Source organism: Pipistrellus kuhlii, unplaced genomic scaffold, assembly GCF_014108245.1.
Source record: "Pipistrellus kuhlii isolate mPipKuh1 unplaced genomic scaffold, mPipKuh1.p scaffold_m20_p_24, whole genome shotgun sequence".
In the NCBI taxonomy this organism is placed as follows: Eukaryota; Metazoa; Chordata; class Mammalia; order Chiroptera; family Vespertilionidae; genus Pipistrellus; species Pipistrellus kuhlii.
In genome coordinates, this window is record NW_023425523.1 from 7743063 (window position 1) to 7801010 (window position 57948).

General features: G+C 51.4%; 2 protein-coding genes across 6 annotated transcripts; both read left to right on the forward strand.

Annotated features, from left to right (window-relative positions):
* The first annotated feature begins 2100 nt into the window (after positions 1-2100).
* CGN (cingulin) lies at positions 2101-24789 on the forward strand. Its single transcript, XM_036452902.2, has 21 exons — positions 2101-2246; positions 8098-8972; positions 9804-9904; positions 10007-10076; positions 10187-10282; positions 12032-12159; positions 13338-13470; positions 13959-14171; positions 14778-14926; positions 15179-15311; positions 17666-17866; positions 18219-18425; positions 19320-19577; positions 20473-20643; positions 21163-21324; positions 21646-21735; positions 21893-21976; positions 22075-22193; positions 22506-22614; positions 23300-23463; positions 23943-24789. Exons 2-21 carry the CDS (start codon positions 8112-8114, stop codon positions 24085-24087), a joined length of 3594 nt encoding a protein of 1197 aa, XP_036308795.1. The 5' UTR covers positions 2101-2246; positions 8098-8111; the 3' UTR covers positions 24088-24789.
* Positions 24790-27353: 2564 nt separating this feature from the next.
* On the forward strand, positions 27354-56892 carry TUFT1 (tuftelin 1). 5 transcript variants are annotated; one of them, XM_036453029.2, is made up of 13 exons: positions 27365-27502; positions 40438-40512; positions 40931-41032; positions 42796-42882; positions 43452-43541; positions 45244-45309; positions 47713-47826; positions 51263-51391; positions 51837-51931; positions 52977-53082; positions 53818-53901; positions 54995-55095; positions 55687-56892. In XM_036453029.2, the coding sequence occupies exons 1-13, from the start codon at positions 27443-27445 to the stop codon at positions 55748-55750; spliced, it is 1173 nt and encodes a 390-aa protein (XP_036308922.1). In that variant the 5' UTR covers positions 27365-27442; the 3' UTR covers positions 55751-56892. The 5 variants fall into 5 exon arrangements, with proteins under 5 accessions (XP_036308925.1, XP_036308922.1, XP_036308928.1 ...); XM_036453035.2 differs by lacking the exon at positions 40438-40512 and adding an exon at positions 38090-38116 and having other exon boundaries at positions 27390-27500; XM_045586736.1 differs by lacking the exon at positions 27365-27502 and adding an exon at positions 38093-38116.
* The last annotated feature ends 1056 nt before the right edge of the window (positions 56893-57948 follow it).

Sequence of the window (57948 nt, forward strand, 5' to 3'; positions counted from 1 at the left end):
AAAATTAAAAATGAAAAAGAATGCCGAAACCGGTTTGGCTCAGTGAATAGAGTGTCAACCTGTGGACTGAACGGTCCCAAGTTCGATTTTGGTCAAGGGCATGTACCTTGGTTTTGGGCACATCCCCAGTAGGAAGCAGCTGATCGATGTTTCTAACTCTCATCCCTCTCTCTTTCTCTCTGTAAAAAAAAATCAATAAAATATATATTTTTAAAAATGAAAAAGAAGAGGGACCGCAAACTCTGGAGAGACCTTGGTGTCGCCTTTCCCACCTGTGCCTGATGGTGTCCTGGGACTGAGTGCTTCCTTGAGGAACAGATGACATGATGGTGACTCAGAGGACTCTCCCGTTTTCCTCCTAGTCTATCGTTCAGAGGGCTGGGGTGGGTGTCTCCTTTACCACCCTTACTTTTATTTACTACTAATACGCTCAGTATCTGGGTCAATTCAACAATCACACACACACACACACACACACACACACCCCGTTTAACACCTCCCCCATCCACCACCCTCATCTGGAGAGGAAGGCGGTCCTAGCCGGCCCCAGTTGGCCACTTTATCTTCGGGTCCCCACCCCCACACCGTCTTTCGCTGCTCCTTCCAGGGCTGGGGCGGGTCTGGTGACTCTGACCTTTCATAAAGCTTCCTTTGGAATGCAGAGACTTTGCATCCCAGCTAAGGAACTGGTGATGGACTTTACCCTCCACGACCCACACCCAGCTAGCTTCTGAAGCCTGGGGGGAGGGGAAAGCTTCCCTGAACAAACCCGACTGCCAGCTGCATTTCAGACTCCTCTGTAACCCTGAATGCGTTCACAATAAACATTTGTTGAATAAAAAAAGCAAGGACCATATCCAGTGCCCGGCGACGTAAGCTAACTCACTCTCTTTTGTACACATCTCAGTGGCTACACTCCAGGAAGCCAGCCTTAACAGGTGAGCTGTTTAACCACAGCCAGTGTATTAGCAGTGCCTCCAGTCTGCTGACCTCCCCTGACTTGACTTTCCTGGGGCTGGATCCAACTCCTCCACTTTTAATTTATTTTATTTTTTTTAAAAAAAATATATTTATTTACATCCGAGAGGAAGGGAAAGGGAGAGAGAAACATCAATGATGAGAGGAAATCATTGATTGGCTGCCTTCTGCATGCCCCCCACTGGGGATGGAGCCCACAACCCGGGCATGTGCCCTTGGCTGGAATTGAACCTGGGACCCTTCAGTCCGTAGGCTGACACTCTATCCACTGAGCCAAACCGGCTAGGGCAACTCCTCCACTTTTTAAACAGTGGATTTGCAATCTGGGGTTGAGTTCCCTTCTCTTTAGAATGAGGATCATTCCTATTCCATGGAAACTTACATCCCTCTTCCATGGAAACTCCATGCCCGGTTCCCATTCATTCCACAGATACGAACTGAGCTCTAACACGTACCGAAACAACAGATCCCTGCTCTGGTGGGGCTTACTGTAGGACAAAAGACAAACGATGTCTATGAATTATTTCTAAGACCGAGTTACATAATCTGGAAGGAGATACATACTATGGTGAGAAAGGTACAAGGCGGGGAAACGGTTTGCGGAGGCCAGGGGGTGGGGAAGCGAGTTCGAGACCGGGTTCTGGCACAGGTTGGGGAAAAGGGAGGCGAGCAGAGTGAAGGAGGCTCCGATGTTGGGGGACCGGGGCATGCTTTCTGCAGAAGCGACGGGAGCGCAGGGTGGTTTACGCGAAGGTGGGTGCAGGGCGGAAAGGGGTTTGGACAGCGATCGCGGCTGAGAACGCGGGAGGCCGGGAGCTGTTCTGCAGCGGAGCCCGGAAGATGCTCTGGCCTGAGGTTCCCGGGATGGAACCCGGGGCCGAGGAGCGCCTTGGGGGGCGGGGGGAAAACCCCTAAAAAATGGCCTCCTGGGGCCCCTCGCCCTCCCCCTCCCGCCGGCCCACGTGACCCAGCCCGCACCTCTCCCGCCCACCCTGGCTGGCGACCCTGGGCCGGGGTGCTGGAGGCGGCCCCACCCTCCGCGGGAAACGGACCAATCGGAGGAAGGGGAGGGCGGGGCGCGCGTGGTGACGACCAATGGGGGTGGAGCTCGGAGGGGAGTAACAGGTTGGTGGGAAGGGGGGTGAAGAGCAGGCAGTGTCCAGCGATTGAGGGGCGGGGGGGCCCCCCGGAACCGCGAGTGGAGCTCTGCCCGAGCCCGAGCCCGAGCCGAGCCGAGCCCGAGCCCGGGAGCGCCGAGCTCGGCGGGGGTGAGTGAACCGGGTCGGGACAAGGGCACCCCGAGGGGCGGGGGTCCGGGCGATCAGAGCCACCTCCCTCCGGGGCACAGGTGCTGAGTGGGAGACGGGTTGGGGGGGGGGGGGGAGGTCAAGGTAAGGTGGGAGTTCTGAGTGACAGCTGGTCCCCCCTCCGGGGTGCAAGAGGCAGGTGCCTGGGCGGGTGCCAGGTGAGGGAGGGGCGCCTGAGGCGAAGGTTATGCCCAGGACAGAAAGGCGGTTCAGAGCCAGGATCTCTCCGGAGATCAGATGCCCGGTCCGGTCCCAACGGCAGGCTTTCTGGGGGGAGCCTGGGGTGCTGGGGGGGAAGGAGTTCGGCTTCGTGGGGCCAGGGGCTCAGAGTGGGAAGAAGGTGCTGACACCCCCTGGCTTTGGGATGGCCCTGAGGTGTGGCACTTTCTCTAGCTAGCCACCTGCAGGTGAAGACGGTCCCAAATAAGCCACACTGAGGGGCGGGCCATGGTTCCCCCCCTCCCCTCCCCTCCCATCTCTGTGCTGGTGGGAAACTATTGAAGGCTGTCCTCTGTGCTTTCATGGCAGGAAGGATTTCTCCTTCTTCCTCTTGAAAGAGTGCCCTCCTAGGAAGGGTATGCGGAAGCAGGATCCTCAGGCCTGCAGAATGTCTGGAACGATTCCTTTCTCATGAGGCCTCTTTCCGGGGCCAGTCAGACCCTGCCCCCCGAGCACAGGTACCTTCTCCCGCACTTCCAGGGGGGCCCTGGGGTGGTGTGTGGGAGCCTAACCCGTCTCCTTGGTGCCTGTCGAATCCTGAGTCCCGTTCCTCCCTGGAACCACACTTGACTTCCCTGACTCCCAGGACCATGGTGGCTCTCGGACTGGCAGTCAGTAGGCCCTGGCGATGCCGGAAATGGACAGGACTCTTCAGGGGACCTCAAGACGAGGGGAGTTAGCACCTCCAAGCCTCCAGCTGGAGGAGAGGTGCCCGTGGGGGCCCCGACAAGATTTAGGGAGGCAGATTCCCTTGCCTTGGGCAGGAAGGAAAGGGAGCCAGAGCCAGCCAGCCTTCGCGGGGCCCCTTTGATGCCCTGCCGGAGGAGAGTTGTCGTAATTGGGAAATAATTAGCAACCGCTATGTGGCCTCCACGCGCCCCTGCACCCCTTCTTTCATCCCGGATGTTGGGGACTCGGGGGCTGGCGCTAGGGGACTGATTGATAACCCAGCGATTTACAGGACCCTGGGAGGATTCTGGCTTCCTAGAACCCTTCCCTCCTGCCTTCCCCAGGCGGACCTCTGTGGGAGGTCAGAGGGGGACAGGGCTGCTCTTCCTCATGTGGGGGAGGGGAGAGCTAAGGTCCAGGGAGGAGGTCGAGGTAAAGAACGTGGGATCAGGAATGCCCCTTTGGGGACCTGAGAGGGAGGAGTAGAGAGAGGCAGTCTTCCTGCCACACACGGGGCTGGCCTTCCCCAGGTGTTCAGTGCATCTGCTCCTCCCGCCCGTTCCCTCTCGGCATTCTGCCTCCTCCTTCAGAGCCTGGGCCTTGGCGTCTCTGTGAGATAAGAGCCTGTGGGTTTTGCCCCTCAGCCTCCTCTGTGGTGTGGAGTAACGCAGGTCTGCCTTCCTCGCTGCCAGTGGAGTCTCCCTGGCCCTCCCTTTCCCCTTGCCTCTCAAACCAGTCCAGCCAGTTTGCAGGGGCCCAGTTCCTCATTGTGTTCCCCCCCACCCCCCACCCTACACTGGCCAAGCAGCTCTAGCCTGGCTCTCAGGTTTCGGCCTTTTTAAGTGGACCGAGCCAGGAGTCCACTTGCAGGATTCTTTCTGGATTCACAGGGAACCTCCTTATCTCTCCGCATACACCAGGGGAACTGTAGGAGCTGATTGATCAAGGTCACGGAGCTGTCCTTGGCTATGTTGGCCATTTGCTTTCCTTGTTACTTCCGAGGGGAGTCTAATCTCTATTCCAGTTCTCCCGTTTTCCAAATGGGCTAACTCTGTACCATCTCACTTATTCCCCAGCCCTGGTATATGGGATGCAAAGTCTCTGCATTCCAAACCACCCCACCCCCACTTCCGGCCAGTAGGGCAGAGACCCTGTCACTCCTCGTTGGGAGCCAGACTTTGGGAGCCAGACGCTGTGGCTGGGCCAGAGGGGATGGAATTGGGGCAGGGCAGGCTAATGAGTAACTCTGGGGGAAGTGGCTGTTTGGTACCAGGGCAGTGTCCTTCCCCTCCGTCCAGACCAGAAGGACAGAGGCAGACCCATGAAGCTTGAGGCCTGGTCTCCTCCCAGAGGACAGTGGGTGAGGAATGCCTGGGGCCCAGGCCAGGGGCGGGAAAAGCAGGGCCAGGCCTCTATCTGGTGAGAGTGAAGGCTCTGCCCGCCATCCGTGTTGCCTGGCGCCAGATCACTGTTTACCTGCCTCTGGGGCTTACGCAAGGCTCTGGAGCTGCCCAGCGCCCTGGCCCCGCCCTGCCGTCCTCTGTAACCGAAGGCGGATAGGTTTCGGGTTTTCCATGTTGAATCATTTAGAGCCTTGTGTTCTGACCCAGCCCAGAGATTCCTTCAGCCCTCCTGGCCCCTGACCTGTCACATGTCCCGGGACTGGAGGTGTGCGAGGTGAGGGACTCGCTGGGGCCTGTGGGTGCGGTCGAGGCTGCCTCCCAACAACTTGGGGCTCTGAGCAGCGAGGGGCTGTGCACTGTATCGAGCCAAGCCCGGGAACTTTGTGACCTGGATCTGGACGATCAGGAGATGGATGTCCTGGCAGGGTAGAGCTGTACGATGAATAAATCATGTGAGTTCTGAGAGTTGGCCGTCTAGGCACATCTTGTTCCAAAATTATGGCGGAGTGGGGCAAGGAGACCAGGCCAGGAAGAGGTCTTGCTCCGAGGGCAGACGAGCAATGGCTCTGAGGAACCTTCGGGCAAACCCCACTGCTGTGGAGGCTGCCTTGGTTGAAGGAAGATACAACCTTGAACAAGTCGTTACCCACATCTACCATGTGACAGATCCTGGGGACACGGGAGTCAGCCAAGAGCCATGTTCTTTTGCCTTCTAGGAGTCTACAGGCTGGTGGGGGGACAGACGGAAAACGGTGAATCGCTGTGATAAATACCTAAAAATGAGCTGAGGCAGACTCACTGAAGGACACTGGTGGAGCAGATAGCGTGGTTCTGAGCTAGTCTCTGAGGAGTGGTTAGGGAAGGCTCCTCTGAGGGAGTGACACCCACCTGTGAGCCAGGTGACGCCAGGCAGTCCTGTTGGAAGGACCAGCGCGTGCGCAGGCCACTGTGTTGTCGGCTCTGTGACAGGCATATGCTGCTATGGGGCGAACTCATGTTTAATATCTTGATGTTTTTATTCAAGCAGGACCTAAGTAAATAAAGCGCAAAAATAGTGAGTGTATAACGATACGTTTTTTTTTAAAATATATTTTATTGATTTTGTACAGAGAGGAAGGGAGAGAGATAGAGAGCTAGAAACATCGATGAGAGAGAGTCATCGATCAGTTGCCTCTTGCACACCCCCCACTGGGAACATGCCCGCAACCAAGGTACATGCTCTTGACCGGAATTGAACCTGGGTCCCCTCAGTCCCCAAGCCGACGCTCTATCCATTGAGCCAAACTGGTCCCGGCACGATACGTTTTTACAGTTGTATACACCTATGGAATTATTGTCTAGACCTCATGCGGTATTATCGTTATACCCATTTTAAAGATGAGGAAACTGAGACTCAGAAAAGTTGTGATTGGCCCAAGGTTATATACCTCCAGGGAAGAGCAGAGCTAGGATTCCAGGCCAGATTCTAACTCTAGTCCACTGCCTTTTCTACTGGATGAGTGGTTTGGAAAACGTGTCCCTTTGCCTTGTGGCTTCTTCTCTTATTTCATTTCTTTCTTCTTCTTCTTCTTCTTTTTTTTTAATATACTTTATTAATTTTTTACAGAGAGGAAGGGAGAGGGAGAGAGAGTTAGAAACATTGATGAGGGAGAAACATCGATCAGCTGCCTCCTGCACACACCCCCACTAGGGATGTACCTGCAACCAAGGTACAAGCTTTTGACCAGAATCGAACCTGGGACCCCTCAGTCCCCAGGCCGATGCTGTATCCACTGAGCCAAACCGGTCAGTCCATATCTTACTTGAATTCCAATATCTGAGTCAGATAAGACCTTGGTGCCTGAAGCGTGGAAGACCAGGGCCCTGGGGCTCATTGATGGACTTGAAGGTGTTCAGTGAACCTCGAGATTCTGTGGTGAAGTTTGGGTGGGCTGTCTCCTGGGGAGGAAGTGGGGGCACGACAGGGTATTGCTTTCATTATTTTCTCTAATGAGGTCTCAACACTGAAAAAGTGTTGAGGTTTATTTTCCCCCCAGTAAGGGGCTCCTTCCTCCCGGTTCCTTCCTCTGGTGGGGAAGGGCCTAGAATGCTAGGAATGCTCTTCCTTCTGCAGGAGACTCCCTCCCTCCAAGCCCTTCCTCACCTGGAGGGTGGCCCTACCTTCTCTCCCAATGTCCTGGGCCTCCCGGCCCTTCTACCAGCCCCAGGAGAGCCCTTGCCAAGTTTCCTTGGCCCAGAGCTCCCCTGGGAGGTGGAGCCAGGTCTGTTTGTGTCTTTGTCTGGCACGTTAGAGGCCCCTCCTCCCGGATTGGTGCAAGGCTCTGGTGGAGATTAGCAGAAGCTGGAGTTCTTATTCACTGCTCCTCCCCGAGTTCCGGGAGCCGGAGCACACCTGCAGGACATTCCATTCGCTGACTCTGAGCTTGGGCAATGTGGACCGGGCAGCTGGCTGTAGGTGGGCTTGGCTCTGGCCCTCAGGCGGACAAGTCTGCCTGTCCTGGGGCCCCTCAGACTGGCACTCTCACATGTCATCATTATTTTTAAAATATATTTTATTTATTTAAAAATATATATATATATATTATTGATTTTTTACAGAGAGGAAGGGAGAGAGATAGAGAGCTAGAAACATCGATGAGAGAGAAACATCGACCAGCTGCTTCTTGCACACCCCCTACCAGGGATGTGCCTGCAGCCAAAGTACAATACATGCCCCTGACTGGAATCGAACCCGGGACCTTTCAGTCCGCAAGCCGATGCTCTATCCACTGAGCCAAACCTGTTCCGGCTTTTATTGATTTTTTACAGAGAGGAAGGGAGAAGGAGAGAGAGTTAGGAACATCGATGAGAGAGAAACATCCATCAGCTGCCTCCTGCACACCGGCTACTGGGGATGTGTCCGCAACCAAGGTACATGCCCTTGACTGGAATCGAACCTGGGATCCTTGAGTCCGCAGACCGACGCTCTATCCACTGAGCCAAACCGGTTAGGGCTCTCACATGTTATTTACGTTTGTTGTTTTTGTTGTGTGTTTTTTTGTTGTTACTTTGTTTTGTTTTGTTTTGTTTTTTGATTAGGCAACACATCTGCCTGGTTCCAAATTCAAAAGGGACAAAGAGAGATACACAATAGAAAGCCAGTCATGTACCCATCCCCTGTCCCTAGCTCTTAATACTCCCAATCCAGATACATCACTGCTGTCAGCTTAGGCATCCCAGAAATGGCCAGAAAACCTTGGGGTTCCCCTGCATTTGAAATGAGCTGAAGGCCTGGAGGCCCCACTCTTGCATTCGGATGGAGGTGTCTGTTAGGCAGGGCTTGTGAGAAATGGAAATCTTCAGGAACTGGGAGTGGGTCCAGCGGTGTGTGTTTCCATAGGCCTCTGAGATGCTTCTGCTGCTCAGGTCAAGTATGAGAACCACTGTCTTACTCGGAAGGAACGGACAGGACCATCTCCCTCCCAACAGCCGGGAGAGGAGGTTTCTGGGTGTCCGCTGACATGCTCTCCTTCGTCTTCCAGGACCCTTCCCGCCCATGGAGCAGGCCTTCGCCATGGCTGAGCCCCGGAGCCCCGTGGACCACGGAGTCCAGATCCGCTTCATCACAGAGCCAGCGGGCACCCCGGAGGCGGGCGCCCTGCGCCACGCGGGGCGACGCCCGGCCAAGGATGCGAGAACCAGCAGCTATGGGGTCGCCGTGCGTGTGCAGGGCATCGCCGGGCAGCCCTTCGTGGTGCTCAACAGCGGGGAGAAAGGGGGCGACTCTTTCGGGGTCCAAATCAAGGGGGCCAACAGCCGAGGGGCCCCGGGAGCCCTGAGCCCCGACGCGGAGTTCCCTGAGGGCGCCTACTCTCGGGCCAGGGGCCGCCGCCTGCAGGACAGCATGTCCGACGAGGAGCCGGGGGGCCCCTGGGACGGTCGGCTCCTGCGCTCCCAGTCCCAGGCCTCGCTGACGGGCCTGGCCCCTGTGGGTCCGGGCCACAGGAGCACCAGCATGCTGGAGCTGGCCCCCCATGGAGCTCCCGCAGGGAGCACCATTGACACGGCTCCCCTGTCCTCCGTGGACTCCCTCATCAGCAAGTTTGACAGTCGCCAGGGGGGCCAGGCCCGGGGCCGGACCGGCCGCCGCATGCGTTCCGTGGCCCCCGAGCAGCGCAAGCGGAGCCAGAGCCTGGACAACCGGCTCCCGAGGGACCCCCTGGAGCAGCGGGAGCGCAGGTCCCCCAGCCCCTGGGGCCCCAACGGGAAGCGTGACGACCACGCGGGCGGCTTGAGACAGCCGGCGCCGAGCCAGAACGCGCCCGGCGGGCTCAGCCGTTCCCGCCAGACCCAGGACTGGGTCCTCCAGAGTTTCGAGGAGCCTCGAGGGAGGAGCCAGGACCCTGCCATGCTGCAGGTCAGACCCCACCTCTCTGCCCCCAAACCCTGGCCCCTTCTCGGCAGGCCTGGCCCAGGCCCTGGGGCCCCTTGCTGGTTCAAAGGACCGAGGGCGGGACGTTTCTACCTTTTGTCTTCCATCTTTTCCATCCACGTGGGCACAATCAGAAAGGAAACAGAGAGCCGAACCCGGTGTGACTCAGGGGATAGAGTGCCGGCCTTAGGAGTGAAAGGTCCGGGGTTTGATTCCGGTCAAGGGCATGTGCCTTGGCTCCGGGCACATCCCCAGTAGGGGGTGTGCAAGAGGCAGCTGATGGATGATTCTCTCTCATCGATGTTTCTAACTCTCTCTCCCTCTCTCTTTCTCTCTCTAAAAAATTAATAAAATATATTAAGAAAACAAAAACAAAGACATAGAAAGGAAACAGAGCTAACTGTAACATCACCATTCCCAAGCATAGATCAAGACCTTCTGTGCCTCAGTCACTGGCATTGGCTAGGGCCGGCGGGTGCAGGAGGCAGGCTCCCACCCATGAGTGGGGGAGTGATTTTTACCCTGCCACAAAGTGAAGCCCATTCTCATAGCAAATCGTTTACACACGCTGACACATTAACTGTCATTGGTGCAGAATTACTGGTGGCACAGCTCACTGCCCGTTGGGATCTGCTTGTTGAGGAAAAGCTGGTTTGCAGCAGTAGGGAGAGGAGTATCCTGCCACCTCTTTACTTGACTTCAGGGTCAGGGTCAGGGTTCAAGCTCGTTCATGCTTGAAGGGCCTTGTCTCCTCATGGCCACATCTGGCCTCTGGCTTAATATTCCTATGTCTTAGGGTTTACTCTTTTTTCGCAGTTCAAATCCACTCCAGACCTTCTCCGGGACCAGCAGGAGGCAACCCCACCGGGCGGTGTGGACCACGTGAAGGCCACCATCTATGGCATCCTGAGGGAGGGGTGAGCCGGACCCCCCTTCTCCTCCTTCCAGCTTCCTTCCCCACCCCCATGCTCTTTATCCTAACTCCCCTCCCCTTTGCATCTGCCCTTTCATCCCCCAAGGAGCTCAGAGAGTGAGACATCGGTGAGGAGGAAGGTCAGTTTGGTGCTGGAGCAGGTGCAGCCTCTGGTGGTGAGTGGCCTTCTCGTGGTTGGGAGCAAGGGTCAGGGTCAGGGTCAGGGCCTCTTGGGCCTCAGGATCTGGACGTGGGCTCACTTCCTTCCCCACCATGTCTCCGGCAGATTGCTGCTCCGGCTTCTGCTAAGTCCCTGGCAGGGCAGGGCGAACTCACCCGGAAAGTGGAGGAGCTACAGCAGAAGCTGGACGAAGAGGTGAAGGTGAGGAGAGGGTAGAGGCACAGGAGGGAGGAAGAACCACTGAGGGGAAAACCTTAACCTGGGCTGGCTCCTCCAAAGCCTGGGAGAAGCGCTCATGTGTCCTGCGAGACAAGAGTGTGTGCTAGCCCTAACCGGCCTGGCTAAATGGATAGAGCATCGGCCTGCGGACTCAAGGGTCCCAGGTTCGATTCCAGGCAAGGGCATGTACCTTGGTTGCGGGCACATCCCCAGTAGGGAGTGTGCAGGAGGCAGCTGGTTGATGTTTCTTTCTCATCGATGTTTCTAACTCTTTCTCCCTCTCCCTTTCTCTCTGTAAAAAAAATCAATAAAATATATTTTTTAAAAAAGAAAGAAAAAAAAAAAAAAGAGTGTGTGCTAATCCCAGCAAGGATTTCTGGGCTTCCCTAGCACTTAGACAGGAAGAGCACATTCATCAGGAGTCCAGCTACTTTTCATTCCATTTCCTCTGGCAGTTCCCATCCTGGCTCTGCCACTTAACTGGCTGCATAAATCTTGAGCAAATTACTTACCTCAGTTCTTTTCATCATCGTCATAATGATGGTGGTAATGGTAGCTGTCATGTATTAAGTGTAATTTTTGTAGTAGGTGCTCTCCTGGCTTCTATGTAATAATTACAGTGACCCTGTAAAGTAGGCATCCTGGGCTTCTTTTTATGGTGAGAAAATGGAAGGTCAAAGGGGTTAAGTAAATTGCTCAAGGTAGTAAGTTGCAGAGAAGACATTTAAAATCTCAAGTTAATGTATTCTAACGTCTGTGTACTCCCCCTGTCCCCCCTCAAAAATAAATAAATAAATAAATAAATAAATAAATAAATACTGCTTCCAACTTTTCCAGTATTGCCTGTATGCTGTTGGTGCTCAGTAAGTGGTGGGTTGTAACTCCCTTTGTTTTCTGTTCAGTGTCGGAGTTAAGTGGTGAGCTGCGGGTCAAACTAACCGTTTAAATCCCGGTACCCTCCATGGTTGGGGTTTGTAACACCCCAGGCAAGTTCTTGAACTGCTCTAAGCCTCGATGGCCTTGACTGTCAAGTGGGGATCACAATCGGAGTGTATCAGTGATCTACTGCTGTGTAATAAGTTACCGCAAAGCTGAACAGCTTCATGCAAACATCTCCCAGAATTGTCTGAGGGCCAGCATTTGGGAGCAGCTTAGCCGGGCAGTGCTGGCTCAGAGTCTTTTGTACTTGAGGTTCCATTCAAGGTATTGACTGGGGCTACAGTTATTGGAAGAGTTGACTGGAACTAGAGGATCTACTTCTAAAAGGGGCTTCTGTGGCTGGTGGTTGGTGGCCTCAGTTCCTTGCTGTGTGGATCTCTTCGTAGGGTTGCTTGAGCGTCCCTACAATACGTCAACTGCCTTTCCCAGGAGCGAGTGACATAAGAGAGAAGGAAGCAGCCATGCCTTTGTATGACCTAGTCTCAGCAACTACATGTCATTCCCCCCTTTTCCTACTTGTTAGAAGAGAGTCCCTAAGCCCGGCCCATGCTCAAGGGCAGAGGCTTCTGTTTGAAAGGAATGTAAAAATAAATAAAAATAAATGTGTGATGTGTTTTAAGCCATCACACACACCAAGGCTTATTCTGAGGATTAAGTGCAGACAATCTGCATGCATCCCCCTGGTACAGAGCCTGTTGTACAGTGAGTGTCAATAAATCTTAGAATTCCCATCATTCCCAGTCCTTCTCAGAGGCTTTCCCTGCTCTGCACCCGCTTTCCTTTCCTTTTCAGAAACGGCAGAAACTGGAGCCATCCCGGGTTGGGCTGGAGCGGCAGCTGGAAGAGAAGGCGGAAGAGTGCAGCCGCCTGCAGGCGCTCCTGGAGAGGAGGATGGGGGAGGCCCAGCAGAGCACTAAGGAGTGAGTGCATGGGAGGGTTGGGGAGGCTGTATGGGGCAGTGGTTGGTGTTAGAGGCTGCCTGTGGGCAAAGGGAGACAGGGAATTCTCCAGAAGCTGAAAGGGGCTGGCAGAGATGGTGTAAAGATAGATATGAGTGACCTCCTTCTTCCCCTTCTTTATCGGTAATGGTGATGGCGTATGCGTTAGGGTACCTGGTTTGCCTCTCTGCCTCAGGCTTTTCACCTGTAAAATGGGGTCAATGATAGTACCTCTCAGGATTGTTGTGAGGATTCAGACATTCATTCAACAGATGTTTTTGCAATGGATGCCGTGTGATGCATTGATCTAGAGTCCTGAGGTACATCAGTGAACCACACAGAGGAAGAGCCCTGCTTTTCAGAAATGGTTTTCTAGTGAGAGGTAAACTGTAAACAATAAATATATTCTAAAAAATAAAAAAAAAAAAAATATATATATATATATATATATATATATATATATATATATATTTTACAGAGAGGAAGGGAGAGGGACAGAGAGCAGAAACATCGATGAGAGAGAAACATCAATGAGCTGCCTCCTGCACACCCCCTACTGGGGATGTGCCCACAACCAAGATACATGCCCTTGACCGGAATCAAACCTGGGACCCTTCAGTCCACAGGCCAGCGCTCTATCCATTGAGCCGAACTATCTAGGGCAATAAATATATTCTTAAGTAAAATTTTCATATGTGAGAAGTAGAGTAAGTTATAGCAGATCAGAAGGGCCAGGTTATGGGAGCAGGTTACATACAGTATTAAATAAGGTATTTAGGGGAGGTATTTGTTGTTGTTAATCCTCACCTGAGGATATTTTTTTCCATTGATTTTTTTTAAAGAGAGTAGATGGAGGGAGGGAGAGAGGGAGAGAGAGAAACATCCATGTGAGAGAGACACATTAGTTGATGGCCTCCCACACGTGCCCCAACCGGGCCAAGAACTGAACCCGTAACCCAGGTCCACGCCCTTAACTGGGAATGGAACCCTTCACTCTGCAGGCCAACACTAACCATTGTGCACACCGGCCAGGGCTAGTCGAGTTCTTGTTAAGATTTGGACAAAGACTTGGGAGGTTTCAATGAAATCATAGATGTAAAGTGTTTAGAAAACTCTCTGACACATAGTGCTCAACAATGTGGTCTGTTGTTCACGATCAGGCTCCAGAACATGAAACTCCTCCTGGACCAGGGTGAGAGGGTACGACAGGGGCTGCAGACCCAGGTGATGGAGCTGCAGGACAAGCTGAAACAGGCCCAAGGTCCTGAGCCTGCGAAGGAAGTGCTGATGAAGGTAGGGAGGTGGGCTGCGGTCCCCAGCCCCTGCTTCCTTTCAACTAGAGCAGTGTTTCCCAAAGTGTGGTACGCGTACCCCCAGGGGTACGGGAAGAGTTTGGTGGGGGTACGCGTTGCACCGGGGTTTGGTGGGGATATGCACTGCACCGTGCTTAGCTGCGCCTAATTCTGTGTTCTCATGAGTACGAGGGGTACTCAGCGTTACGGAAATTATAGAAGGGGTACGCATATGTCAAAAGTTTGGGAAACACTGAACTAGAGTATCCTCAAAGTATGGGGGTACTCCTCAGGATGCTCTCAGACAGACCTAACAGAGCCCAGAACGGTGGGTTCCCCTTAAGCTTCTTGGAGGTCACGGAGCACCTGGGACCATGCCTAACAGATGATAGGCACTTAGCAAAAACGTTGTGATGGACGGAATGAATGTCTAGGCAGGTGGCTCCTCACAGGTGGTCATCTCTGTACTGGCACTTTTCGCTTTCCCAGGACCTGCTAGAGACCCGGGAACTTCTTGAGGAGGTCTTGGAGGGGAAGCAGCGGGTGGAGGAGCAGCTGAGGCTGAGGGAGCGGGAACTGACGGCCCTGAAGGGGGCCCTGAAGGAGGAGGTGGCCTCCCGGGACCAGGAGGTGGAGAGCGTCCGGCAGCAGTACCAGCGAGACGCGGAGCAGCTTCGCCGGAGCATGCAAGATGCAACCCAGGCACGAGCAGGGCCAGGGAAGGGCGCTACCCCGGAGGTCTTGGGTATTTTTAGATTCTTCGTGGTTGCGATGGGACTCCCCCAAAAAGACACACGGGAGATGGAATGAAAAGCTGGGTCAGGAAACCTATGGTGGCAGAAGCGGGCGTGCGGGTCGGGAGTACCAGAGGGCGTGCAGTCAAAGCTCCGTGGGGAAGTAACGGGAGGAGGCTTCCTATAGGTCAAGGGTGGGGAACGCCTGGCCCGTGGGCCATGTAAGTCCCGCAAAACCATTTGGTCTGGCCCCACCGAGGCATTAGGAGTGAGTTAATGAAATGTTTGACCAAATAGAGCAGGCTGATATTTAAGTTGATCATTTTGTATGGCACGTGAATGATATTGTGCCATATCCAAATAGTTATTGTCAGGGAAAAAAGGTTCCCCACCCGTGCTGTAGATGATGGAGGGGTGTAGATAATGACTTGGGGGGAGAACCTTCCCTTGGGGGTTTCACCGGGTGTCGGGCTGTGCACCCTCTGGGCCCGAGCCTGCCCTTCTGCACGCTCACTGGTTTGACGTGAACTCTCCCGTCTAAGCCTTCTGGTCCTCTGACTCTCCCCTTCCTCAGGATCATGCAGCCTTAGAGGCTGAGAAGCAGAGGATGTCGGCCCTGGTGCGGGGGCTGCAGAGGGAGCTGGAGGAGACCTCGGAGGAGACAGGGCATTGGCAGAGCATGTTCCAGAAGAACAAGGAGGAGCTCAGAGCCACCAAGCAAGAGTAAGGACCGTGCCCCTCTCTCAGGAATACACATCTGTGATTCTCCTCATCCACATCCCACTTCCTTCCCACTCATGTGGCGCTCTCTGCTTCTCAAACTGCTATTGTTTATATCCAGCTTCCTCCCTCCTGAGACTGGGTACTCAGTGCATTAGCCTCCAGGAAGGTGGTTTTCATGGTGCTGCCAGCCTCTCCCAGGCAGATGGCCTGACCCTGTCCCTTTTCCCTTTCGATTCACCTGTCTGGGCTCAGACTCATGCAGCTGCGGATGGAGAAGGAGGAGATGGAAGAGGAGCTCGGAGAGAAGATAGATGCCTTGCACAGGGAATTAGGGCAGGCCCGAGCCAGTGCTGGAGATTCTCGCCAGGCAGAGGAGCTCAAGAAGGTATCTGGGCGTTGGGGGCAGAAGGGAGGGTTGGGGTGTTAGGAGCCTGCCTCATCTATCCACGAGGGTCCCCACATGAGTGTGGCTGTCTCCCTTTTTGGTTTGCAGGCCCCATCCTGCCTGCCCCGCCTTATTTCGTCCCAGTCTTTGACCCAGCGGGGCTGGCTGGTCTCACTGAGTATAGAAGTTTCTAGTGGAAAGGGCTCTCAGTGGCCAGGCTGAATAATATATTAAGAGGCTGCTGGCTGCTTCCCAAGAGACCTCATGCGTAGCGGCATTTAGGTGGATTTGAGAAACGTCAGGGTCATTTTTTTGTGTGTGTGCAAGTTTGGAAACCTAACTTGGCCACATAACAAGAGCTGCTCTCTCTCTCAGAGGGTACTCATTAACTGTATTTGTCAAACAAACGTCAGAGCATCCGTTTATTGATTTACAGTGAGAGTACTGGACTGGAATACTTGCATTGGCACGGCCAGCTGACCTACAGGGGGAGCCACGTGGCAATTTGAAAGCTGCGTAGAGTAGAGAATCTAGGCGTAGAATTACATGTTTTGTCATATATGATAGTTTATAAATGTTAAGGGCATAAAATTGAAGTAAACACAAATCATATTTTTTTTCACATTCCTAGAACTAGTTTATAAAGGATAAGAAAGCAACTCATTGTTTTGGGTGCTTTAGAAACTTAGAAAAGATTTTCATTAATTCTAGGGAACTGACATTTATGGTCTCCGGAGTTTCCTTGTAGGTCTACATTCACTATGCTGGCTTCAAATGCTATACAAGCAGGTGCTCAGTTACTAAGTATTAATTAATCAATGCTTACACATCATACCACACTTTACCATAAGACTGCTTAATTGTAGTCAAGGTAATCATATTTTTAAAGGATAATTCTCCAGGTACATAAATGCCTGGGCTTACCACAAAATATTTGGTGGAGAAAAACATAATAAAGATTAACCAAATATATTTGGTGGCTGTGAAATCAAAAGTATTCTTACATTTTTAAGATATTTAATTTAAAATATTGTTATGGCCCTAACTGGTTTGGCTCAGTGGATAGAGCATCGGCCTGCGGACTGAAGAATTCCAGGCTCGATTCCAATCAAGGGCATGTACCTTGGTTGCGGGCACATTCCCAGTAAGGGGTGTGCAGGAGGCAGCTGATGGATGTTTCTCTCTCATCAATATTTCTAACTCTCTATCCCTCTCCCTTCCTCTCTGTAAAAAAAAAAAAATCAATAAAATAAATTTTTAAAAAGTAAATTATTGTTATGAAGTGAACAAGTATCAAGGATAGTCTAAAATCTGTTCACTATATTAGTTGACGTAGTGAACCTGGGCATTCCTTTGGACACTCTCAGTTGATACATTATGCTGGAGAAAGCTAAAAAGCAATACCTAGTATTTAACTTACCTCATACATTAAGTATATTTTATCAAGTATGTAGCCAATAAACAAAGTATACATTAGGAAAACAGTCCAATATACACCAATAGACAACATGCTATTTTTCTTTTTCTTTGTAATTAGTTTCTCACATTGAAGACTTATATAACCTTCCAGCCTAATTACAGTATTGTCTGAAGTCGCTAGTAGCTAATGAATTAGAACCAGAGATCATGTTTTAATTTTTTTTAAAAAGAAATCAGGGCAGCACCAGTAGATATGTGCCACATATTTTGGTTTTCAAAGTATTTTTTTAACAGAGAATCCTTTTTTATCCATACCCTCATCTAGTCTCATTCCACATAATTTTTAAAAAATATACTTTATGATTTTTTACAGAGAGGAAGGGAGAGGGATAGAGAGCTAGAAACATCGATGAGAGAGAAACATCGACCAGCTGCCTCCTGCACACCCTCTCCTAGGTATGTGCCTGCAATCAAGGTACATGCCCTTGACCAGAATTGAACGTGGGACCCTTGAGTCCACAGGCCTGGCGCTCTATCCACTGAGCCAAACCAGTTAGGGCCCTGCACACGTGTTTAACGAACGTGTTTTCAATGCTCTTGGGCATACACGGGGTGTGGCAAAAGTAGGTTTCCAGTTGTTTCTACAGAAAAGATGCAATGCTTAGTAAATAATAACGCAAGAATACACTCTGGTGTTGCACATACACCTGTGAACCTACTGTTGCCGTACCCTGTGCGTGTGTTTTTTCAATTTTCAATTTCTGGGTCCTACGGTAACCCCATGGCTCGCTTTTTGAGAAACCACAAACCACTCTCCCGGGCAGCCACACCAACTGACACTCCCTCCATCCCGCAATGCATGGGAGTTCAGTTTCCCCACATCCCGGTGTCCCGGCTGGCCTTCTGGTCCTACTGCCATGCCCCTGCCCTCCCAGGAGCTGCGGCGGACACAGGAGGAACTGAAGGAGCTGCGGGCGGAGCGGCAGAGCCAGGAGGTGGCCGGGCGGCACCGGGAGCGGGAGCTGGAGAAGCAGCTGCGGGCCGAGGCCGACCGAGGCCGGGGGCTGGAGCAGCAGAACGTCCAGCTGCAAAAGACCCTCCAGCAATTGAGGCAGGACTGTGAAGAGGCTTCCAAGGCAAGGGGAGTGGGCACAGGGCTTAGGAGGTGGAGGCGGAGGGGTCTGGAGGGCTGAGGAGCCAGAGGGCCTGCAAAGTTACCTGGCATGGGTACGTACCGACCGGCTCCTTGGTCCTCGGTGTGCGGTGGTGGAGGCCGCCAGGATCTGGCACAGGGAGGCCAGGCTGTCCCTGGTGCCTCCCGCTGCGGCTCTGTAGGGGGGTGGGTTTCTCAGGGGAAGCCAGCCTCTGGTTGGCAGCAGCCCCTCCTGGAAGTCCGGTTTCGTGGCCCCTGTGTGGGGTGCTTTTCTCCCGGGCGTGGACGGGAGCCTTGAGCCGTGGGGTCTGAGCCGCCCCTCTGCACGGCCGCAGGCTCAGATGGCAGCGGAGGCAGAGGCAGCAGTGCTGGGGCAACGTCGGGCAGCAGTGGAGACGACGCTTCGGGAGACCCAGGAGGAGAACGACGAATTCCGAAGGCGCATCCTGGGTCTGGAGCAGCAGCTGAAGGAGGCGCGGGGCCTGGCGGAGGGCGGGGAAGTGGCGGAGGCACGGCTGCGGGACAAGGTGCAGCGGCTCGAGGTCAGTGCCTCCGGGGACCTTGCTGGTTTCCTGCCAGCCCTTCCTCCTCTCGTCCCTCGCTAACTACTCAGCCATAACTTTTTTTCTTTTCCTTTTTCTTTTCTTTTATATTTTTTATTGATTTTTTTTAAAAAAATATTTTATTGATTTTGTATGGAGAGGAAGGGAGAGAGATAGAGAGCTAGAAACGTCGATAGACAGAGTCATCGATCAGCTGCCTCTTGCACACCCCCTACTGGGGAAATGCCCGCAACCAAGGTACATGCCCTTGACCGGAATCGAACCCGGGACCCTTCAGTCCACAGGCGATGCTCTACCACTGAGCCAAACCGGTTTTGGCTTTTTCTTTTTAAAAAATATATTTTTATTGATTTCAGAGAAGAAGCGAGAGGGATAGAGAGATAGAAACATCAATGATGAGAGAGAATCCATCCTTGATTGGCTGCTTCTTGCACACACACACACCTCCCCCCCTCACCCCCTTACTGGAGATCGAGCCTGTAAGCCAGGCATGTGCCCTTGGCCGGAATCGAACCTGGGACCCACCCTTCAGTCCGCAGGCCGATGCTCTCTCCACTGAGCCAAACCGGGCAGGGCTCAGCCATCACTTTTATTCTGCTCTTCGTGTGTTCCCTTTGCCTCCAAGCCCTCTGTTCGCCTTGCCGTATTTCCTGGAGTGCGTTTTGGTGTGAATGCCCCAGTCTTTGCAACGGCGTTTTTATCTCTTATCTCCCAACCTTTGCACGTTCTGTGTCTTGATTTTTATTTTTTTCCTACTTCCTCTGAGCCTGCTTTCATGGCTCACCCTTTTCTTCCTCTTCTCTCCCGTCTACTCACCTCCACATGGCTAGAGTCCAAGCTTTGCCTTCTCTCGGTCCAATCCCCCTGACCCAGGCAGAGAAGCAGCGGCTAGAGGAGGCCCTGAACGCAGCCCAGGAGGAGGAGGGGAGCCTGGCAGCAGCCAAGCGGGCCCTGGAGGTGCGGCTGGACGAGGCCCAGCGTGGGCTGGCCCGCATGGGGCAGGAGCAGCAGGCACTGAACCGGGCCCTGGAGGAGGAGGCGAAGCAGCGGGAGGCGCTGCGGAGGGGCAAGGCGGAGCTGGAAGAGCAGAAGCGCTTGCTGGACAGGACCGTGGACCGACTGAACAAGGAGGTGGGCAGGGGGCAGGGGGCGCCTCGTCTGGGCTCTGGGAGAGGCCCAGCTCCGTCAGAAGCTTGCCTGGGGGGCCGGGGGGATGTGGGTCAGACTGTGTGCTGTCTGCTTTCCTCAAGTTCATTGTTGGGGGAGGCCAAGGTCAAATCTTCAGAGAGTGGCAATCCTTCCTGCCTCCCCTCAGTGCTTTTGCCCTTCTTCCCACACCCCATTCCTTTATGGTCTTTGATCCCTGGAAATGTCCCCTGGAACTCTCCGTTAGAACTCTGTGAGACATGAGTGTAAGACGCTTCAGTGGGAGAATTTTATATTGGGGGTAGCAGAAGGAGGGAGGAAGAAAAGGAATTAAATTGCTCCTTTTCAGCTAAGGCTGTCCTCCTAACCTCTTCCATGATAAAACTAGAGCAAACAACTAGTATAGTTCCTCAGTTCTGAAATGTGCATTTTATTATCTCTGAAGTTGAGTTTTGGCTTGTAACTGATGGTATGTCATAGTTCAATCGGCACATGTTTCTTGGTGGTAAACCCTTGGAATTTTGGGTGTGCTGAAATAAGGTTTATTGCGTATCAGGCACTGTTGTATGTATTTACATAGTTAACTAACTCCCCCAACAACCTTGTTGATGTAGGTACTATTATTATTCCATTTCACAGATGGGGAAACTGAGATCCAGAAAGGATAAGTGACTTGCCTGTGGTCATATAGCTAGGAGGTGGTAGAGCCAGGATTCGAACCCAGGCAATCTATACATGACTAGTAGCCATGCCAGAGTCCCAGGCCCAGGACAGAGCAAGAAAGGGCTGCTTCCGCAGGAAGGAAGCTCGGGGAGAGTCTTGGGAGCTCGGACCCAGGGAAGAATTGGGTCCTGAGAACGTCCTGTTCTGTGTGTCCCAGCTGGAGCAGATGGGGGATGACTCGAAGCAAGCCCTGCAGCAGCTCCAGGTCCAGCTGGAGGATTACAAGGACAAGGCCCGGCGGGAGGTAGCCGATGCCCAGCGCCAGGCCAAGGAGTGGGCCAACGAGGCCGAGAAGACCTCTGGGGGGCTGAACCGGCTTCAGGATGAGGTAGGAGCTGACGTGGCAGGAGGGTGGGAACCCTTCCAGGGTCCTTGGTTTGAAGGTCATTGCCTCTGAACGAAACCTGTGGCCTAGGAATGCTGGGAGACCCGGGTTTAGTGTCTAACCATGTAGAGCGACATACCGAGGTGGGGAAGGGGGGAGGGAGTGGTCTCTCCTAGGCACAGACAATAGGGATGCATTGTCTGTAGAGCAGGGATTTTCAAACTCAGATGGATATGAGAGCCACCTGGGGAGGTTTATAAAAATTCCAATGCTCAAGCTGCATCCTGTACCATTGAAATCATAATCCTTGGGGATCAGTAATCTTAAAAACTCCTCAGGTGATTCCAGGCTGTGCAGGAAGTTTTTAAACAAGAAACAAGAGGGACTAAAAAAATCATTTTGCTTTTTATTATCACCATACACTGGCAATTCTAAAAAAAAACAACAAAAAACTGCGGGCTGCTGCCACCCCTCCGTCCTCCCCTTCCTTCTCCGAGCGGCTGCATTTTCCCTCCTGCCCAGACCCAGAGGCTGCGGCAGGCCCTGCAGGACTCCCAGGCGGACCGGGACGCAGCCCGCCTGGACAAGGAGCTGCTGGCCCAGCGGCTGAAGGAGCTGGAGCAAGAGGCCCAGAACAAAAAGCGCTCCCAGGATGACAGGACCCGGCAGTTCAAGGGCCTTGAGGTGGGGACGTGGTGCCGGGGCCTCGTGGTGGTGGGAGGGGGGTGGGGAGAAGGCGGCCTGGGATCTGGCACAGGTGGGAGACCTGTGGTTCCTCTGTTCTCCCAATAGGGCCCTGGGGCTGCCCTATGAGCTGAGGTTTGTCAGGCTCCACTCTTGCCCCTGGATGCCACACCTGGTCAGCGGAGGGCACAAGTCCCGGGGTGGCTCTGGGCAGAGGCAGAGGCAGAGACCCACAGGCCATGGTGCTGAGTGAGAGAGAAAAGTCTGGAGGCTGGCCTTTGAGAAGGTCCTGATGGGCAGCCTGTTGTCCCTCCCCCACAGGAAAAAGTCTCGCGGCTGGAGACGGAGCTGGATGAGGAGAGGAACACTGTGGAGCTGCTGACTGACAGGGTGAATCGTGGCCGGGACCAGGTAACCCCTTCCTTCCCCTGCATCGGTGTCTACCTCTGAGCGGAATCTGTGGACTCAGCGTTCAGGGAGCATCCTGCGGCCACTCTGCCTCCCTTGGTTCAGCTCGGTGGCTCAGCGTCAGCTTTCCCCAAGTCTGGCTCCTCTCACCCACCCCTAGGTGGACCAGCTAAGGGCGGAGCTCATGCAGGAGCGTTCTGCTCGGCAGGACCTGGAGTGTGACAAGATCTCCCTAGAGAGACAGGTGAGGGGGGTCTTGGGGACGGGTCACGGGAGCGGGAAGGATGACCTTGGCAGGGATCAGAAGAAGGCTTAACCGTGGAGGCTTCCTGTCCCTCTCAGAACAAGGACTTGAAGAGCCGGTTGGCCAGCTCCGAAAGCTTCCAGAAGCCCAACTCCAGCCTCTCTCAGCTCGAATCCCAGAACCGGGAGTTGCAGGAGCGGCTGCAGGCCGAAGAGAGGTGAGATGGACCCGAATTTCCTCCCTCCCTCCGGACTCTTCTCCTCTGCTGCTCCCTCCATTTTCTGCTTCCGACGTGGCCAACCTGGCCTGATCTTTTGGGAGGACTTCTTTCTTGATAGAGAACAGAGAGAGAGAGTTGCAGAAATTCTAAAATGGGAATGATGTCTATCTTCCCAGTCCTTTGGATCTGCCCTGGATCCTCCCCAGCCTAATGGTGGGGCTCATGGCTGAGAGGCGTCTGTGGGGGCATGAGAAGGCCAAATCGGGGTTAATTTAGAAATGGCATCCCCCTACCCCGCTGCCGTCTTAGGGAGAAGACCGTGCTGCAGTCCTCCAACCGGAAACTGGAGCGGAAGGTTAAAGAGCTGTCCATCCAGATTGACGATGAGCGGCAGCATGTCAATGACCAGAAAGACCAGGTAAGAGCCATGGCCGGGGCCACGCAAGGATGCGGCCAGTAGATACTGCGTTTGCCTGAAGGCCAAGGTTGGTCCCATCTCGTGGGTCTTCCAAACGTAGACTTTTTTTGTATCAATGCAGAGACGTGACTGAAAGGACTGGATTGTAAAAGTTCTAGGAAGCACATGTGTTCATCAGTGTCTGCGATGTGCTAGCTTCTCTTTCTAAGCATCTCTCTCTCTCTCTCTCTCTCTCTCTCACTCTCACACACACACACACACACACACACATACCACACACATATTAACTCGTTTAATCCCCAGGGCAAACACGAGAGCTTAGGGAACTTGCTCATGGTCACCACATTTTCCGAGGGGCAGTGACCCCTTGTCAAGATTGCTACAGCCGAAACCGGTTTGGCTCAGTAGATAGAGCGTCGGCCTGCGGACTGAAGGGTCCCAGGTTCGATTCTGGTCAAGGGCATGTACCTTGGTTGCAGGCACTTCTCCAGTGGGGGGTGTGCAGGAGACAGCTGATCGATGATTCTCTCTCTTCGATGTTTCTAACTCTCTATCCCTCTCTCTTCCTCTCTGTAAAAAAAAATCAATAAAATATATTTTTTTAAAAATGATGGCTGCAGGGGAGGGTCCCAGGCCGAGTGGCAGCAGATGCTTTTCTGATGTGGGGGCTTGGTCTCCTTCCCAGCTAAGCCTGAAGGTGAAGGCTTTGAAGAGGCAGGTGGATGAGGCCGAAGAGGAAATTGAGCGGCTGGACGGCCTGAGGAAGAAGGCCCAGCGTGAGCTGGAGGAGCAGCATGAGGTCAACGAACAGCTCCAGACCCGGATCAAGGCTCTGGAGAAGGACTCCTGGTAATGGCCGCTTCCCTGCCCCTGCCCCATCGGGATGGTGGAGCCGGAAGGGGGCGGCTCTCCTGGCTGATGACCTTGAGGGAGAAGAGGATCTCTCAGATGGGACTTGGAAGCCACTTATTCCTGGCTGGAAGCCTAGATGATTGCCTTTTAGGATCTCAGCCTCTATTCCAGGGGTCTTCAAACTTCTCTCATTATGAGAATCACCTGGTGGAGGTGTTAAAACACAGATTCCTGATAGCACTTCTTATAGTTGGGATCCGGGAATCTGTGTTTTAACAACTCCACCAGGGGATTCTCATAATGAGAGAAGTTTGAAGACCCCTGCCATACCCCATCAGCCCAAATCTCTGCTAGGTGGGGGATGTTGGGAGTAGCTTTAGGTCTTAGGAGAATCGGGAGCCTCTTTAGCGTGAAAAGGGTGGCTGTCTCGATCTTCCCACCTCCCTCCATCACCAGTATTCCTCTCTCTGACTCAGGCGCAAAGCTTCCCGCACAGCTGCTGCTGAGTCGGCCCTCCAACACGAAGGGCTGAGCTCTGATGAGGAATTCGACGGAGTGTACGATCCTTCCTCCATCGCATCGCTGCTCACGGAGAGCAACTTGCAGACCAGCTCCTGCTAGCTCGCGGTCCACAAGGCCCAGAGACCACGCTTGAGGCCTGTCCTGGCCAGCCCTGCTTTGTCCTGCCTCAGATCCCTCATTCTTTCGGGGGACACAGTCATTCAGACCGGAGACAGGGAGAGGTGGTGATAAAAGGGTGTCTGTGCTGAGGTGGTAGACGGACTTTCCTTTTCTTCTGGAGGCGCGGGTATCTTAGGCTACCTGAGCCTTTACAGCAGCAGGATGGTCAGCAGACAGGTTGAGGGGGGAGTAAGCAGGCCAGGAAGGGAGAGAAATTGCCATGTATATTCTGTAAAGCTTTATTACTTTCGCCCTTAATCCTCAGGCTCAGGGAAATGCCCTAGGTTATTCCGCCACCTTGATTCCTGTCACCTGCTTCCCTCCCACTCTGGAGCAGGGTGTGGGGAACCGTATGGGTAATGGGCACGCTGGCGTGGCTCTACCCGCTCCTCGATGCTCCTCTTTGCACAGTCATGGGGCCCCTGTGGTAGACCCCCCCCCCCAACCCCACCTCTCAGTCCTATTTTTTTTTTAATCTTTCCTAAGCAAGTGGGTCCAGAAGAGCCTTTCTCCTTCCCTCTTCATCTTCATTCCCAAATCCCTTCTTTCTTCTCAGTGCCTTAGCCACAGCAAGAAGATAAGGATGCTCGTCTTGCCTTTGATACCTGCACATTCATACCTCTCCAAGGACCAGCCTTTTTCCATCCGGGGATTTAAAAAAAAAAATATATATATTTTATTGATTTTTTTATAGAGAGGAAGGGAGAGGGATAGAGAGCTAGAAACATCGATGAGAGAGTAACATTGACCAGCTGCCTCCTGCACACCCCCCACGGGATGTGCCTGCAACCAAGGTACATGCCCTTGACCAGAATTGAACCTGGGACCTTTCAGTCCGCAGGCCGACGCTCTATCCACTGAGCCAAATGGGTTTTGGCGCGTCTGGGGATCTTTCCTACGGCCCCAGTATCTGGTCAGGAGAGCTCCTGGCTTCTCTGCCAATGAGCCCCTCTGAGAGGGACTTTGGTGGCGCCATGATGAGATGGTGGGGCCTGGGTCAGGGTTTCCATCCTCCCTCCTCTCCCTCTGTGACTATGGACGTGTCTATAAGGTGGCCATACCTGGGAACACTGACAGCTGTCCACACAAGTCGACAAACACAAGGTTTCAGCCCTTCCACGTGGCCTTGCTTGTGGCTTCTCCGCCCCGAGGTGCCCATCCTCACTGGGGAACCAAAGGACCCTTGTCTCAGGAGCTTGGACCTGACACGGGGCTTCCCAATGGGCTGGAGGCCGACTCTTGGTAGAAACGGGAAGAGGCAATGGAGGATCTGTTTCCCCTTCGGGCTTTGAGGAGAGCCAAGCCCTGGTGGAGAGGAGCGAGGGAGATGATTCACCTCATTTTCTAAGTCTGCTCTGTGAGGAGCCTGGGGGAAGAAGGCTGTTTTCACCAATGACTTGTAATTTCATGATTTAAAAAAAAAAAAAAAATGTCCTGCAAATCAGATATTTTCTCCCAAACCAATTCAGCGTTGATTTTTTATGTTAAATTAACTATTAAAATTATATATCTATCCTGTAATCCTTGGCGTGTTTTCTCATACTTTTCCCTCGCTTACTTGGAGGGCCCCACATTAGGAAGAAACCATTTTATTTTATTTTTATTTTTTTCTAATATATTTTATTGATTTTTTTAAATAAAGTATGTTTCTCAGATTCTTTTTTCCACCCCAATATATTTCATTGATTTTTCACAGGAGGAAGGGAGAGAGACAGAGAGCTAGAAACGTCGATGAGAGAGAAACATCGACCAGCTGCCTCCTGCACATCCCCCACCAGGGATGTGCCCGCAACCAAGGCACATGCCCTTGACCGCAGACCGAAGCTCCACCACTGAGCCGAACCGGTTTCGGCTTTATTGATTTTTTTTTACAGAAAGGAAGGGAGAGGGATAGAGAGTTAGAAATATCGATGAGAGAGAAACATCCATCAGCTGCCTTGTGCACACCCCCTATTGGGGATGTGACCGCAACCAAGGTACATGCCCTTGACTGGAATCGAACCCGCGACCTTTCAGTCCGCAGCCCGATGTTCTATCCACTGAGCCAAACTGGTTAGGGCAGGAAGAAACCATGTTAACTGTGCTATTTAGAGGCTGAAGCTGGGTTTTTCTTGACCTCAGTTTTTAGAGGTCCTCTACAACAGATCAGATGGAACCTAGGCCACCGGAGGATTATAGCACCTTCATTTTCTCCTAAATAAGCTTCTGGGAATAGCAAGGCCAGTAAATGCCTTCTTTGAAGGGATGGAGGAGACACCAGAACTGAGTTTTATTCTTTAAGGCATAGGGATATCCCGGGCACTCACCTCCCAGGTACAAAGACACACTTCCATCCCTACCTGGCATGCGACCCTGTCCTTGTATTGCCTTGAAGAGGGAGCTAGCTCTAGCTGTTCACCAATTTAAGAGTGGATCAGACCTTCTCCTGCCTACTTCCACGTGGACCATAGACCAGTGGATCAGCCACCTGCAGCGAGCAGCTGGGCTGGGAAGAGGCTCCAAGGTCTTGGTTGGCCATGCTCTCTTTCAGATCCTTAAGATGCTAGCCTGGGCTTGGGGAGCGAATGCCCCTGGAGAAATTGAGTCTCATCCCTTCTTAAGAACACAAACTCCTTTTAAGGACACGTCCCACCTCTCCCAACCATATAAGGGCGGCTTTGGTTATAATAGCTTCTGCAAAACAAGCCCCACCCAGAGCCAAGCTAGCTTTGACTTTGGCCTGGGCGTCTTGCCAGGGAAGGGCACCTGCCAGACTGGCTTAGGCCAGTCTGCATGAGCTGGCCCTTGATGCTTGCATTTCTATGGTGGAGGAAACTTGCTCAGCTTCCCAAAGCCTACATACAGGCTGGCCTGTTCAGTAGGGAGAGGAGAAATGTCTGGAGGCTTTTTAAAAATCCATTCTCTCTAGGGGCAGGCGAGGTGACTATCTCTGACCCACATGGATCTTCGAGTTGAAAGGAGGAGACAGCAAAACGAAGGGGGAATGGTTGAAGTACACACAACCACACGTGTTAGACAAACCTTGAGTGAAATAGCTCGCGGGAGCGCCCAAACCCCACCTCTATGGAAATCTGAGCCGGGGCCGGTGGGCGTGCCCTTTAAGCCACGCCCACACCCTCGCACTCCCGCCCACTCGTTGGCGGACGGCGCCTTGGGGGCGTGTCCTGCCGCCAGGCCCCGCCCCCGACGCGCCTATACAAGGGGGGGCGGTCCCGCGCGCGCCCGCCCAGTCGGTGCCGGACCGCAGTGCCGCGGGCGGAGCGCGGCGACCCCCGTCCCCCTCACGAAGAAGAAGATGAACGGGACGCGGGGCTGGGGCACCCTGGTGGACGTGCGCCCGGAGGAGCAGACCGCGGTAAGCCAAAGCGGCCTCGCCGTCCGCTCAGCTCGGTTGCATTTGGCTTCCGACGCCGCCGCCGCCGCTCCCGCGCCCCGCGGCGGGTGCGCTGACATCACCGGGCGCCGCGCTCGGGGCTCGGTCAGCTCCTCGCCGCGGCTCCCTCTCTCCTCCCGCCCCGCGGCGGGCGGTGGGACTCCCGGGAAGTCGCGGGATGGAGGCTCTCCGGAGGCTCGAGGGCTCCGGGGGGTCCTGCCCTTGAGGAGGACACTGCGGCTCCTGCCGGGGTCTCCGGGGCGCCCGGCTCCGGGGCGCGCTGCTCAGGCGTCCGCTCGGGGTCGGCGGTGGATCGGGTTGTAGGAGAAGGAGATCCAGGGACCGGATGGATCCCTGTGCTCTTTTGGACTTTAGGGGGGGGGGGTGGCTTTTCTGCGGATCCTAGCGACTTGGGCGGCCCTTCAGAGAACTTTTCGGTGCTTCGGGTGATCGGTAACAGAGGGTAAGAAAGTGAAATCCTAGGGCTTAGCTGGAGGGTGGGGGCCTGGAGGGCTCCAGGTGCGCCCGAGGGAGGCCAGGAACTGGATAGCACTGGCCGATTTTGGGGGGGTCATCTCTCTGCTGGGGTTTCTTTCCCTCCCCCTCTCCCTCCCCCGCCGGCAGTATTTCTGCTCCCTTCCCCCAATCGGCCAACCGATAGCTTCCTGGGGGCGGTTTATTGGTTATGCTTCCTTCTCCAGCATCCTCGCCCGGGGCGAGGAGAGGCCGGAACCTGGGGTGAGAAGGGAAGGGGAGGGTTTCTGTACGGCCTGAGAGAAGGGAGTTCTCCAAGGCTAACCGATCTGCCCTGCTCCCCTCACTCCCCGGCTCCCTGTCCTCTCCCGGGCTGACCATATGATTTTTTCCCCTCCGAGAGGCAGAGGAAGGTAACTAACTGGTGGCTGAGGGTGTCTAGGCTCTCTCCGCTGGGGAACTTAATCCGGAATAGGTGTGTACTATTTCATCGATTTCCAGGCTGTTGTGGGCGAGAGTGAAATGGGAGCCAACCTCATGGGGAGTTTGTATCCCTTCTCTTCTCTCCCCCCCCCCACCCCCCCTTTCCCCCCTGCACTCTGTATCTGATTCCCTTCCCCTCTTCCTGTCTCAGCAAGCTCCTGAGGTAGCTAGCTAGCTAACCCAGCTGCACCCGGACTGGCTCTCCTTCAAAGAATGTTTTTTAGGAACAGTTGCTCATTTCAAGGTAGGATAGAGAGGATCACTGTGCATAGGCCCTGTCCGTTTCTGCTCAGGCTTTCTTTGTTTCTACCACTTTACCATGCAGACCTTTCTGCTGCTGCACCCCAGTGTCCGTCCTGCCCCCACCCCCCCTAGTCTCTGTAGCCTGCCACTCCCCAGATATGGGGTGCTGCAGAAATGGAAAAAATCCATTTCCCGTTGTGTCTCAGCCCCAAGTCCCACGCCATGCTTGCTCTTGCTCACTGTTTTGGTATGGCTGAGGCAGCACCATGGGCATGAGGAAGGTAAAGGAGAGGGGTGTTTGGGCTTCATTTTGCTTGCTGTAGACTAGATCCAGAAAAGTTGAGGATGTGTTGAGAACGAATTGACACCCTCTTCCACCCCTTGATGTTCTGCTGCTTGTCCAGTAGGGCAGCACACCGGTGGGAAAATGATGCACAAAGAATTCTAATACAGTTTGAAGCTAACCAGAGACCTCCAGAGCCAGGGGGAGACAGAACGTCACTTTTAGTCCTTCTTTCTAGGTCGGAGTTGGGAGTTATTTACTTCAAAGCTGGGAATGAAATAATCGTTGCCTTAGATCTGATCTTAGAGACATTCCTGAGCTCTTAAGCAGGAGGGGATGATAAACATGTGCTCCATCACGGTCACAGGCTTTGTCCTGGATGCCTCTCCTCTGAGCGAGCCTGCTGATAGAATTTATGGGTCCGGACAGCCCCCTGGAACTGTCATGTATGCACCCCTCTGAGCGAGTGCATGAGCAAAGGAGTGAGTCAATGAGCAGATGTTTCTTCTGATGTCAGCAGTGTGGACAGTTTAGCCAATCGGTGTGCCCTGGTGAGAGTCAGGACCCTGGGACTCTTCTCAGCGATTCCACACCAGCCAGGCCATGTGCCTCAGTGTGCCACACACGGACATGGGAATATGGCTCCTCTGCTCTCTGGGCTGCTTCTCATTGTTGGAGGTAGAAGCAGCCAATATAAGGAGCCAGTGTGTTTCAAACTGCAGATCTTAACCACTGGAAGGTCTGGCATCAACTTAGTGGGCTAGAACCAGTAGTAGAAAAGAAATAGATCCCAACTATATGACATTATGGCAAAGACAAAAACTATGGAGACAGTAAAAATGATCAGTAGTTTTCAGGGGTTTTGGAGGGTGAAGGGATGATTAATGGATAGAGCACAGATGATTTTTTTAGGGCAGTGAAAAAGCTCTGTGTGATATAATGATGGATGTATATCCTTATACTTTTGCCTGAACCTGTAGAATCCATAACACCATTTATTTCATTAAAGTGAACCCTAAGGTGAAATATCAATTTTGGGTGGTTGTGATGTATCAATGTAGGCTCATCCTTGGTTAAAAAAAAAAAAGTAGGTATATGGAAATCTTTGTACCTTCCCATTGATTTTGTTTTCAACCTTAAAACTGCTCTAAAAAAAATAGTTTTAAAAAAGGAAATAGAATGAACACTCTCAGACTGTTAGAATAGACATTTTTGGCAAACATTTTGTTTCAGTTATATATATGTGTGTGTGTGTGTGTGTGTGTGTGCGTGTGTGTGCTCGCGCGCGCGTATTGGCTTGTGATGTAAAATGTATTTTTTAGGTCGAAAGTTGGTAAACAACTGTAGTAAGTTATGTTGGCAAATGAAAGCACAAATCCACCTCACACCTTAGACATTCCCATTAAGTTTCTTTGGCTATAAGCAGCAGAGTGACTCCACCTAACTTAAGCAGGAGAGGAATTTACTAGAAGGAAATGGGTAGTTCCAAAAATGTAAGAGGAAGCTTACAAAGTCAACCCAGGGTGTCCCCGGGCCTGTGTCCCGGTGGAAGGAGCTAATGGAGAGTTATCACTTCCAGGTGGATCGGTTCCAGCTGTGTTAGGTATTTCTGCCATTCTGCCCAAGATTCAGGAAGAGGGTGCCATTGGCCCCATGGCCTCCTTGGCTAGGGCACGGGGTTCCTTGATGACAGGCCCATCCTTGACTGACAGGAGGGAGATTCTCCAAAGCAAAACCCAAGTGCTTCTACCAGTGGAAGATGGAAGTTGTGTGGCAAAAGCAGCAAGTGCTAGCTGCATTAGACTATGGCTGGCCTATCTCTGATTTTCTTTTTCTTTTAAAATAATTTTTCAGCGCTGGTTGGATGTCATCCCATGCGCCCAAAGATTGCGGTTCGAGTCCCCCCTGTTCAGGGCACATGCCCAGGTTGCCGGCTTGATCCCCACAGGGGGCCTGCAGGAGGCGAGGCAGCTGATGTTTCTCTCTTTCCCTCTCCCTTCCCCGCTGTCTAAAAATCAATTTAAAAAAACTTAAAAAGATAAAATCTTTTTTCCAAGGAAAAAATATGCATAATTTTTAAAAGATCTAATGATAGCAAAAGGCTTTTAAAAGAAAATAGCAAGGCTGTTTAGCTCAGTGGTTTGGCTCGTAAGACTGCCACCCAGAGAGATCAGAGGTTCGATTCCTGGTCAAAGGCACGTACCTGGGTTGCAGGTTTCAGCCCCAGCCCCAGCCCCGGTCCACATATCTCTCTTACATCGATGTTTCTCCCTCCCCCTTTCCCTCTCCCTCCCCTTCTCCATTACCCTCTCCCTCTCATTCCATTCTTTCTAAAAAAAAAAAAAAAAAAAAGGAAAAAGGAAAAATATCCCCGGGGTGAGGATTAACAACAAAAAGAAAAATAGCAAGTAGTTCCCTGCCTCAAGTCCTGTCCACTTTCAACTCTTTTGTCTGGTGTTTACCACATTTTCTAAATAATATGTTTATAGTGATGCTTTTTGATCTGTAAGTTTTACACATCTATTGATTACCTGCTGTGGGGATTACAGGAAAGTTTATACTCCCACCCCTTACACCCTCTCTTTTTCTTCTCCGATTCTCTTGATGTAATTGCATCACAGTCTTTGGCTAAACTATGATTTTTGTGATTTCTGTTCATAGCATGTGGTTCAGAGCCTGGTTTTGGGAATCTGACCTAGTGGGCTATCAGGGAGATTCAATATTTGTTTTGCTCAAGATCACTTCGGTAAAATTACTTCATCTCTTCAGTCTCATTTCCCTCATCGGTAAAACAGGGATAATAATTGCACCCTTCTCATAAGGTTGTAAGGATTAAATAAGGTCCATAGGAAGCCACAGTGCCCGGCACATGGCAAACGCTCTGATATTAGTTTTATTTTCTGTTTGCTACTCCCTGGCTTAGACTGATACTGTTATTTCTCCCCAGAGACCCTTGGCCAAGACACAGAGGAATGGCCTGGTCTGGCCAGTGTTCTCTCCTTCTCCTTATGTTTGTTCTTATCTGTAACTTCCCCCTTTCCTCTGCTCGTGGAGGAAGGAGACACCTGAAGATAAGAAGGGACCTGTAGGTGGACCCAGGATGAAGACCTGGGTGACCTCTGCTAGTCCCAGCTCAACCAGGACTGGCTTAGACAGAGTGATGGTCAAGGCTCACCCCCTCTGTGCCCCTTTCCTGATCCATGGGCAAGGTAGCTGGTGTCGATGATGGACTCTGTGATGAGGTGATTCCCTTTGAATAATCTGTCAGAGTTGCCCTTCTTTAGATATTTGCACGTTTTTCATGCTCTAATTTTGCTTCTTGGTTAGTCTTGGTCAGAGAGGTTCTCTCGATGCCCTGGTGAACTTGGAATTTTTTTTTTTTTTCATCTGCTGCACCTTTGTCTTTACCTTGGAACAGGTGTCATTCCTTTAGGACCTCAGAAAGCTGAATTTGTTTAATACCAAGTCTTTCCTGAGCCCTTTCTTTCCTTTTTTTAACTTATTACTTTTTTATGTTTTTATTGATAGTTTTAAAGAGAGGGGAAGGGACGGGGTAGAGATATAAAAGCAGTGATGAGAGAGGAACTTTGATTGGCTGCATGCCCCCTACTGGGGATCAAGCCTGCAACCGGCATGTGCCCTGACCTGAAATGGAACTGTGACCTCTTGCTTCATGGGTCAATGCTCAACCACTGAGCAACACTGGCTGGGTGAGCCCCACTCTTTAAAAAAAAAAATTATATATATTAATATATATGCCTAATATGCAAATTGTCCCCATGGGAATTAGACTGGGAGACCAATCGCTCACTACAATGTATGCTGACCACCAGTGGGCGGTGCGGAACGAAGGAAGGCCCCGGCTGACAGCTGGCAGCCGTGGAAAGGAGCCCTCGGTTGGCAGCTGGAAGACCCTGATTCACCCTGATCGCTGGCCAGGCCTAGAGACCATACCCATGCACAAATTTTGTGCACTGGGCCTCTAGTGCACTATATAATTAAAGCTGTGATTTATTGAAGGCTTACCATGGGCTTCATTTTATTATGACAGCTTTATTGAGATATAATTTATATACTACAAAGATCATTCCTTTAAAGTGTACAGTGGTTTTCAGTATATTCAGAGTTGTACTGTCAAGATGATCAATTTTAGAACATTCACACACACACACCCCGTCCCCCATGAAGAAACACTGATTCCTTAGCATCACTCATGCCCATCTCCCACTTCAAGCCCTAGACAACCACCAGCCTACTTTCTTTATGGATTTGTCTATTCTGGATGTTTTATATAAACGTAATCATAGTTATGTATGCAATTCTTGGTGGCTGATTTCCTTCCATTAGCATGATGTTTTCAAGGTTGACCCACATTGTAACATGAATCAGCACTTCATTCCTCTTTATGACTGAGTAATATTCCATGATATGGCTCTATTACATGTTCATCTTGGATAAATGTGGGTGGACATGTTGTCTATGAATAATGCTGCCATAAACATTTGTTGACACATTTTTTTGTGTTGACCTTTGTTTCCATTTCTCTGGGAGAGAAATACCTGCAAGTGGAATTGCTGGGCCAGAATATTTGCATTTTAAAGTCAGATTCCTTTGGAGTCCTTGGTGCTTCCTACAAACGAATGAATGAATTCTAAAATGATGGAGCCCTGGCTGTGTGGCACCTGGGTGGGGAAGGAACGCCTGGGCAGAGGCACCTTTCAAGTTTGGTGACTGGCTCTTCCTTCCACTCATGATGACACCTGCCTCCAGCTCAGGCCATACATTCCTCCTCACACCATTCCTCCTCCCTCGTTCATTGCTAAAGTCTTACCGGGCAGGAGCATTACCGCTGAGGTGTCCAGGTCAACCAGGAATTTGGGGAATGTCTGCCAGAGGATCTGGAAGAGGAGGCTTACTCAGTCACCATGCCGTTGGCACCAGCATCGGCCCATGTTTCTCCAGGGTGGGTGTGTGCGTGTGCGCCCAGGTGGTTTCGGTTCCAGGCACGTGTGCTCAGAGCAGGCGGGACAAGCTTCCCCGCCTGCTGGTAATTCTGGTCTCTGCCTCTCTGGGCTCTACAGAGGCTTGTGAAATACCTTTGTTTCCTGGGGTGGGGAGGTTTGGTTGGAGAAATGGGTATGTGCCAGGGAGGCTCGTGGCCCAGATTTAAGCCTGTCCACAGCAGGGACAGGAAGAGGAGAAGAAAATAGAGGGTAGGATTGGAGTGGGTAGATGAAGGAAGGAAGAGGAAAGGGGGGGGGGTCATAAAAGGGGGGGGGAAATCACAAACAAGGTAGTCAGAGACTAAAGAGGGCACGGTCCCTGGTGCCAGCCCTTTGTGGGGAGGGGGCGGTGAGGGACCACGCCTTCATCTGCATTGGCTGGGCACTCAGGCAGGTTTTCCAGAGAGAGAGACCGGCTCAGCAAAAGGCTATGTCCTTCGGAGTGAGAGCTTGGCAGCCCAGCTTCCTCTCTGGCAGTGATTCTCCACCTCCCTAATGCCGAGGCCCTTTAATGCAGCTCCTCCTGCTGTGGTGACCCCCAAACCATAAAATTATTGTCGTTGCTACTTCATAACTGTCATTTTGCTGCTGTTGTGAATCGTAATGTAAATATATGATATGCAGGATGTCTTAGGCCCGTGGTCAGCAAACTTCGGCTCTCGAGCCACATGCGGCTCTTTGGCCTTTTGAGTGCGGCTCTTCCACAAAATACCACGGCCTGGGCGAGTCTATGTTGAAGAAGTGGCGTTAGAAGAAGTTTAAGTTTAAAAAATACGGCTCCCAAAAGAAATGCCAGTCGTTGTGCTGTGGATATTTGGCTCTGTGGACTAATGAGTTTGCCGACTGCTGTCTTAGGCGACCCCTGTGAAAGGGTCATTCGACCCCCAAAGCGGTGGCGACCCGCAGGTTGAGAACCACTGCTGTACGGGAACACTCTCCCCGCCAGACCCCAGCTTCTCCCGTGCCAGGGCTCCAGGCAGTGAGTCCCTTTTTCTCACCCCACCTCCCAGTCACCCTGTGAGCCCTCTGACTAGAGGTTTCCAGCCCATGGTGTGGGGCGGGGAGCCAGACAGGAAGCAAACACCTGCTTTGTGGGTTCCACTGTGGGGAGGAGTGGGAACGATCCTTTGTGTCAGACTCAATAAAGGGCCGTTTCTGGCCTGAGAGCTCTGCAGAGGGCAGGACCAAGGACACCAGACACCGGCCAACTGAGTGAGTTGGGAACCTCCGCAGAGAGGGGACAGGCCCCCATCTGGCTCTCTTCTTTGATTTTAGGGGGGCTTTCCTCACCCTGGCCTCTAGGGAGCCAGTGTTTCAATAGCTATGCCCATTTCTCAGAGCGGGACAACTGAGGTGGCTGTGATGCAGTCATTGGAGGGACCACATGCATTTGGGTTGAAGAAGGGACGGTTGAGAGAGAAATGGAGTAGCGGGTTACAGGATAAAGATGGATTACGGACGCTGATTTCCAGCTCAGGGGCAGTCTGCACTTTCCTTATTTCTTCTCAGAAAGACCCTGGACCCTCCCCCACCCCTCATGGCCAGCCTGGAAGCCCAGGGAGTGGGGTTGGGGGAAACCTAGATTTTTCCCATGGATCTTTCCTTGTTCACGTGAGCCTGAGATGTGAGAACCTCCGGGACCTCCCTGTTTATCTCCCAGCGTCGAGATCTCTAACCCCTCAGCGATGTGTTCACCCCCTCCCTCCCTCCCCGCTCGCTGGGAGCGGTGAGTCACAGCCGGAGATGTGTTTGAACAGAGCGAGAGGCCGCCTATAATTTGAAGGTGGCTGGGCCTCTCCCCAGGACTGTTTGTGAGGTTAGAGGCCGCTTACCTGGTGATTAGCTCCGTTCCTTTTCCCCGGGAGAAGAAGGCTGCACTCTGTATCCTGCCCTTCAGAGAATCCCCCGTGGGGAACACCCTGCTAGACTTTGGGGGCCATTCCTAAAGTCCCGGGCTCACCCTAGCCCCAGAAAACAACCAGGGCCACCAGGCAGAGGGCCCGGGTCTCCCTCCCGGACTCGGTTGGGGTTGTGCAGTGAGGTCTGGTGGCCTCGCTGCCTGGCTTCTCTGATTTTGGAGGATGAGGTGCCAGAGAGGTCCCTAGATTTATTCACAGGCTCCATTGAGACAGTGTGTCTCACTTTTTCTTCCCCCTCCCTCTCCCCCTGCCTCCCCTCCCCCGGCACCCCCTCCGGCCCTCCTCCCTTGCTCCTTAGGAAAGCAAGGCTGTGATTTATGGTTTGCACAGCACTTTCACACTGTGTCTACACATGTCCCTGCCTGCCCAAAGGCAGGGCGGGTATTATCATTCCCATTTTGCAGATAGGAAACTGAGGCCCAGAGAAAGAAAGTGATTTGCTAAAGGATGAAGAGCTGTCCGTGAGACTCCAATCTCGCCTCTGAGTCCCAAGTTTGGTTCTGTCCTCTTGTTAAAAAATATATATTTAACTATAGGAGTGCTGCATAAATACATTTTTGTTGCTCCTTTATATTCTATAGCTCACTTTTTCTTTTATTTTTTTAACATATTTTATATATATATATATATATATATATATATATATATATATATATATATATCTTATTGATTTTTTTACAGAAAGAAAGAGAGGATTAGAGAGTTAGAAACATCGATGAGAGAGAATTATGGGTCAGCTGCCTCTTGCACACCCCTACTGGGGATGTGCCCGCAACCAAGGTACATGCCCTTGACCGGAATCGAACTTGGGACCTTTCAGTCCGCAGGCCGACACTCTATCCACTGAGCCAAACTGGTTTCGGCCTATAGCTCACTTTTTCACTTAAAGTTAATTTTGAAATTCATGGCGATAGAGTAGCTGCAGTTCGTTTACCTTCACCGCTGAATGTCATTGTACCGACACCCCAGAGCTGATTCATGCATCCGCCTGTCGGGGACCATCTGGGTTGCTTCCAGTGTTCTGCCATTGCAAGCAATGCTGCTGGGAGCACACTTCCACACATCTTATGTTGGTACTTCCTCCATCTGTACGTCTGTAGCATCGTTTTTAACTCGCAGTTTCTTGATTACTAGTAAGGTGGAGCATCTTCTCCATATATCCATTAGTCATTTTTACTTCTTCTTAGAGCTGCCTTTGCTCATTTCCCCCCCTGACCTCCCCCTCCTCTTTCCCCAGTACTTCACCACATGTGTCAAACACAAGGCCCGCGGGCCAAATCCGTCCCGCCAAGCCTTGCAATGTGGCCCGCACCGCGCTGTCATCACTGCACTCCGCTGCGTTTCCATCACAATGACAGTTTATGACTGTTCAGTAAACCATTCGGCCCGCGATTTAGGCTGGATTTTAGATTTTGGCCCCTTCTCTGATTGAGTTCGACACCCCTACAACCCGAGGGCTCCGGGCTTCTCACCTGGAACACGTTTTCCAAGTGCCCGCTCCAGCCAAGCGTTGTGCTAAGGATAAGCTCTCCTTGTCAGGAACTTGGGATTTTATTGGCGGAGATGGTTGAATGCGTAGTTAAGGGAGGAATGAGGCGGGTCCGTGGGAACAGTGGGGGATGCAGGGACCAGGCTCTGGCGAAGGAGGGCTGGGGTAGGGCCTCCAGAGAAAGGAGCCCCAGGCTGAGCTAGGAAGGCCGAGTGGGAATTTTTCAAGGAGGCGAGAGGGAGGAGGGGCCCCAGGAGGAGAAAACAATGCATGCACCTGTGGGGAGGAGGGAGCGTGGGCTGCATTAGGAGACTGACCGAGAGGAGGAGAGCTTTGGATTGGACACCTTTCTACACTTGGGTTAGGAAAGTTTGGGAAAGTTAGAGGGTAGGGTACAGTGGGAGGCTGGCGGGAGCCACGGCACCATGTGGTATAGACAGTGATGGCCCCATCGTGAGGTGACTTAAATGCCACCTTAAGGGGTATTTCATTTTTGTCTGCCTTTTTTTTTTTTTTTTTTTAAAGCATTCTATTTAACAATAACAATAAAAGTGCACACGTCCTAAATGTACAGTCAAGCAGTTTTCACACACTGGACCCACTCTCTCAACCAGCACCCAGATAAGAAACAAGTCATTGTCAGCAACTGCAGAAGTGTCCCTCTTGTCCCTTTATCGGCATTCACTGCTCTCCACCCTGAAGGTAACTACTGTCCTGACTTCTAAAGCTCGTTTTCATTTTGCTTGTTTTTATACTTTTTATTTTAGTGGAATCATGAAGTATACTTTGGTGTCTGGATTCTTTTCTTAATATTACTGTGAGGTTTATGCATGTTGCATGTATAGTACTTTTTTTTTTTTTTTTTTTAGAAATCAGCTGCTAGCCGAAACTGGTTTGGCTCAGTGGATAGAGTGTCAGCCTGCTGACTGAAAGGTCCCACGTTTGATTCCGGTTAAGGGCATGTACCTTGGTTGCAGGGCACATCCCCAGTAGGGGGCATGCAGGAGGCAGCTGATCGATGTTTCTCTCTCATCGATGTTTCTAACTCTATCCCTCTCTTCTTCCTCTCTGTAAAAAAATCAATAAAATATATTTAAAAAAAATAAATCAGCTGCTTTTTAAAATATATGTTTGTTTTTTTTTATTGCTTTCAGAGAGGAAGGAAGAGGGGGAGAGAGATAGAAACATACCTATAGTGAGAGAATCATTGATTGGCTGCCTTCTGCAAGTCCCCCACTGGGGATCGAGCCCACAACCTGGGCATGTGCCCTTGACCGGAATCGAACCTGGGACCTTTTGGTTCACAGGCCGATGCTCTATCCACTGAGCCAAACTGGCTAGGTCAGTGATCGGCAAACCTCGGCTCGCAAGCCACATGCAGCTCTTTGGCCCCTTAAGTGTTCTAACGCCACTTCTTCAAAATAGACTCGCCCAGGCTGAAAGCCGACTTCTGCGCGTGGGCCACGAAGTTTCAATCGCACGGTATGTGCCCGCCTGCACATGGTATTTTGTGGAAGAGCCACACTCAAGGGGCCAAAGAACTGCCTGTGGCTCTCGAGCCACAGTTTGCCTACCACTGGGCGAGGTCTACTTCATTCTTTCTCTTGTACAGAGTTCCATTGTATGGCTATGTCAAAATCACCCATTGTACTCTTGATGACTATTAGGGTAATTTCTAGGTTTTGGCTATTAAAATGCCATTATGAAGGTACTAGTATATGCGTTTATGGGGAACACATGCAGGCATTTCTATCGGGAGGATAACCAGGTGTGGAATTGCTGTATCACAGGGTATGCTTATGTTCCTCTTTGGTGGATTTCCCACAGTGATTGTGGCAACGAGCAGTCCCACTGCCAGCGTATGAGAGTTTTTATTATTCCAAATCCCCCACCGTGTGGGGTTTTTTCTTTGTTTTCATTCTCAGGGGTCATTCGTACTATTATCTTGTTGTTCTGGTTCTTTGATGATGATGATGAATGAGGGTGAATCCTTTTTTCATTGACCATTTAATATCCTCCTATGTGATGTGTTTATTAAATTATTTTGTCCATTTTTCTGTTGAGCACTCTCCCCCTCTCTCTCTCCTTCCCTCCCCCACCCCTTTCTCTCTTAAAAGTACTTTAAAAATTTTTTTGGAATCATTTTATATTTAGAGAAAAATTACAAAGATAGTACAGGGGATTCTTATATGTTTTTCACCCAGTTTTCCCCAATCCTTTTTTTTTTTTTTTTTTAATAATATATTTTATTGATTTTTACAGAGAGGAAGAGAGAGGGATAGAGAGTTAGAAACATTGATGAGAGAGAATCATCGATCAGCTGCCTCTTGCACACCCCCCACTGGGGATGTGCCCGCAACCAAGGTACATGCCCTTGACCGGAATCGAACCTGGGACCTTTCAGTCCGCAGGCTGACGCTCTATCCACTGAACCAAACCAGTCTTGGCAGTTTTCTCCAATCTTAACGTCTGACACAGCCATGGCAGATTTGGTGTACAGGCAGGAATCTGCTTCTTCCTTTGAAATGAGGCTGATCTCCAGGTAAATACCTATTGTCTTGCCTTCTTTCATTTGGACAATTTCTGTGTGGCTTATAGAAACAGGCATTTGGATTCGGATACCTTCCTATAGTTTGGTTTAGGAAAGATATCCTGGTCTTGTAAAATATATCAGTAACTTCTTGGTTGGCTGTCAGGTGCAGAAGATCTGGATTGGAGGTGACCCATCCAGGGATGCCCTCTCCAGGGGAAAAGGGAGTCCACGCAATGCGCGTCCTGTAATCTGAGGACCAGGGTGGCCCCTCTGGAGCCGCATGGGGCTGTGTGCTGTGAGCGGTGCAGGGTGCTGTCAGAAGTCCCAGGGGCAGCCTGCCACACTGAGGTGGCCTGATCCTGGGCGAGCTGATGTCACCCCTCCAGACCTCAGCTTTTCTCGCCTGTGAAATGGCGATCATAAGGCCCACCCCACGGGGCCGTCGTAGACCGGAGATAAAGGTTGTTGTTGCTATCATTGTCATTATTAGGGCAGCATGGACATTCTCAGGCTGACTCTCCAGAGTGAACTGACAGGAGATGAACTTGAACACATAGCCCAGAAGGTACGGAGGTCTCTGGTGGGGTGAGGCCTCCTCCCCTCAGCCAGTGCTCCTCCCTCGCCGCGGACCCCTCATTCCATTGCTGCCTGGGAAGCACTTCCTTTCCAGCACACCCCGCTGCCTGCAGCATGCGCTGCTTTGGAGGATGGGGAGACCCCACTAAAACGGAAACTAACCTGCAGTTTCTACTAATGCTCTCCGTCTGGTGTTCTTGCTGCTGTGTGGCTTCTGGTAGAGGTTCTGGAATGGATGTTTGGAGGGAAAGTCAGACTAATGCTTCACGTCTTCGGAGGAGCAGGTTGTCTGCATTGGTCAAGGTGCAGAAGTTCTGGGCTTGCCATATAGTATCTGAGCTTCTCTCTCTCTCTCTCTCTCCCTCTCTCTCTCTCTCTCTCTCTCTCTCTCTCTCTCTCTCTCTCAGGCGGGCAGGAAGACCTATGCCATGGTGTCTGGCCACTCACCCAGTCATTCTCTGGCCTCAGAACTGGTGGAGTCCAACGATGGACATGAGGAGATCATTAAGGTAAGCTCAGTTCACCCTCCACTTCCTCTCCCTCCATCCTTTCTCCCTCCTGCATGGGAGAGGCAGCAAGGCTGACTTTGCCAAAGGGAACTTCCGGTTTGACTAGGAAGAATTGGACCTGGGATGCTAGCTCCCGATCATCTCCTGGAAAAATCTTCATTGACACCACGAGACCAGTCAGTCTGTAGTGACTTGGATGCAGTCTGGCCCCGGACACAGGGGATGGATGGGATGACCTTCCTTGGTGTCTGTTCACTGACTGCGCTTAGGGTTGGAGGATGGACACAAGTGGGAGGAAGGGAGATAAGAGGGAACTTAGTTTTAATAATTAAAACAATTTTTGTGATTTCTTTTTATTTATTAAAAAAAGTTTTTAAAAATTTATTTGAGAGAGAGAGAGAAACACATTGATGTGAGAGAGAAACATTGATCAGTTGCCTCCCAAACATGCCCCAACTGGGAATTTAGCCCGCAACCGGGCTATGTGCCCTGACCAGGAATCGAACCCGCCATCTTTCCGTGTACAGGACGATGCTCCCACGTAGCCACACTGGCCAGGACTTTGATTCCTTTAAAGTGTTCAGTGGTATTTAATATATTCACAGAGTTGAGCCACCAACATGACTATTAATACCAGATCACTCCTTCCAGCCCCTGGCAGTCACTACTCTACTTTCTGTCTTGATGGATTTGTCTCTTCTAGACATTTCATGGAATAATACAACAGGTGGCCTTTTGAGCCTGGCTTCTTCCACTTGGCATATTCTTAAAGTTTAGCTATGTTGTAACATATGTCAATATGTTCAAGTTATGCATGGCCCTTAAAGAAAGTAAAACTACCCTATAATTCTGTCAATGTAATTATTGTTAACAAACACTTTATTGTATATCTTCCCAGACATTTTTATATACATATGTTTGTTTTCCCCCCAAAAAAAAACATAGAATTGACTAGCCGGTTTGGCTCAGTAGGTAGAGCATCAGTCTGCTGACTGAAGGATCCCGGGTTCGATTGTGGTCAAGGGCACGTTCCGTGGTTGCAGGGTTCTCCCCGCCCCTGGCTCTGGTCAGGGCGTGTGCAGTATGCAACCAATTGATATGTTTCTGTCTTCCCCTCTCTCTTCCTCTCTCTCTCTATAAAAGTCAATGGAAAAATATTCTTTGGTGAGGATTAAGACAACAACAAAACAGAATTGTATTATATACTTTATATTTGCTTGCCTCCTCCCCCCTGCCTATTTAATTGTAGTTTGTACCATCTTCGTGTCCATAAATATAAATATCTGGTATTCTAATGGCTGCATAGTATTCTGTTAAGATACCGTAATTTATTTATGTAATTTCCCATTGTTAAGACACTTGTCTGTTTATATTTTTGCAGCCATAGACAGCATTTTGCTGGACATGTTGCTAAATTGTGTGTCTTATATAACACAAGTAATGAACATTTTCTCAATTGTAAAGGATTCAAGCATGTTCTGTAGAGAAAAACGTGTAAATTCCCTTTATAACTCTCTTTCCATGAATTTATATATGAATGATTATGCCAGTTGAGCTAAACTTATTTCATTAGGCCAAATTTCCAGGAGTAGATTTGACAGGCGGAAGAGTAAATGTAGTTGTAAGTCTTCTGATCTGAATCACCAAATTGCCACCCAACAAGGTGTAACCGTTTACCCTCCCAGCAGCAGTGTCTGAGGCCGCCTGTGGCACTAAGGTGACTGAGGTTTCTTAGCTAAGCAGCGTGGTCCTCTCTGTTCCAGGTGTACTTGAAGGGGAGGTCTGGAGACAAGATGGTCCATGAGAAGAATATTAACCAGTTGAAGAGTGAGGTCCAGTACATCCAGGAGGTGGGCACCCCTTCTCTCGGGGAGATGACCATGGTCTTTTCTCTAAATCTCACACTTTTGGGCTCTTTTGTGGGTTCTGATTTTCTCCCTTCTGCTCTCTGCATGTCTCTATAAAGTGCCACTGTGCCCAGTCGTATGTTAAATATCACTTCTGACCCTTCTAGTAATCAACAAGTACTTAATAAACGCTATGTGCCTAGCGTTACACACACACACACACACACACACACACACACACCCGGCCATTCTATCTAGAATTGCCAGCATTGCTTTCCCAGCTTCTCCTCACCCTCACCCTGTCTCCATGTCACTTGTTTGGTTTTGGTGTTGTGTGTCTTCCCCAACCAGAATGTTAGCTCCAGGCCAGGGGTTTTGCTGATTTTGTTGTTTGTGTAGAAGGCACTGGGCTTTAGCCCCACTTGACCAAGAGACTCTCCTCCCCCAGCCAGTGCTTAACGCAGGGCCTGACTCCTAGGGGTGCAGTGGGGGATGGGCACAAAGGTGGTTGGGTTGGGTGCTCTCTTCCTCTATCCCAAGGCTGAAGCTCCTTGTCTGTCCTCCCCTCCCAGGCCAGGAGCTGTCTGCAGAAGCTCCGGGAGGATATAAGCAGCAAGTTGGACCGAGATCCAGGCGAGTCTCACCATCAACAGGAGATACAGGTAACAGGAAATGATCTGTGGTTGGGTCCCGACTGAGGAGGTGTGGTTCTGCCAGACAGTCCTGTTTACCAATTGTGCGGTGGGTGCCCAGTGTAACACCATTGCCAGGAAAGGAGAGAATGCAGGTGATGCTGGCTTCTCCAGCCTTGATAAGACATCTCAGCCCCTTATCAGTGCCCCTGTTCCTAAGACACTGCCCCCAAATGGGACTGACATCAGTAAAATTATTGTTCACTTGTTGGCAAACGCTCTTACCTCTAAGGATTCTGTGATCCATCTTCTCGTGGTACAGAGTCTGATGAAGCAGACAGTCACCTATAAATCCAAACTGATAAGTTGCTCTTGCTCAATCCGGGTGACTCCTGTTGTGTCATCTGGAACCTTGTCTGTTACTCATCGGTGTATGTCGCTACCTCTGTCCTTGAGGGGAAGCTCCTCAAGGTTTAGGGTTGACCTCTGTCTCCACTCCCCTCACCCTGCACAGGGGATGGGGTGCAGAAGGTCATCGGTAAATGTGTGTTCAATGGAACTGATTGGAGAGGCCTTCTGGGGTAGATAATCCTGGGATCCTGCTTTTTAGATTTTCTCAAATTGGAGGGTAGAAATGTCTCAGGAAGCAAACTTCACACACATGCACGCACGCACGCACGCACACGCACACGCGCGCACACACGTTAGATTCTAGGCTGTCTCTCCTTCCCTTGCGTTTGGTTTGGGTGGGTGGTCTTTCTTCGGCAGCCCCTGTCCTCATTGTCCTGAGGGGAATCGTGACCTGGCAGCTAGTGCCAGCGGAGTTCCTCTCTGGCTTGGGCGTGCACTGGCTGCGTGGCCGATTCCTCCTAACGCATTTTGCCTTGGTGAAGGTAGGACTTCGGCTGCCTGAGCTGTTTCTGGGAGGGCCTCCCGTCAGGTGACTGAAGAACATAAGTGCTCAGAGACTGGCCCAGAGGTCCAGGCCCCTTGTTCTCACAGCCAGCAGTCATATGATGAAGGATCAGGTGTGGGGTTGGAAAGGATGGCAGCTAATGCTCCATTCCCCTTTTGATTTATGGTTTGTCAAACCTTGTCAAGATCCCTGAGGGGCAAGGGCAGTGGTTTGAGGCAGGCAGCTGCTTGTACTCCCTGGGCTGCCAGGCATGGACCTGCATGTTTTCCAGTCCTTTGAGAGTTGTTAGACTGAGCTTTCCTGCATCCTCCCTACAAGCTAGAGCATTCCCTCTCAAGGTAGCACACACCTCCACTTCTCTCCTTCCATTTTCCCACACAGCACTGGTCTCCCTTCCATTCCATTCCATTCCATTCCCTTCTCCCTTCCCTTCTCTTCCCTGCTCCCCCCCTCCACTCCTCACCTTTTCTCTCCCTTCCCTTTCCTCCTCTTCCTCTTCTCAATCTCCTTGTCTGTCTGTCTATCTATCTACCCTATTTCCCCGAAAATAAGACAGTGCCTTATATTAATTTTTTTCTCCCAACGTTGCGCTAGGTCTTATTTTCAGGGGATGTCTTATCTTATCATGCGCTAGGTCTTATTTTCAGGGGATGTCTTATCTTATCATGCGCTAGGTCTTATTTTCGGGGAAGCTCGGTATCTATCTATCTGTCTATCTAAGATTTGAGATCTTAGAAGAATAATGTTTTGAAGTTTGTTACTTGGGACTGTTTTACCTACCAGTTTTTGTATTTTTTTCTTTCTCCTTTTGAACAGGTGGTGCTAGAGAGACCAAACGGTTTTAGTCAAAGTCCCAAGACGCTGTATAGCAGCCCACCTGAGGTAGGTGACGAGGAAAACATATTCTCCTCTCTGACCCCTTTAATTATTGCTTTCTCTCTCACTCTGCACCATACATGAGTAGAACTAACTTGCTATAAAAACTTAAACATATAAAACAAAAATTCCTCTTCCCTAATCCCACTCCTTGGAAGTATCCACTGTTAACAGATTGAAATGGGTGGATCCTTCTAGAACAGTGCTGCTTGGCCTTCGCTGCCCATTGGGAATGACCTTGGGAGCTTGACAGGACAGGTTGCCTGCATGCCTTTCCTATAGATCAGTGTTTCCCAAAGTGTGGTACGCGTACCCCCAGGGGTACGGGGAGAGTTTGGTGGGGGTACACGTTGCACCGGAGTTTGGTGGGGATGTGCACTGCACCGTGCTTAGCTGCGCCTAATTCTACGTTCTCATGAGTACGAGGGGTACTCAGCGTTTCGAAAATTATAGAAGGGGTACACATATGTCAAAAGTTTGGGAAACACTGCTACAGATTGTCATTTAATTGGCCTGAGATGTGGCCTGGGCATCAGGACTTTTAAAAACTCTTCAGGTTATTGTAAAGTTTAGCCAAAGGTGAGTACCTGTGTTCTAGAGTGTTTAAGAAATATAGGCAATCATATTTAAATATTCTGTGTATGTATGCATGCATATATATTGTTATATATGCATGTAACAAATATGTATAAATATATGTACATTACATACATATTCTTTTTACAAATACAGGGTTGTGGTAAATGATTATTCCTTATTTGCTTTTTTATTTAATTTTTAAAACTGAAGAGTATATCTAGTATAGCCCTCTTTCTATGAGCAGTACATGTTTTTGAATGACAGCATAGTATTTCCTTCTGTGGTTGTACTCACTCCGATACATTCAACATATGATTTAAATATGCCTAGTAAATGTGTTTTCGATATTCATAATAGACTTGAGCTTTATTTCTGTGTTTTCCTTTGTATCCAACAGCATGTGTTTAGATCTATCTATGTTGCTTAGTTAAAATCTAGTTGGTTGTTTCCAACTCCAACATGTAAAGTTTCTAACTCCCCTTTTCTCTTCGTGAAATTTTCCATGTCAATCTTCTGAGAACACCATTTCTTTATTTATTTTTTTAATCCTCACTTGAGGATATTTTTTCATTGATTTTTTTCCCTCTAATATTTTTTAGAGTGTGGAGAGGAGGGAGGAGATAGAGAGAGGGGGAGAATATCAACATGAGACACATTGATTTGGTTGCCTCCCACACACGCCCCAACCAGGTATGAGCCCTGGACTGAGAATCGAACCTGTGACCCTTTGGTCCGATGCTGTAACCATTGAGCCCAAACCACCAGGGCCGGAGGATGCCATTTGAACTAAACTCATAATAATTCGGCTCCAGGAGCCGTTTAAATTGTTCTCACCTGCCCAGCAGCGTAGGCCCAGATATGGGGAACTGCCTGCGTAACTTATGGAAGGCTTGATTTGGAATGTTGATTCCAGCACTCACCTCAGAGGTGCAGCTTGGATTTCTCTCTCCACCTGAATCACCATAGTTGGTAAATATGCCATTGGCAACACGTTATAATGACACATGACCTTATCTGTTCAGCCTCTTTCTTCTCATAAGCTCCAAGCCCTACCAGATAGTATCTTGTTTTTGAGGCAGCCTGTAAGGCAGGGCGAGGTACAGAGTCTTCTGGCTGATTCACCACTAGAGCAATGAAGGCCCACGGCACTTAGTACTAATGCAGGGACCAGGACCCTGTTCCCCTACTCCCAGCTGTGCTTTGGCTTGAAGGTGTTACTGCTCCCCACTGCAAGACGGAGGGGTTTGTCTGTCAGACTCCCAGGGAGCTGGCCACTGGGGTGTCTGCTACTTGTGCTGCAGAGGCGGGGCCGAGACCCTGCAGGCCAGCTCAGCCCGAACACCAACTCACGATTGGGTGTGTCTGCAGGGGACTCAGTAACATCAATGACACCTTTTCCTACATGGATTCAGGTCCCTGGGCAGTGAAAGGTGAGCCTCAGGACTCTCCCTTGTGATGGGTGTGGCCCAGTTCCTGCCCTAGGGGAACTGTTGTCCAAAAGATACAATGTCCCTGCTCTCTGTCTGGAAACAGGACACACACATGAAGACATACCTGTCAGTCAGTTGATACATATATGTATGAAAATGACTCTGTCCTAAATTATTCAGATGATAGGAGGCTAGCTGAGTTCGTTAGGGTATGAAGAGAGTGTTTTCAGTTGAATGATCAGAACTCCTGGCTGCCTGAGACTAACTCACTCCTTTTGTGATAAGGATGCCTCTGTGAAGGTGGTCTGGACAAGATGGCCCAAACGAGCATGTTGGTGACGTTCTCTTACTGAGTCACAAGCAAAGTGGCTTTACCTTCCCTTCCCTGCTCTGGCTACAGGTGGACACCTATATGAATGGAGATGCCGAGAGCTTGAGGAAGACCGTGCGGGACTTGCTGGCCAAGATGCAGGAGGCAGAGCAGCGGCACCAGGCAGACCGTGTGGCTTTTGAGGTGAGACTTGGGATTTGGGGAGAAGGTGCCCCAAGGGTTGGGCTGCAGTGACTGTCTCCGTATATCTTTCTGGCTGGTGCCCTCCACTGGGAAGGCTAGGCCTGGAGGCCTGGGGCACTTCTGTCTGCTTTTCCCTCTCCTGAATGCTTAGGGTTTTTGCTGTCCAGGACTAGCCCAGAGTTCAAAGGTTGGTTAGCTCTTGATTCTCTGCTCTACGTTGTTTCACTAAGTACCGTGGTTAGGCGTTCCTGGGCTCCCGGCACCACGTAGGCAGGGACAGTTGCTGCCACATTCACCACTGCATCCCCAGCATCTGGCACAGCACCTGGCGTAGGATGGGCGCCTCGAGTGGACTAGATGAGCGGATAAACCTTGGTGGGCATAGAAGGAACTGTGCTCCTGGAGTTGGGGAACTTTGGGCTTTACTATATGGAGCTTTGTCATCATGAACGACTATCTCAATTATTGTTATAAAAGTTATACTAGGTTATCCTAGAAGATTTAAAAAATACAAGTCTATAGATAGAAGTGGAAGCCCCCCACTATGAAAGGCGTGTGAGTTCTTCCTTACCTTCCCAGAGTTCTTTGAGCATGACCTCAGGAACCCTGGGCAAACACTGGACAGTTTTTCCAACTGCCCCGTGTGAGATTGGCCATCTGTTACCTGCTGTTCATCCACATGTGAAGTATTTATGTCATAAACAGGTAATGACAGAATTACGCCCTGCCCAGACGTGCTGAGAGCTGGTGGAAAGGGGAAGGCCACCCAACTGTTCTCTTTCCTGAGCCTGAGTGTTTGGGGGGGGTGGGGGGAGTCGAGGGTGAGGAAGCCGGGCACTGAGAACGACTGGCTGCCTCTACAGTGGCTGACAGGTTATTTGAGCAAGGGATGGACCTCCTTAAGCATCAGTTTCAACTTTGGAAAAAAGTGGCCGTGAAATATATTTGACATGTGGCTTGAGTCTGATAATACATGTAAATATATGGATCACTCTAAAGCACATGTGTCAAACACAAGGCCCGCGGGCCAAATCCGTCCCGCCAGGCCTTGCAATGTGGCCCGCACCACGCTGTCATCACTGCACTCCGCTGCGTTTCCATCACAATGACAGTTTATGACTGTTCAGTAAACCATTCGGCCTGCGATTTAGGCTGGATTTTAGGTTTTGGCCCCTTCTCTGATTGAGTTCGACACCCCTACTCTAAAGGGTTTAGAAATGTAAGGTACCCTGCATTTTCCTTAGTGATCCGTTTAACAAGCAAGCTCCCCTCCTAAATAGTTTGGACTTGGGGTGGTGCTGAGATTACTTGGTCTCAGAACAGAGTCGCTGTGCGGCTGGCCACCTGTATTCAGATTCCACAGTTTGGATGATGCGGTTGGTGCTGTATCAGTTTGGCTTTCTATTTCCTTGGAGAACAGGAGGAGGGGGGGGGTTGAGGCTGCCATACTGAGCAGGCTGTGCATTTTGGAGAGAGACTTCTGCATGGAGAGGCTCTGGGAAGTTCTTTGTGGGCCATGCAGAGAGGGCTCTGTTCGCCCCGGGTTTCAAACCTGAGGCAGGTCCTGAGTAAGAGCCCGAGGCTAGAAGGCCCCTGGCAGCTATAGCTGCATGCCCATGGCTTCTTGGGAGGGGCTGTCCTTGAACCCCATGGTACATAGCACCCACCTGCGAACAGCAGGTACCCCTTGGGTTGGTCCTCTTGCGGAGGTAGGTTGGCAGAGCTGATGGAGTTACAGGAAGATGTAGCAGGGCAGTATGGTTCTCCTTCTGCTTTGTGGTCCTGCAGGGGGTAGGAGGGTTAGTCCCTCGCCTATGAATGCCATGCTTGGAGCACACACCAGCATGGTACAGTGTTTATGGACAGAAACGAGAGGCCTTGCTGCAGGTTCCTGCCCACGGGGCTGGCCTGCTCCCAGCAAATGTCGGATGTTCTCAGTCTTCGTTAACAAACTGGACTCTGGTCTACTCTTCTGTAGGCAGGAAAAGGTTGTCCATGGCCATGAAAACAACCTGCCATTAAGCCTGGCTTCTCGTTCTCCTCGCTGCTCGCTGTCAGGAGGGATTCGCAGTGAGTCTGCTCTGGACAGGGCTGGTGTGCAGCGTGGGCACGTCCTGTCACCCATCCTCCTGGGCTCCTTCTTCTCCTCCTTGGTTCTGCCTTCTCCTCCCTGGCTCTGGCTTGGGGAGGAGCTGGACAAACTGGCTTCTGGTGTTCTATTTTCCCAGGGCTGGTTAGGCTTTCCTGAGATTATCGAGGTTCTCTTAGTACCTGATTGGGGGGTCAGTGTGGGGTAACTGGGAGCATTAAATGGCTGATGAAGTAACAGGGTTCCGGCTGCGTAACGTCAACTAAGTCATTTGACCTTTAGTTGGGAAAGGAGAGGGTTGGGCTAGAGGAGCATCGGTTCCATTTGTGATTTGATGAGCTGTGACTGTGGTGGATGCCGCGCTGAGCTCTGGAAATGTGATGGACTCCATCTCTGCCATCATAAAGCTGTTGGCCTCCTGGGGGTATATATGAGCGACTGGCAAAATCTGCTCCGTGCTCTAAGAGGGAAGGGCTGGGTGTCCTCTGTGGTGTCTCCAGGCTTGGAGGCTCCCTGGAAGCAGGGGTATCTGAGCTGAGCCCGAAGGCTAACTGGGGGTTGTCAAAACCCATGTGGGAGGAAAGGAAGCAAGGTCCTACTTTACTTTTCTCTTCTTCTTTTTTTAAAAACATAGGTTTTATTGATTTTTCACATAGAGGAAGGGAGAAGGATAGAGAGTTAGAAGCATTGATGCGGGAGAAACATCGATCAGCTACCTCCTGCACACCCCCCACATGCCTTTGATCGGAATCAAACTCAGAACCCTTCAGTCTGCAGGCTGACGCTCTATCCAGTGAGCCAAACAAGCTAGGGCCCTACTTTACTTTTCACTCTAAAACTGTGCTTGATTCTTTCCAAATTACTTTATCATCTTGGATAAAAAAACAGATTCTTCCCGGTGCTGAATAGCCTTCGGTCTTCGTATGTAGGCGGCAGTGTGGCTTGAGGCGAGGCTGAGGACGAGTTGGGGAACAGAAGGGAGGGTGTGGGGAAATGTTCCCCGGGGTACTCTGTGTTTGCATTAGTGGGGGAGTCCGTGTTGGGTAACTTTGGGGGGGCCGTGGAGGACGTGGGGGATGTTGAAGACGCTAGCCTTTGGAAAGTGGTGCTCACTGCCGGGTGTTACTCTAAAGACCTTGACCCACGACGTGCCAGTGAACCCTGGAGTTAATCTGCTCGTCTCCCAAGTGGTCCTAGAACAGTGACCAAGTGCTCATCAGAGTTGCCCCCCTTCTCCTGTCACCGCACCCAGGTTCCTAGGTCCTTTTCTAAGGCTTTTGTCCACGTTTGGTCCCCCCCACTCCACCCCACCACACACACTCCATGCATCCCCATTCTGTGTCTTAGATCACCCTCAGCCGGTACCAGAGAGAAGCCGAGCAGAGCCACACGGCCCTTCGGAGAGCGGAGGACAGAGCAGAGCAGAAAGAGGTGGAAATCCGAGAGCTGCAGAGGCGCCTGCTCGGGATGGAGACGGTAACCGGGAGCCTGGCGGAGTGTCCGCTAGTGTTGGAGGGGGAAAGGCCTTTCTCTCGTCTGACCTCAGCCGGCTAGCGCTGAGCCCATTTCCATGCAGCTGGGTTCTTGCTCTGCTGCCTTATGGGCTTTTGCAGCCCGTTCTTTAAGGAGCCAGGCGGCCTGGTTTCTGAGGGACTGGCAGCCACCGCCGGCCGGTGGGCCTGGAGAGTGAGGGCCAGGCTCTCTCCCGGCAGCCAGGCGAGGCCAGGAGTTTCTGTGTGCTGCGGGAAGGGTTCTCCTTGGCCATAGAGGGTACCCCATCCAACCAGCTTGGCCTGCTGCTCTTTGGCACCGTCCCAGCGGCCGTAGGGACTGAGCCCCAGCCCTCGTGGCAATCTCACCCAAAATGCAGACTCTGCTGCCACCTCCTCATCCCGGACTTCCTTCCCTTTGGCCCCTGCAGGAGCACCAGGCCTCGCTGGAGAGGGTCAGGGAAGGGGAGGCGGCCCTGGAGGAGCTTCGGAGCAAGAATGCTGTCTGCCGAGCAGAACAGGAAAGGTAAGTGCCCTGTTCCCCGTAAGCTGGGTGCGGGAGGGGAGGGGAGGGTGGGCCGTGCTGCCTGGAGCTCCCAGGCTGGTGCTGACGTCAGATCTTCCAGCTCTGACTCACCGGGTGCCAGCTCAGGTGGGCCCGCCCAGGAGCTACTGTGTGGGAAGCTGCCGTCTCCAGGGAGTTCGTTTTCCATGGAACGATAACCTCAAAAGAGGGTTCTATGTTGAGAGCCAAGGTCAAGAGCTGGAAACGCATCTGCCGTTGCAGCACATTCTCCCACAGGCTTGTTTCTCTGGATGCGGATGGGGGGTTTTTCACACCAGTTTCCTCCCCCCAGAACAACAACTGACGGGGGGTTTCTGAGTCCTTTCCACTCTGAGGTTAGAGGGGTTTGCCTGTTCCCTCTGATCAGAGGTGGTTGGAGGCTCAGACCAGGGAGACCTACAGAGCAAATATCGGGCCATTCTGGACTTTCAGGAATTTGGAAGTTCTTTATGCTGTTGGCAATTGACTAAGATCTTCAACAGTAAATCAAGCTTAGCCTCAGCATATTGGGTCTGATCTTTATGAGTTGGACCTTTTGAAGTTCAACAGACGTGACCGGAAGGGCCTTCTAAGGAATTCCAGGGTTAAGAGACACAATCCTTGCCTTCTTGGACACCTCAGTCTGCTGGGGGCAGTTTCTCTTTTTTGGTACAACCATGAAAGGCTACGGAGAGGGTGGGAACTGGAGAGCTGAGGGTGGAAACTTAGAGTGTTTGAAAAATCTACTGGTACTGGTTTTGCCCTCTAGAACTATCCAGAATGACCTGCCACTTCTCACCTTCCTGAGCCTCAGTTTCCTCCTTTGGGCTACATGATCTCTAGTGATGCTGCCCGTATGACGTTCCCCCACCCACTCCTCAGGGCAGACCCCTGTGGAGTCAGACCCCTGCAGAGTCGGGCAGAGGGAATCACACCAGGTGGAAACGCTGATCGCAGGGCTCCTTCTGGGACTGGGTGGACAGAGTGTCTTCCCGCCCTGCCTCAGCCTCCTGCTCTCCGTCCCCAGGGCTGCTAACCTGGAAAAGGAGGTGGCCGGGTTGCGGGAGAAGATCCACCACTTGGATGACATGCTCAAGAGCCAGCAGCGGAAAGTTCGGCAAATGATAGAGCAGGTGAGCAGGGTGGGACCTCCTGCCACGGGTTACTCCCTCTGGAAGTCACTGCATTGAGTCTAGCCCTGCCTGCTTATCAAGCCTACGCTTTTATGTATGTATGTATGTATGTATGTATTCATTATTCATTCATTCATTCATTCTCCTGGAGAGCGTGGCTTAGATTTATAAGTATTCCATAGAACACATTTATGCTCCCAAGTCACAATAAACTCACTCATGTATGTGCAGAGTATCAAACCTGTGCCTCTTGGCAGACTCCCTGCCTCCCCCACCAGAGCAGGAGGGTGGCACACTCAGCATATGCCGATCTGCAGGGTTGTTTTTGCGAACTTAAGAGCCCTGTGTGGCCAGCCATGTTTGCTGCACATCGGCTCCATGAGGCTCTTTCTGCCTTGTTCCCCTCGTTGTCTACAAGGGAGCTCACCACGTAGTAAGCCCTCAATAAAGATTTTTTAAATGAGCAAAGAAGTTGTATTTCCCAAAGGCAAATGGAACAGGTTTTGGAATCATCCATTATTTGGGGTTGTCATGGTGGTGGTGTTCCCCTCACTCCCCCTGCCCCTACACCTGGGGTATTCTAGAGTTTAATATTGACTGAAATGAGGCTCTTACAGAAAAACCAAGCAAGTCACACGAATGCCATAGACACCTCCCCTGGCGGCGGGGTGAGGTTCGGTGAGTGTGGAAGGAGTCATTCTGAAATGAGCTCCAGTGTCTCCCACATGTTTGCAGCTCCAGAATTCCAAAGCTGTGATCCAGTCCAAGGACGCCAGCATCCAGGAGCTCAAGGAGAAAATGGCCTACCTGGAAGCAGAGGTGCGTGCGCCAGGCGGCCCCCCAGGGGGGAGAGGTGCTGGGGGGCGGGGGTCTCATCTAGCTGCCGCTCGGAGGTGAGTATCTGGGACAGCAGGTTCAGCTCAGAAAGCAATCTCAGAGAACCTTCCAGGAATCAGCGGTAAGACCTGTCCCCACTCTGAAGAGCTGTCCTGGCAGCAGGGCGGCAAGCCCTGCATTCTGCCTGTGGGCTCAGCAGCGGAGCTGACAGCAGAGCTGGGCTTTGCAGGAGGAGGCTTCCTAGGGGGAGTCTCTCCATGGCCAAGGTGATGGGCTCGATCAGCTAAGGAGTGCTCCCTAGTCTGACTTCCGCCTTACCCAGAGCCTTTCCTGTCCGTCAACTACCTGAAGGTTGCTTTGCAGCCACTGGGTGAAGTTCCCTTGTGGCAGGGAGACAAAAAGATGAGGGAGACAGGGCTGTTGATCTTCAGAGTTTGCAGTCTACAGTTAGAGATAGAATACATTTTTTAATTTATTCGTTTATTTTTCTTTTATATTGATTTTTTTTTTTTTTTTTTTTTTTTTTACAGAGAGGAAGGGAGAGGGAGAGAGAGTTAGAAACATTGATTGGAGAGAGAAACATCGATCAGCTGCCTCCTGCACACCCCCCACTGGGGATGTATCCGCAACCAAGGTACATGCCCTTGACCGGAATCGAACCTGGGACCTTTCAGTCCGCAAACCGATGCTCTACCACTGAGCCAAACTGGTTAGGCTAGAATACATTTTTTTAAAAAGACCTAAGGATACTTTATGGAATAACATATCAACAGGGGCGCATAGAGATCTCAACTGACTTCAGGAAATTATGTACAGGAAATGTACAGGGAGGAGATCCAGGAAATGGTCATGGTGGCACGGAGGCGTTGAGAGAACACCATTCAGGGAAGGGGGCTGGAGTCATCCCTGGAGGATGACAGCGATCTGGATTGGGTCACCCTGGTGGTGTCACCAAGGCAGGGGTGGGGCTGACGGCAGCACCAACACAGAGGTGGAGAGACCAGGACAAGCGGGTCACATGGTGAAGGACCACCCAGAAGCCGGGCGAATGCTAACCTCATCACTTGTGGCACAGAATTTAGAGATGCACGACCGGATGGAACACCTGATCGAGAAGCAGGTCAGCCACGCCAACTTCAGCACCCAGACCTGGGCCAAGACCGAGAACCTGGGCAGGTGAGTGGGCGTCGCAGCGTGGGGCCCAGGGAGGAAATGAAGGAAAGGGGGGCAGAGCCGTGACTATCGAGCACTGCGAAGGCAAGGACAGGGCTCTTTCCCATCCCAGTGTGTCCTCTCAGTCTCTAACCGGGCCCACTCTCCACCTGCACCACTTTCTGACCAGGTTAGAATAGACCTACCAAGACGCCCGGGAGGCCGACGGACAGCTAAAGGAGGGGTCTGAACCCTCTGAAATCGTATGCAACCATGCATGTGTGTAATGTGTGCATGTTTCTAGGGAGAGGGCCTTTTTCCCCCTCAAAGGATATGCAAAAAAGTCCTAGACTTTGAAGAAGAAGAAGAAAAAAAAAATCAAGAATCACAGCTATCTCGCACTTCTCAGTTGTTTAGCTGCCCCCTCTCTCTTCATCAGACCAAAGGACCCTCCCCACCCCCCCAAGTCTTCCCTTAGTTGTGACCGTTTCAAAGCATTTGGAACCCAAGGGCTCAGCCGGCGCTGAAGAGTAGAATTCCAGAGATGAAGGTAGGAGGGCAGCTCTGGGAGGGGTGGACACTGGACTCAGTGCTTCCTTCCAATTTCCTTTTCAGCGTCAGGATAGCCAAGCCCCCCGGCCCCAAGCCCATGCCTCTCATCCGAGTGGTGGAAACATGAGCTGCGGAGGAGGAGGAGGCTGCCGTTGCTGCCGCCTCTCGCCTGCGGAGACCCTGACTTTGACCTTCCTGACCGTTCCCTGGCTGCCCGCAGGGCTCGGGGCTGGGGCCCCCATTTCTGAGCTCCTGGTGGATAGAGGATGAGCGACTCCTCTGGACACCGCAGCCCTGGGCGGACCGGATCCTGCTGGCAGGAGCCAGGGCGGGACCCTATCCCCGTAGTTACTGTTTCTCTCTAGGCGGAGCCTCCCTCCTGTTGTAGGCTGGGGTTCCGCTGCCCCGGGCCCTCAGCCAGTCGGGAGAGGTGAAGCGATGACGAGATCTGCCTTGGCTCTGGAAGATGGACACGCAGATGGTGGAGAGTGTCCCCAGGGAAACCAGATTCCTCACAAAACACAGCGCAGGTCTTAGCAACACACTGTTTTTCTACCGGTTCCACCCTCTCCCCATGCTGGCCCGGGTCTCCTTCCGCTCCGACTGGCCAGCCTGACTTTCTGGGGAGCAGGGGATGTGCACTCGGGGTGTAGCTTTGAGCAGAAGGATTGTGTAGGGCCACACAGACAGTGACGTGTGACTTCTCTGCCTTGAAGACTCCCAGAATGTCTTAGGGATTCCCCGAAGATATGCTACAGGGTCCATCTCAGTCACCTGGACTGAGTCAGAGCTTAAAGTCTGTTTCCACTGGGTTATATCCATCTCAGCGAGACTCTTGTATTTATTTTGCTAAGTTATTGGTGTTTTTGCTTATATCTCACAACTGGTTCAGCGACTTGAGTTCTACAACCTTCTCTTGCGATGCTTGGATTGGCCTAACACTGGACTTCACTTCAGAAAGACATTGCTATAAATCCTTCTCTTTCCTCTACCGGCTTTTTCCTCCTTCCCCCTCCACATCTGATCGGTACCTCAGGAAGGCGAGTATGTTCGCCCTGGGACTCAGGTCTGGGTGTATGTTTGTGGGGAGAGGGTAACCAGGACTCTTGGGGGAGGAATTGAATTCTTCCCGGATCCCCTCTCTGCTTCATGTGGGTCTGTTGTCCTCCTGGCTCGGAACGTCCCTGCCATTCTAGTGTTTTGTTTAGGGCTCCTCCTATGGCATCAAGAGGGAGAAAAGCCTCCGTGGTACCACAGGGCACAGAAAAACAGAAAATAAACGTAGACGAAGTCTGTAGGTTCTCTGTGGTTCAAGGCCAGAAGCCTAAGTCTGGGTGTTGCTGTGTGTCGTTCTGGCTTTGCCTATATTGGCGTTGTGGTTTCTTCGTGCAGTCTCCTCATTTGTAAAACCAAGGGTTGAGCCCTGGCTCAGTGGATTGAGTGTCATCCCATGCACCGAGAGGTTGCTGGTTTGATTCCCGGTCAGGGCATATGCCCGCGTGGTGGGCTCGATCCCCAGTGCAGGAGGCAGCCAATCAATGCTTCTGAATCATCAATATTTCTATCATCTCTCCTTCTCCTTTCCTCTCTCTCTAAAAAAACAACAACAATAAAAACGTATTTTAAAATAAATAAATAAAACAAACCAGGGGTTCAGACTGGTTGATTTCCATGGCCTTTCCAGTTCTTATCTTTCTCCTGCGCCATCTTCTTTGTGTGGTGAATGTAACAGATTATGTTAATATGTCTCTGAGCTCCTGGCCTGATTTCACTTTGAAGGATGAGGCCCTCTCAGTGCCTCTGGAAGATGGGCACCTTGTTGACCACTTCCGGGAGCTGTGGCCCAGACATCCACTCCCTGTGGTACGAGGGCTTTGTGGCATTCAGAGGAGCTAAAAGGTCCCCGTTAAGCAGCTCCAGTCGTGGCCTGAGTCCTCGTTGTAAGGTCAACGTTACCTGTGACCCTGCCTGGGGTGGTGGCCTCGTGGGATGCCAGGCCAGGGCGCCTTTAATTGGAAAAGAACTGGTCTGAGGCCGAGATCCCGTGACAGGCATTTAGCACTCCGCCCTGGAGGCAGCTGAGTAACCAGGACTTCTGCGAAGTGAAAGGCAGTCTGGCTGCTGCTAGGTAAGGACTTCGTTTTTGACTTTCTCTGAGCATCGTCCAATGAGTCCAATGGTCTTTTTTTTTTTTTTTTTTTTTTTCTGCCAAGTAGTTGACTACAGGGCCCAACGGGGACTTAGCTGAATCTACATGAATCTCTGGACCAAAGAAATTAGAGATGCAACCCTCTTCCTCCCTGGCCCTTTCTAGCCCCCTCTCTC

Bases quoted from the DNA above. Each gene is read 5' to 3' on its own strand.
- TUFT1 (XM_036453029.2), top strand. From the start codon at position 27,443: ATGAACGGGACGCGGGGCTGGGGCACCCTGGTGGACGTGCGCCCGGAG. The intron at 41,033-42,795 runs GTAAGCTCAGTT...TCTCTGTTCCAG, and splicing joins GACATGAGGAGATCATTAAG to GTGTACTTGAAGGGGAGGTC. The intron at 43,542-45,243 runs GTAACAGGAAAT...CCTTTTGAACAG, and splicing joins ACCATCAACAGGAGATACAG to GTGGTGCTAGAGAGACCAAA.
- CGN (XM_036452902.2), top strand. From the start codon at position 8,112: ATGGAGCAGGCCTTCGCCATGGCTGAGCCCCGGAGCCCCGTGGACCAC. The intron at 10,077-10,186 runs GTGAGTGGCCTT...TGTCTCCGGCAG, and splicing joins AGCAGGTGCAGCCTCTGGTG to ATTGCTGCTCCGGCTTCTGC. The intron at 22,194-22,505 runs GTGAGATGGACC...CTGCCGTCTTAG, and splicing joins CGGCTGCAGGCCGAAGAGAG to GGAGAAGACCGTGCTGCAGT.